A 72,089-nucleotide genomic window follows, 5' to 3' on the forward strand; every position below is an offset into this window, starting at 1 on the left:
AATGCAGTTCCCCAAACATGATTCTATCACTTTTTTTTTAGTTTACCATCATATTAAGTTCTCATTGATTGCTACAATTAACAGTAGAATAACATTACTGATTTGTGGGGTTTTTGTTTGGTTTTTTTCTGTTTCTTCCTCTTCCTCCATCTCTTTTTTTTTTTTTTTTTTTTTTTTTCCCCTTATTATTATGTTCTTTTTTTATTCTTCCTCAAAAAAGTCTGCAAACCAACATAAAGTTTTGGCATCTATCTTACTTTACACCACGGAGAAGATCTTATTCATGAAGAAAAATGTATTTTAGTCATAGTTTGCACACTGGGAAAAAAATAGCTCCTGAAAGATGGAGATACTGTGAATAGAAGTATCAGTTTCTTCACTGATGATCCTGACATCATCTTCAGCAATCATTTTGAAAACCAAGTAAAGGCTTACCTGAGCTTCTAAAGAACTCAGCATAGTGCTGAACAGAAGTAAAGAAAGCAAAACAAAACCAGGAAACCACAACCAAAACCCCACAACAAACCAAAATACCAACCACAAGGATAAAAACTCACAACGATCACCAAAAACCTCACAAACCAAGCCACTTTCTTAACTATTTATATGAAATTTTGTTGAATGAGGCCCTGACTAAAGGCTAACTAAGATGTCAGAGTTCGGTCTGATATGAAATCATGATTGCAGATAGCTGATGAAAAGATTAAAAAAAGTGTAAATGCAGTAAAAGATTTTTATCATTGGATAATTAGAAGAAATAATATTTAAGTAAGAACTCTGCAAGATTTGGCTCTGAACCCATTCATGTTCCAAATTCTTCTCAGTGTTTCAAAATCTATGCATGTCAGATTTGAAAGGAAGAGCACCAAAAAGAAGGAATTTTCTTAAAACGCAATGGAGATGGTAGCACCTGAGAACAAAAATAAAGTAGATGAAAGAATAAAAGTTACGTGTAGCAGATACTGAGCCTAAACAACATAGGAATGGGAGCTGCACCTTCTATACTCTATTACAATGTGTTAATTGGACTCCAAGCATTTGCCTGAAAACTCTGCTGGTCAACAAAATCAAAGTGAATGCTGAAGTAATTGCACTGTTCATGTAGCAGTGGAGACTGTAAGTAATTGACTTTGCTGGTGGCTATAAAATGCTACAGAACTTTTCTAATAGAATTTCACAACTGATAAAAATAATGGCAGGAGCTGAAGGTGACATTGTCAGCCATTGTCATTGTCTGTAGTAAGGAAAGAAATACTGCCACATACACTGACATTATTTGGTATTAGACGTTCTAGCTTCTAAATGTCATATTGTAAATGTCAATACATTTATAGATTGTAAAAAAATAAAATTTTAATACTATTTTAGCCATATACCTATCAGTGAACCTTAAAATAATGCCATTTTTTTATGAACACTTTTAATAGTATGCAAAAGTAATTATCTCTAGTCTCTCAGGCTCAGTATCCTTTAATAATGAACTGAGTCATTCTAGACATACCATATCCCAGTTTTCTAAGTGGCTATTTGCACACTGGAGGAGAGCATAGAGATCAGACACATGTGGACATATTCAAGTACTGCTATATTCTGTGACAAGTAATAGATTCGTACTGACTTTATCTATGAATTATTTGTGTTGCATATACCATTCTTGAAGCCAAATTTGACCAAACTATCCATTCAGGGTCCAGAGTAAAGAGTAATATTTAATAATGTTTTGGGGTGGAGTTTCATGTTACTGAACAAACAAGAGGTAAGTGACCACGTAACCCCGATTTCGCACCCAACTTTAACTTCAGTGTCAAAGCTTGTTAGGCTAAGACATTAGTGATGTAGTTTTCACCTAACTGTAAATATGTAAACTGACCCAGTGGTCTAGGTCAACTGTGGGCCATGTTATGCAGTAGGCAATTCAAACCATCCAGAACTGGCTGCCCAGAAGTGATTTCTGCTCATTTCATATATCTACCAATTTTAAACAACATCCAGATAATTAATTTGTACTAAGTATCTAAAGACTAAATATCTAGTCTTACAAAGCAAGAGAAGTGAAATCAAATCTCAGGTCAGAAAGACCATAAAAATTAATACTTGGTCTCTGAAAGATGAGAGTGACCTAGTCAAAACCTTTCATTGCACATTTAACAGTTTTTATGAGATGCTTGCAGAAGACAATGTCATGAGGGTTTCAGCATTCTATGAAACAGCAGCAGTAGCTGCAAGGTAACTGTCTTCAGAGACTAAAGAGAAAACAAGAGCCTTCCACTGAGATGCCTAGCTCATTGCTGCACATGCTATGTACCAGGATGCTTCTTGGATCATCTATATTTGAGGATCATTTTCAATCATTAGTTTCTCCTTTTATCATTTGCTGCAGATTTTCTGGTTAGCAAAACATTGTTTAAAACACATCATCCTGCTATTTTGTTTTTTTCATGACTGGTGTACAGCTGTGCTTAAACTTACAGGTCCTACGTATTGGTATTCAAAGCAATAGTTGAAACAGATAGCAAGGCAGAATTCAGATAGGCAGCCCAAACACAGCAGCATGTAAATGAAAAGCTAGCCTCAGTAGCAATTAGAGAAAAGAATGAATAGAAATTGCTTTTTAAAAAAGACAATGAGCCAATTGGCATTATTATCCCACTCTGTTAGTACAGAGCCAGGATTCAGGTTGTTTGGCAGTGAGCCATACGGGATGGCTTTAGTTCCTTTCTCTTTGTCTTTAGTCATAAGGCCCAATATAATAGCCTAACATGTTCTACTAGCATTCACAAAACAAATGTTTGTTCCAGCAGACTTACGCTCAGAATATTTTTAACAGTTTTGTAAGGTTCGGATCCCACAGCATCTCTGGGCACCTCTTTCAATATCTGACCACATTCTTGGTTAAAAAAGTAAATCCTTATATCTAGTTGCATTTCATGTGTTCTACCTTGTGTGTGTCACCTGCTGTCTTAACAGCGGTCACTGTCAAGACTGGCTCCATCTTCCCTACACCCTCTTCATAAGGCTAATTGTCAAGCCATAAAGCTGTGTAATTTCATTGCAGGCTTGTGGGCTCAGAACTGTGCAATCTGCAAATCATCCATTCTTTGAACCATCAAAAGAGTGAAACTCTCGAGTTCAATTAATACATAACATGTAATTGGTACTTCAAAATTTATTTCTCCTAAAAATAGGCTAATTTATACAAAAATAAATTAGTATCTGTAAAATAGGATATCAGCTTCAAATCAAAACGTGTAAACCTTATAATGGAAACATTTAATTTCTCTGCAGATATTTCATGTCATTATGTCATCTTTTTAATAACCTAAGTGAGGTATGAACTCAGTAGACCATAAGTTGTGTTAGTGACATATAGTTTGTAGATTTGGGTTACCGGGTCACAGCTCTTATTCTATTATCTCAATCCAGATTTTTTCTATAAATAGTCTAATTTGTCCCTATACTTTTGTTGATAATTCCTACTACTGTAGTAAAAATACTTTGAATATCCCTGTTCCTTTACAATAAAAGTGTAAGTCCTTTGCCCTCAGAATTTATCCTAGAACAGTCCTTCCTAATGCCATATGCATTTGACACTGAAAGGCATTCTTGCACCAAAGTAAATATTTCATGCTGAAATTAAGCATGCTGTCAACAATATTCTCTTTAACAGAAAGGATCATAATATCTTTAAGATATTTAAGATATTTACTATGTTTTCAAGTCAGCTGGGCAGCCAACCCCGCTTCGTAAGACAGTAACTGTAAGCAGCAATTACCATAGATAAATTAAATGGTAGTACACAACTTAAAAACCGGCATGATCCTTCTTTGCCTCTTGCTCCCCTTGCTCTGCAGATTTGTACTCACAACGGAAATCAATTCTTCTAAGACTATATAGTGGTTTTGTAAAACAAAACCATGCCAATTATTTATCCATCATAATTGAAGGCGCTAGAACCAAAGAAAACCTTTTGTAGATTCTTCTTATGGAATAGTAATTTACTTTCCTGAAGCCACTACAAAGACCTGAATTAATTACCACTGAGATGCACATTAGTAGATTAATATGAAATTTCATTCTGCTCCCCAAGTTAATTGACTTTCAAGCTAAGACTGACCTTATTTCAGTTTGCATCTTAGAAAATTATACATTGTTAAAATGCAAACCACTATTAGTCTATCTCCAACTGTTGTGCTATCCTAAACTGAATGATAGCAAAAGTTATGCTGAGCAAGATGTTTATTTTTCATAGTTTTGTTGCCTTTTTTTTTTTCTTCTAAATCCTTGTTAATTTATGAAATTTTGAAAACTTCTTTCTTCATCACTGTGAGGGTGCTGAAACACTGAAAGAAGTTGTCCAGAGAAGCTGTGGCTGCCCCATCCCTGGCAGTGTTCAAGGCCGGGTTGGACAGGGCTTTGAGCAACCTGGTCTAGTGGAAGGTGTCCCTGCCCATAGCAGGGGAGTAGAAACTATTTGATCTTTAAGGTCCCTTCTAACCCAAACCATTCTGAGTACTATTATTGAAATATACAGTTACTGATACAGTTTTATTAATGATAACTGCCCTATCATTGATCAGATTTTATTTAAATTACCCAAGTTTGTATCGCAGTACATGACGATGGTACAAATGACTATGTAATGAACCACAGTGAAGAAAGGGTAATTATTGTTATCCAAGATAATATTGCAGAGACACCAAAATGCACTGATTTACTTGATTATATGCCATTTACCGTTTCAAGCTCTAAGATACCAAGGAGAATAAAGGAAACACCAAATAGCAGGAATGGGTGAGGTTTTTTTGCCTAACTGCCACTGGACACAAGAATTGAAGTTGAAGGTGTTGCAGTGTAGATCTTAGCACTTTGCCCCGACATGACACCAACACCTACATCAGCATTATACACACAAACACTGGTCAGTCAGCTCAGCTTCAGTCTGATCTGACAGCTGACAGTAATGTACAACTGCCAAAAACCCCAAAACCAAGAAGCTACATCGTTACTCCTCTCTATAGCAGGATTTAAATCAGTGCAGTACAGGCAAAGTTCTGCACCTGTTGCATTAAACGCCACCATGCAGTGTCTGCCTGTTCTTTGAGTGCATCACAATGTGGGAGAGGCTCAGCTTGGAAAAGCCCTCATTTATTATACCAAGGCTTTCCTCATATGAGCTTCAGAAAAAAAACCCACGAAACAAAACAAACCAAATAAAACAACAAAACCCCTCAAACATATACATCATCTTTACTATATTTCTGACTGTGAAAGGACATTCCCTGCTATGCACTTTACCACTATTTTACTCACTATAGTTTTTAGCTTCCCAAACCAGAAGGTCAATCTTGCTTTCTCCAGGGAACTGTTCCAAAGCCTAATAAACTTCTCTGTCAAAGCTTTGTTTCCTTTTTTTTTTCCTCTCTCTCCCCTCCCCTGCTATAAAGCTTACATTTTAATTCTTCATTTTCCAGCCCATTACATCTCACAATGCCCCAAGTGTCACAATAAATAATCCTTTATTATCCTTGCCATTCTTTACGTTTATTTATTTATTTACTGGGAGGCTGCTGCCTCATCCTAGTGTCCACCACCCAGTCATCACTATTTTATGAACACTCCTCACCATTCAGCTTCCTGATGCTGCTTGGAAAATATGAGCACAGAAACATAACATCACCCGCTTTTAGACCTCAATTTGTTTTGCCATGCACAAAGGGAGGCCTTTTGGTTGGTTCCCCTCCACTGATATGTCACAGTTACGACAGAGCAGAACACACCTATGAAATGATGACTGTCAATGATTATCAATTTCTAGCTGTTAGACTTGTCATGAGTAAAGCAGAAGTACTCATGTGAGTTTTTGTATTCAGGTGTCTGTTCAGAAGCATCCATAATCCTTCATTATAGTTCACAATAGCCACCTTTTTCTCACTCAAGGCTCCTGAGCACAGTGCTCTCCCCCAGACCCAGAGCCTCCCCAACTCAACAGGAAGTATTGTCTCAGCAGTGCTCTCAGACATCCACTTAAAATGAAATAACAAAAGCCATTCACTTGAGATATACCCCTGTAGGCCCATATGCCCTTAGGGTTTCACTGTGCTCAGCCTGATCACTATTTTTTGTGATTAGATTACTTGGTATTACCCATTATGATATCATCAGAGCTTCTGTCTCTAAAATGGACCATAACTTAACAGATGTGCTTGTTCTGCTTCCTTATATTCTTTACAGTACTATACCACACAGTTTCTACGAAGCATGTGCTCCTCAATTCCCCCATTAAAGCAGCAATCTTAACAGAAATCCAAACACAACTTGATTTTAACATGTTTTCCCTACCTGTGACTGATGTTTCTCATCTTCCTTCATGTGCAATGCTTTTGAGCTACTCTTCCTAGGCAGGGGTGGTCACTGATGTCACTGCCCTCACTACTTTAGCTTCACAACTCTTCAGCCTGGGTTTTGCAGCACATTTTCAGGCCTACCCTGCAGGTGTGGGCAATAACTCATCCTCATACCCAGCTCAGGCTGGGTTAATTCCCTACCTTGGCTCCTCAGGTTCATGCTGAGATCTTGTCACCTCCAAAATCTTTCTTTCTTCAAGTAAGCATATGTGTATATTAACCACACCATTAGATGTACCAGGTGAAAGATTAAATGAGTTGCTCTTCAGCCTTAAATATTTAACTGAATTTTTTAATATTGCATTAGTTTACTATTTTTAAAATGACTGAGAGCACTCTTTCCTCACATAAACTCTCTTCCTGGAATATCCCAGATGTGGAAATTATTCTGAGTCTTTAGACTTCAGGAATACATAGAAATTTTGTGTATTGGTCTGTTAGATCTCTTCTAAAAGCAAACACAGGAAAGGTGTTCCAGGCTGCAACAGCCTGTCCGAGCCCAGACTCAGCCTTAAGCAAAACTCAAGTCAGAAATTAGGGATGTACTGCTAAAGATAGAAAGGGAGCATTCAGATGTTATAAACTACCTGCCCCTGGGAATTCAAATGAATTGAAAAATTTTAACAGTAATATCAATGATATATACTGCTATACAATCCAGGTTCCAGACAAAGCATCTTTGTAAAATGCAAAGGAGATATGCAGATATAGAGGTCTTTCATTCCCTCTCAAAAACCTGTAGCTAAAATCATTCCCCACTTATCAGGGTGGACCACCTGACCTTTCAAGACTTTTCTGGCCATGTTAGTGTGACTCTGTACTCTCCAGTCTGATTTCTGTCACAAAGCAACAACTCATTCAATCTCTATCATAAAAGACAAAGCTGTGCCATGAAGGACAGGCTTACTGCGAACCGTTGCCCCTATCTTCTCCCACACTGGATATTTTCTCCATCACTTATATATGATGGGAGGGCTCATATACTTTCACAATTCAATTCTGTATAGTAATGTTGTGTATCAGTACAAAAAATAACTTCTACCTCCCCTCCTTCTTTGGAGCATACACAAAACAGCTGTCTTTAAAATTCCTTGAAGTATTGTGTAATCTCAGCAATAGTAGGATGCAGTTGGGAGTTCAATGCATTACAAAGTCTAATAACAGTAACAACAACAGCAATAATAACAGTAAGGCAATGAAAGCTCAAGAATGCTGTGACTTTGAGCACACTGTAGAATTATTTTTGAAAGGCCTACTGCAACTCAAGGAAACCTCACCAGACTGCTACAGATTCAAATACATCTTAGGGGGCACATAACACAAGTTAGGGTCTTTTATTTCCAGAATATGGGCTTGAATCTGGCTTTTGTTAAATGCAATAAGGGTGCATTTAAGCTAAATCAGGATTTACACCTTTTCACACATCCAGGTGCAGTTCATCAGACTTTATACACACTTGCTATGATCTCACCTTAAAAGGAGTAAGCAGGTCAACTAAAAAGAAAGCCAGGGAGACTCTCCTTCAAGTGCTAGTGTTAACACTTGTAATACAACAAGACCCGGTGACTTGATATTTGATTGTTATGCAGCAAGTTATTTTTTGGTTTGTGCATAAGCCTCTTACATAGCAAGAAATTGCAAGAGGCACCACAAGAACATGTTGAGGCTAATTTAGGGCAAGCTGGGTGTCATGGTTTAAACCCAACCACATACCCTGGAAACCCTTCCCTGCCTCACAGGGTACGGTGAGCCATAGTTCATCCCTGTAGGAAGAATAAGTCTAGGTCAGTCTGGAGTAGGAGGAAGCACTCCAACATGAACGGGCTCATCTTTTCTCCCAGGTCCTGGGTCAGCTGGAATAGCTCACAGGGAAGCCAAAATAATTTGAAAGTCACTCTAGGTACATTTTGCATGTGACAGTATAAGAACAGATTGAACATGAAGCCAAAGGACTAATCTCTAAACTTTGACCAAAAATATCATATATGATGAATGACAAAAGTTGAGACCAAATCTGTTACTTACCTCAAATTTTTAAGCCCCTGAAATTAATACAATTTTAATGGCCTTCAGGAATCTCTGTCTGTAGTGAAGATTCACTACAGTGACATCTCGTAGGATAGATAGAAGCTGACAATTTAATAAATTAAGATGGGACCAGAATGAGTTGATATCTTAATCAGCTCTTCTTTCAGAAAAAAAAGGGACTGCACAATTTCTCAATTTCTTTACTTGTCCATTTTTTTCTCAACACTAGTTGATCAAACCTGGTGATAGAAATTACTCTTTGACCTTTCTGACAGCCTTTTCTGTTTACAGGGTTTTGTTTTTGCTATGGACCATGTTCCCAGGGAGATAAAAAAAGCACAGTGTTTCACAAAATTCTCTTCACAAAATTGTCACCAACTCCAATATATGAATATCATTCCCTTTAGTAAGCCTCTCCTCAAATAAATAGTCCTCAGCATGCCTGAAGCCTGTAACTACTGAGTTCTGCTATGGCAAGAGCTCTTAGCAGCAGCCGCTTCTCTAATTGCTTTCTACTCCACCAGCAACCAGCATGTCTGCTGCAGACTGTTGGGCGCAGAACAATGTACAGGCAGGAATTTAAAATGTTTCCCTGCAAATCATGCTCCATTGTAAGCTGGTTCTTGAATTCCTGACATTCTGTAATGGACTTCATAAAGCTTTGAGGATTTGGGAATGTATGTGCCAAGCTGGGAGTTAGTACAAAGCCTCGCTGGAAGGATAAATGATTCAGTTTAAAGAGGATCCTCAAGCACACATCAAATTTCAATAAATCTCTGACTATCTATTCTAAATTTTGTCTCCTAATGACACAGTGGAAAGATGATGTTTCTCCTACCAGATTCTCTCCGAAAAATGCTCAAATGATAAATTCATGGAATCTGATAAGCCATCGAAGAAGTTTTCTTGCTAGTATTTGAAATGGAGGGACAGAACATTTAGCTGTTTGTCTTTAGGTTATGATGTTGTTTGGATGTACAGCACCTTTTTCTGGTTTCAACTGCCATAGGAAATATTTCCATGACTTTCCTGTCACATGAAAACCCAAAACACTTGTTGGTAGGAATTATTCTTTTATAAGATGGGAAAGAGACTCCACTTTGTACACAACAGGCCAGTGTTCATAAATAGGCAGAGAAGTGGAGCTGCTAAGTGGTGGATCTAGGGTACAAGGCTATGTACTGCACCAAGTGCCTTTGCGTATTGACCAGCTCCCACAGTATGTTATTTAATATGCATTCAGTGTGCTGATCACTCCCACCAGTTGATGAATGATTTTTTTTTTTACACAAATACTTGTGCAACCACTTCAAACCAACAATTGTGAATTGAAAATAGTGACGTTTATTTCTTAGTATGAAGGAAGAGCCACCCAACAGAGACACATGCACCTGATGGAAGGTGACCTTGGGCAGCCATCTGATTTAATAAACAAATGACTGCAGGAAGATGTTACTATTTGCAGAAGGTAACAGCAAAAAAAAAAAAAAATCTGTCAATCTAAATCATGTGTCTCAGCCTGAAGAAACTACAAGCTGCTGTATTTTTCATGGCTATTGCTCCTAGGCAAGGATATAAAATGCAGTGAGTATATACACTTGGCTGGGAATCACAGGACTCCTGCAACAAGAAAACAAGGCTCTTGCCAACTTATTGCCCAGGGGTACCCCTGGCATGTGACAGAGCATCACCGGTGCAGGCAAATTTATATAGGGAACAAAATGCAAAAGCAAACTTTGTTTGCAGGTGCAGACTGCCAAACATAATATAACTTTGCAAGGTTAATCAATGCCTGATATTATAGAGTGATGAGATCTAATTTTTTTTCCTTTGGGGCTTCAGAGTTTAAAGGGTCTTACACAGAGCAGCACCTACTCGTGACATACAGTCTTTGAAAAGCTCTCATACAGCCCCATAGTATGCCAAGAGAAAACTGTAATTTGTATCCATGAGAAGGACACTATACTAGAGGTATTTTATTCATAAAAATATTTTTCTGCTTATAAGCAACTAGTATGTTTTCATTCTGTAACGTGTTGCTGGAAAAGATCAGTCTTAGTTAAGGGCTAATCTTTCGTGTAGCAAAAGGGAAAATACACCTACTTGCTGCTTCTTTGATAATCTCTTTTTTTTTTTTAATCTTACTGATTGCATGGGCATTTTTATTTTTAGATTGATACACAGAACAGATGAACTTATAATACTCTACCCCATGGACCCACTTCATCCCAGATTAGCTTTACTGCAGGAGGACTTTATAGCTATCTTAAGAAGTACAGGCAATTCCATGGTAACAGGAATCACTGGCAGAGGATAACTAGTGTTGATAGTCATCACTGCACACAGTGTTTTACTTCTGTTTCATCTAGAGTTTCATCTATCATCTTTTCAGACCCACTTTGTGAGGAAGTATAATTTTGTAATTTCTAGTTTTTAAGGGATTGTGAGATATTTCTTACCTCAGGAGTTGTACTAAGTAGTAGCTGCATTGAAAACAATCTCACTCAGATTAATGAAATGTTTACACGTAAAATTAGTATTCAGTAGAAAGAAGAGTAGCACAATCTGCTCTGCATGTTTTATGCCAAAAAATCTCATATGAACACTGAATTTATTATTTTCAGTTATAGCATGGTGTTTGAAATATTGACAGCTGAACTCCCACAGGGAATTCAGCCTTTCAGTTTTGTATACAATTTAGTAATAAAATTAACTTACATAGCACGTCATGTCCAAACAGTTTCTAACAAAATATCAGTATTACTAAGGTATTACTAAAGTATATTTTCTCATACCACACGAATCCCTCCTGTATGGACTACTTTCTTCTATTTTGTTCAGAGGTTAGACCTTGTACCTAGAAGAGCACATACATATCCACTAAAAAAATCACTTATTACAGAGGTAACAGTTATAAAACTCTGGGAGTAATTTTAATAATTTTCTTCACAGTATGTTGGTAAGAATTAATTCAGTTCAATTAAAATACAAAATTGAAATAGACAATAAAACATTGACAAGAAAAATATTAAAAATTATCCCCAGGTGCAGTTAGTTATACTTTCTATACAGAAAAAGCTGAATGAGGAATTGAGTGTCTAAAAATAGGTTTAATATTTTTTTTTATGGTATTGAATTATTGAGTTGTATTCTAGTAATGTAAGCTACATAATGGATACACTAGATTCAGCCCTAAAGGATTTATCAGAAGATCAGATAAATATAGTTAGATATGTGAGTAAAAATATAAAAATGTCATCAAGAGCTTTTAAAGAAAATCTTGGTTTTAAAACCAGATTAACAGGAGACAAACTGAAAGAAAGAGGTGGATATTGGTTGCTTAATTAGATAAAGCCAGCACCTTAATTTTAATGAACTTTCTGGAACTACAAGTAGCATTAAAGACCATAGCAATTTACATCAACAAGTACCTAATAGGTCTGTTAGATAATATTGCCTTTAGCCATAAAGCAGCTTCCATACGAGGTACTCTGCATTCCGTTTGTGTATAAACACACTCTGAACCTTTCTGGACAGTTTATTTTAAATACTTGAGCTTTGTTTTCAGAATCTACACACACTGCAGAAAGGGCTGGCAGATTTGTCAATGCTGATAAGCCTAATTGAGGACAGTTAGAGATTTGAACATGAATAATACAATACTACATTTAATGACCAGTTTGCAATTATCAGTGGATAGTTTCCATTATTTCTTGGCAAACTGAAATAAATCAAAGGCTTTCTGCTTATTAACAAGTTGTATACAAACTAAAGGTATAAGCTACTACGATACCTCATTGCGCAAAGGCTGAGCAATGAGATGAAAATGCATACCTTTGGGAATTTGTGGGCAATAAAAATGTATTTGAAAGCTATTAACATTTTTCAAGCAAGATCAGGAAAGATTTATGAGTTGGTGGATATATTGCAAAGGCACAACTTTCCTATTCTTCAGTTCTTTTTCAGCTGTAGAGAAAGAAAAATGAGTTTTCTTTGGGTTAAACTCAAGACAAAACAAACAGAAATCCTCAGTCTACTTCTGAACCTGCAAACATTTACTGCAAGCTTCCATAACTCATAATTTGGTTAAACATCTATAAGAATTTATATCACAGACAGTAATGTATTGCAGGGGATGACAATTACTTGACTCTTGCCAGTTCCTGGGAGCTGGAGAGAATATTTTGGGGGCAACATATGTTGTTCTGCATTTAGTGGTGGGCATTAGTTGTCTCACACCATCTTCTTTCACGCAAATACGGCAGGAAAAGTTTTGTTCCTGTCCTTTCCAATAAAAGGATAAGTAATACACTGATTTTTATTGCATCATTAGGTACACAAACTTCAATGAATATATGTAGATATAAGTTAGCCAGAAGTGATTAGCTTTGGAGAATAATATAAATCTTGAGTATCAGGAAAGCAACATGGTCCTGAACTGAAGGAACAGATCTATATATAGGATATAAATCTGCAAAAAACTTGTCATTGTGCTCACTGATAGTCAGGCATTGCTGTAGTTGTTCTCTCTATTTCTTACACTGGCATACCCGTATGGAAATTGTAGTGGCTCTAAAGAACATGCAGGTTTTGCAGATCTTTCAGCACATCGTTACCCTAGCAATGCCTTGGGAATTCCTCTCTATAGCTATTTTAATGGACAATGAAAAATAAGCAAAATAAAGTTTTTCCACTTCACTTAATTTTAGTGAATATATTCCGATGCCTATATAATTTACTAGACCTACCCATTCTAAGGACTTGTTTATCTCACAATTTCTACTGTCCTCTGTAACAAATACTGTTTACCCACCCTCAGTGGTTATTACTTATATTCTCATATATGGTCCAAACATTACCTTGCAGAGCTAGATATTCAGAGGCAGTCCAGGATTTAAATTTTACAAATAACATAACACTTTTAATTGTATATTCTTCTGAATATAGATCAAGCTGAATAATGAGATGTCATCTATTTCAGATTCAAATTACAATAACATTCTATAATCTAGCTCAGCAAACAAGCGTGATATAACAGAGAAAGTAATAACTAAGAGTGCTTTAATTAATGAATATACTATCAGAAATGAGGCTCCATGTTTGACAGCTGGATCACTGAATTTTTATTTTTACTTTTATTAATTGGGAAACCCTTACAATAACCTCTATTAATCAGTGCCTGAGCAGCTCACAGCACACAGCACTGTCCAGAGGACACGTACAAATGAGGACTTTGCACTGATTTAAAGCCATATATGTAAGCTGTCCAGTATTTGTTGAATTTTACAGAATTAAACCCATGCTTGAACATTTTCCATACACCACACAATGTGATTTTACAACATTTGATAACATATTTTTGTTACACATACTGTTGTTTTATCTTTCCATATAGCGCTATTAATAAAGGAAATTGTACTGAGAATAATTTGGATTACTTGGCAAATAGTCCACCATTTAAGTAGAGAAATATGTATAAATCTATTATCTCTCATACTGAATTTTCCAATTAAAAGTTCCATCACAGTTATTAGTTTTGATCAATTAGATTCAGACATACTGGGCCATGTTATTGTATTATTAATATAGATTCATTTCAGTTAAAGTATAATTTTACCGCTAGACAAATAGGCCTGCAAGTTTTCCTTTTTTAAAATTACACTGAACATGAAAACCTCAAAGAACACCAAAGCTGGTAACATTTGCACTTACATTTTGGTTATGCATGAGCCAAAGCCCAACAGCTGTTTCAAGAGGCATAAGAATATCAGAAAACATGCACACATATATTTAGCAATATATTTGCAAAATGAGATGCGTTCCCTCCAATCCAATACTCATTTTGCAGAAATGTGATCCACCTTTTCCATAACACAGTGGCTGGAATGAGAATCTCTGAGTTTGTATCCTTGACCGATTTTAATTGAAAGATGCTCAGAAGGGGCAACCTGCTGACACATACTTTAGCATCAGGGCTTTGTTTGGTCGCTGACAAGTAAAATCCCATCTGAAATGGTCAATAGCACTTTCCATCCAGGCATGTTAAACCACTTTATAAATTTTATGTATCAGCTAATTAGTTTGAATGTCTTCTGAGACTTGTAGGTATGATCTTCATTTATCTTTCAGGAAACTTAGGCAGAGAGGTAAAAGCCCTCTGGAGAGGTCCCAGCTTCACTTCATGGTTAGGAAAGAACTCAGATGTTTGACTCTCACTAAGGCCATATAACCACAAGACAAGGACCTATTCCTTACCACAGCCACACCAGTTGCCAATTTTATTTCTTCTTGGTTTGTTTTTTAATTTTTTTCTTCTTTAAAACACTGTATTATAGAGGCTTGAATATTGTCAAGAAGAAAGTTGACATTTAAGCACCCTTAAATATTTGACAAATCCACAAAACCAAAGAAATTTAGATTTAAGGCTGAAAATCCAGACTGACACTCCAACCTTACTGAAACTGCCACAAAACTACTTGCATTTGTGCATTAAAGTCAGATCTCTTACTTAACTAAATGCTGGGGTTTTTTTGTAGTTAAATTATAGTAACAAGTGTTCCAGTTTCACTAAACCCCACTACCTACAAGATTTGGATTAATAAAATGTAACCTAAATCCTTTCTGCTTGTGGTGTGTTCATTTGAAGATAAGTAGCAGGGTGAGTAGGCTAATAATGGATTGGAATCTCCTATGGATAGTTCAGCACATCTCTAATTTCATTGCAACTATTTTTCTAGTTAAATTTAGATGAAAGAGGAAGACATTATTTCTTGCTTGCTATTTTTTTTTCCTTTAAGGTATTATCAGAACTCTCATATAAAACTCACACATACAGACAAGTGAAAAGTGGCAGCCACAGTAGCATATTAATTTGTCATATTTCCAATTATTTTTACGGATTATAGTGTGAATGATGCTGACCCACAATAATTAAAGGCACAGTATTGTAAGAATTAACATAAAAGTGGTCCTCTAACTCGTCTTCCTGCAGACTGGGGACTAAAACACATATTTATTATTTGTTCAGTAAAACTTTAAGGATGTAATTTCGATAACTCAAGTCCTACATACATTGATCTTTATATGGAGAAAGCTCAACCCCAATGTTTTCTGGCAGTGGAAATAAAATCTGCTTTCTCATTCCAACATATTCATGCACAGCTAATCTTACAATAAAGCAAATACTGGAGTGAGCATAGAAGGGGATGCCCTACCCTTTCCCTTTTGATTATATCCAACAAAATGAACAGCATCTGGGAAATTAAACCCCCTACAATTGAACAGAAAGATTTGAGTACATCTGAAATGGAGAAGAGGCACATAAATGGTGGAAAATGCATTTCACACACTACACAGCTTTCTGGCTATAGCTTTATTGTTTTGAACCACATCTTTGATACAGGTCTTACCAGGGTTTTTAAATATTTATCACCTAGATTTTCCAGGGAAAAAAAAAATAGGGAAGAAGATTGACAATACAAATGAAAATATTGAAATAGTTCTTTTAAAGAATAATAAAAGCTTTACAATAAGCAGATGAAATAGAAAAGATGTTTTCTGTGGGTCTTAGTTTGTGTTTACAAAGCGTGAATTAGAAACGACTCCTGGTGAGGATTTGTTTATGTCAACATGGAACTTAATGAGAATTAACTCTTGCTTTATGTAATGCTGGAAACCAAATCCCCAGCTTGATTACAGGAGTGTCAACATTAACTCCACTGTGCTTGATGATCCTACTGTGGATTTCCATCCTGCTCTCATCTGTGTCCCACCAATGTAGAGCTGAGGTGGATCTAGCTATCAGTAAGCAATCTGCCTAAAATGAGAATAATATGACACAGTGGTCTGCACATAAGCATAAAGAACTCCTAGACTTGTAAGTTTGACTGTCATCAGCTGTTACTCATCAGTGCATTCCTCACTGATACTCATTTTAAAGTCTAGCACCTTTCTTTCTATGTTTGAGGCATTTGCCTTCAAAGTCTTTCTAACATTCAAGCTACAAAAGGCGTCTGCTGTCTTTGGCTCTGTTGACATTTACTTGCAGGAAATTGAGCTGAAGCAGCTGGTAATTTCTATAAGAGGTGTTGGCATTAATTTTCTTGCTGTTATGCCTTGTTGCTCTAGTAGATGTTTGTAGATGCCAACATTGCCTCTTTTTTCCCTCTTTTACTTACGTTTGACAGGTTACTTATTGTTTATTGACTGTGGGAAGTTTATTGCGTGATTTTGCCTCCTCAGCTTTGGTATTCAGCAAAAAGGCTTTATTTGTCTCATGTAAGGATGTTTGTCTGACACTAAGTAATTTTTTTTCTAGAAGTCAAACTTCCAAAGAAATTATTATAACCTTCATTACTTACCAGTTAGGAGAATCTGTACACTTTCATTTCCGACTATATGGAAAGAAGAAAATGTGATAATTTCCTGAGTGACAGAGAACTGTCTGAAAAAAATGTTCACTTCCCTTTTTGTCTCTTATTCTGCTACTATCAGATGGGGGAAAGTACTTATCTGTCATTAAAAAAATCTATACTGATGAGTGCTAGTATTAATAAGATATGTTTTAAAAATCTATTGCATATTTGAAAAACAATGCAATAAGTATATTATTACGAGTATTTTTTCTAAGTTTATAGTTCACCACCTGAATAATGAACAAAATTATAATTACTGGAGATTGTAAAAAGAAATTTTAATAACTATGTTAAGATCTGGCTAAAGGCTTGTGTCAATAATTGCTTTCACATAATAAGACTCTGTTGACATCTGTTGCGCTACTCATATAGACAGATATTAACACATAATTCCATTCAAATTTATAGGCCCTGAAGTAATTGCAGGCTAAACCCAGAATTGTCTGATTTCACCTTTGATAAACTTACTTTTTAGAAGATTAACCATGGCCTCTCTGAATAGGCATGATAGTATCATGTGGAAAAGTCAGGAAAGGCTTGATGTCTTCTTGACATCTTTTTTCTTAATGCTCCCACTTAACATTTTTTGATTCTTGCCAGCAAGTAGCACAGAATACATTACAGCGGAATCATCTACAGTGGGAAAAAGTTGTAAAAAGTCATTTAAACAAAAACACACCATCTTTTTCCAGTCAATAATATGAAGATTTTATATCCACAACCCTGATAACCTCAGTAGCTCAGTGACCATGCTGGTCTCAATCCTTCCTGTATAAAAGTCACACTTTATTCTGGAAATTATTCTTTTTGCCAAGCATACATTTGGTGTTTTGCTGCAAAAAGAAGCTCAAGCTTGGCCAAGGTCGTTCTTCACCTCAGTTTCAGAAGAGTGGAGTTTGCCCAGCTGTGGAAATGCCAAAGGAATTTACACAGAGATTGTAAGAGACAAGTAAAACTGGAATGTGATAATACCACCCCTTCCTTCATGATCTTAAAACTATGGCTGAGTGCATGTAGATAGGGAATACAGGCACTGCTTTTTGAAAAGAGCCAGCTTTAGTTTTAGTGTTTGCTGTTGGCAACAAAAAAAGCAGAAAGCAGATAACATTGGATCACCTGAAAACATACCTAGCTGCATGCTTTGAGCAGGTGATTGCATTTCCTTGCAATATGATAAAGCAAATCAATAAAGTGAATACAGAAAATATGAAACTGAAATCTATATTGTAGCACTCACAAGAGTGCAGAATCAACAGAATCTTGTTAAGAACCACCTTCCAGGTTGTGTCAACACACAGGCTGCATGGTTTTCTGGAAATAAGAGTACAAATAAAAAAACCAAACCAAACCAAAAACTCAATAAAAATGAGAATTCCCTTTCCAAGACCAAATCATGTTACTTGTGTGCTACACTTTGAGAAACAGAAAAAATCAGAACAGTAGTTTGCTCTTGGCTCTATAGTGGTTTTCAAAAAGCATTGAAAAAAGTTATTCAGTTGCAGATGACGTAGATGTGAATAAAGATTTCTCTTTTGCCTTCATGAACTAATTAAGTGTTGTGGTTTTTTTTTCAATCAATCATCCTATCCTATCTAAGCCACAAGGAGGCAAGCACCCCTGTGACAGCAGGGTCACTGCAGTCAACATCCTCCACTTTCTCAGTTACAGTTCTGCCCAAAGAGATGGTGCAGTGACACAACACACTCTCCCATTGACTGCTTGTATACAAGCTCCCCACACTAATTTGGCTGCCTGCTAACTTTCCAGGTGCGTATCTTGAAATACAGCTGCAGTGTGCTTCTCTACTGGGAATATACTACTTGGTTTGCTCTGAAGAGACAGGCTTTGCAGGTAACTCCATGCATGCGGCTTTCCTTTGTACTCAGTTTTCACAATCATTCTTGACTATCGAAGATTTCTGTCATCCTCTGGCATTAATCTTCAAAATTTATTTCAGAACCTCAGAAGCTTTGTTTGGCTGAGTGCAGATGGGAAATGAATAGCTGAAATCCTTTGTGACTGTCATATAGTTTTCCTATTTCCTTTTAATATCCATCAAACTTGTAGTTTTATGTAACCAGTTTTAAATGTGTCATAAGAGAGTTTAGCTACAGGCGGTGTTTTCACGATGGGCTTTGTGGGTTGCTTTTTGTGTGTGCGTGTGTATGTGTGTGTTTTCTTTTCTGAGGTGATAAAAATGGAATTAGTAGGTATTAGCAACTAAATTAGTTAGTAGGCACTAATAACAAAAGGACTTCTTCAGGCTCACTGAAGCAGATACTATTCTAGTTACAGGTAAAATATTTTGTCAGTAAATTGTTTATTTGCATTGCATTTTAGGTATTATTTCTTATGGAGTTAATTCTTCTTAACCACAGTCCAGTGAACATTAGAGTCTATCAGACTCTGGCTTAGACTATTGCTTTTGGAGAAGAAACCCTTGCCATTGTTTCATCTACTCTCAGAGAATGTGTCTATGTTGCTAGAACAGCTTCTAATTCAACCTCAAGAAAGCATAATTTCAAATGTCTCTAGAGAAAATGGAGTTACAGAACATGAACTGTGGAAAAGTATATGTGCAGGCTTCTCATGTGTGCATAATTAGTGCTCTACTGAATTTCTTACAAATTATGAAAAAACATATCTATCACAATACACTGTAGTTATTTCTAACATAGGAATATAAACTGTTTTCCCCAATAGCTGTATTTCTATCTCAACTAGTTCAAATGTTCTCACCAGATAAAGTGGTGTTCAAAAAGTCCCTACTTAGAGTGCAAAAATGCACAGAATCCTCAAATTTAAGGTTGTAGATAATTAACTACTTTGGCTAAAACATTTTTATCTTCAAGTCTCCTGTAGAACGTAACATTAATGAAAATGAGACCACCTTAAAATCAAATGAAATCTAGGACAACTGTAAACTGGGAATGACAGGTTCAGATTTTTCCTTCAAGATTTTAAGCATCTCTACTAATAGCTAAAATATTTCTGAAATGGTCTGACCTTTAAATTCTATTTGGAAAAAGGCTTATTTTCTTTCAGGAAACTGCCTCTGCTGAATCATTACTAAGCTTCCAGACAACTTTCAGTACAAATAAACTGTTGTTATAACTATTTCTAAGATAATTTTATAAGTGGACTACAAGAGAAATTAGCACCAATACCTAAAAACGATCGCAAAAATATACAGAAAATCTCTTGCAATAAATGCCATATAATACAAATATACTTTGTTTGACACAGACCTTCAGATTTGTATGCTTTCTGTTATGGAAATTAAAAAAACCTCAATGGGAAGGTCTTGTGCAGTCCAAGCCCTATGTAATTGAGTTATGAACCCCAGAGAGATTATTATTGATTTATTTTTTTCCTTGGCTATCCGCATTTCAGCTGTGGTAGTCACTGTAATATTTGTCCAAGCTAGATAAGAATGATGATTAAAACAGACAGAATGTTCATCAGTGTTTAACATCCATATATTTCTCATAAAATCAACTAAACTTAAATGTCAGATTTTAATGCACGTGTTCTTTTTAGTACAGTATCTTTGATTTGACCTAATAAAATTATATGGCAAATCAATGAATTAGCATGATAGCAAATTAACATATTTATTGTCATTACTACATTAACATCGAAAACACAGAATCATAGAATAGTTAGGGTTGGAAAGGACCTCAAGATCATCTAGTTCCAACCCCCCTGCCATGGGCAGGGACACCTCACACTAAACCATCCCACACAAGGCTTCATCCAACCTGGCCTTGAACACTGCCAGGGATGGAGCACTCACAACCTCCCTGGGCAACCCATTCCAGTGCCTCACCACCCTAACAGGAAAGAATTTCCTCCTTATATCCAATTTAAACTTCTCCTGTTTAAGTTTTAACCCATTACCCTTTGTCCTGTCACTACAGTCCCTGACGAAGAGTCCATCCCCAGCATCCCTATAGGCCCCCTTCAGATACTGGAAGGCTGCTATGAGGTCTCCACGCAGCCTTCTCTTCTCCAGGCTGAACAGCCCCAACTTCCTCAGCCTGTCTTCATACAGGAGGTGCTCCAGTCCCCTGATCATCCTCATGACCCTCCTCTGGACTTGTTCCAACAGTTCCATGTCCTTTTTATGTTGAGGACACCAGAACTGCACACAATGCTCCAGGTGAGATCTCACAAGAGCAGAATAGAGGGGCAGGATCACCTCCTTCGACCTATGTAGGAAACATATGTAGGAAACATATGTAGGAAACATGTTCGACAAACATGTAGGAATGAAAACTGGAACTGCCTTCAGAATTGTTATTTTATAACTGTGATATTTCAGTTAACTGTGAAATAATCAGCCTAGTGTCGTAGTTTAAACCAATCCACACAGGTTGTCCACTCACCCCCCCGACCCTCCCCACTCCCGGAGGGATGGGGAGGAAAATCAGGAGAATGTAACTCCCATGGGTTGAGATAAGAACAGCCCAGTAACTAAGGTATAACACAAATCACTACTGCTACCACCAATGATAATATTGATAAGAGAAAATAACAAGAGAATACGATACCACCGCCGAACGAGTTCGACCCCCCCCCGAAGAGTGAGAGCCTGCCCCTTCCGGGTAACTTCCAGTTCCCCCTCCGGGCATGACGTGCTATGGTATGGAATACCTCTTTGGCTAGTTTGGGTCAGGTGTCCTGTCTCTGCTTCCTCCCGGCCTCCGTCGTCCCCAGCAGAGCATGAGACTCACAGAGTCCTTGGCCAGAATAAACATTACTTAGCAACAATTAAAAACAATCGGTATTATCAGCTCTCTGCCCAGGCTGGAAGTCAAAACACAGAGCTTGCACCAGTTACTAAGAAGGAGCAAAACGGCTCCTGGTAAACCCAGGACACCTAGAAATTCTCTATGCAAAATACAATGTTATTTCACTTGACTCTGGACAAGTTTTGGAGTTTAATTATGCTATTTTTCATTTTTTTCTTTGAACTCTACAGTCTGGAGCATTGCACTTAGTTGAAATAGAAAACCTCAGTTACCGGGTTATGGTCTGAAACACTCCTAAGGGTGATCACTTGAACCCAAAAGACAACTGGAGCAATACCTGAATTAAAGAAAGACATAAAAAGTTTGCCTCTACAAAAGCAAAGATAACTTAAATAGAATTCTGAATACACAGAATCAAAGGTTAGGGTTAGAAAGGACCTTAAGATTATCTAGTTCCAACCGCCATGCTGTGGACGGAGACGCCTCACACTAGACCGTGTTGCCCAAGGCTCTGTCCAACCTGGCCTTGAACACTGCCAGGGATGAAGCATTTACCACTTCTTTGAGCAACCTGTTCCAATGCCTCACATGAATAAACAGAAGCATTAGGAAGCAAAGCACTTTGCCAGAAAGTTTACTGGGCCAAATCATGGGTATCCTATTCACCTAAAAAGGCTGCTCTGATCTTAGGCAGTGGATCAACACTGAAAGTTTAACCCTATATTTTGTTAAATTGTTCACATGTATAGGACTACTGGAACTTGCCTGAATATATAATTGCAGTATTTTAATAACTATATCAGATTCTATTATGTAAAATGATACATAACCACACTTTAACAGAGCTAAATGTCAATTTGTTTTAGTTCAGTTTTGAATATTCACAGGCTCACAGAATGCTTAGGACTAGAAGAAATCTTGAAGACTACCTAGTCTAACCCACTGCCATGGGCAGGGACAGCTTCCACTAGACCAGGTTGCTCAAAGCCACATACAACCTGGGCTTGAACACTGCCAGGGATGGAGGCACCAAAGCTTCTCTGAGAAACTTGTTTCAGTGCCTCAGCACCCTCACAGCAAAGAGTTTCTTCCTGTTGTCCAATCTAATCTTTCCTAATGTCTAATCTAAATCTACCCTCTTTCAGTTTAAAGCCATTACCCCTTGTCCTATCCCCAGATGCCCTTGTAAGAAAAGTCCCTCTCCAGATTTCCTGTCAGCCCCTTTAGGCACCGGAAGCTGCTCTAAGGTCTCCCTGGAGCCTTCTGTTCCACAGGCTGAACAAGCCCAGCTCTCTCAGCCTGTATTCACAGGAGAGGTGGTTCAGCCCTCTGAGCATCTTTGTGGCCTTCACCTGGACTCAGAGCAACAGGTCTTCACCCTTCTTATATTGGGGGACCTAGAGCAGAATGCAGTACTCCAGGTGGGACTCTCACAAGAGCAGAGTGGAAGAATCCCCCCCCTCAACCTCATGTTTCTTGTGATGCAGCCCAGGATATGACTGGCTTCCTGGGCTGTAAGCGGACAGAGGTCATGTTGAGTTATTCGTCAACCAGCACCCTCAAGTCCTCCTCAGGGCTGCTCTTAATTAATTTTCTGTCAAGCTGTAGTTTTGCCTGGGGTTGCCCAGACTTAGGTTGTACTTGACCTTGTTGAACTTGAGGTTCCCATGAGATCACTCATATTTATCTATTATTATAAATTCAGTTTGATTCTGCTCTTGCTTTCATAGGTGAAATTATGACTAAATTATTAAAAATATGATCAGAAACTCTGTCTTCATCACGCAGTTTTTCAGTACAGACTCTTAATTGTGGCAATTTCCAGTCTCTACATACTTTTTTTTTTTAAGGTATTTTGTTCCAAGTGTGTATCTACTGATTTTTAATAAATATAATAATATATAGTATATAGTATATAATATAATACATATATTTTATATAATAATATAATAAATATAGAGTCTATAATATAACAAATATAATATTTGTTTAAGAAAGCAAAAAATTAAGCAAAGCAATATCCAGTGACGGCTTTGGCTAATCTAAAAGACAGACCTCCTAAATCCTTGTTAGCTTCTCTCTCAGGAAATCTAGGAGTTGGCACCTGCTGCAGTAGCAGCTGTTCTCACATGTCTTACAGATGGCTGTGGAAAAGGAAATCAAATCCCCACTGAATGCAGACCTTTAATGAAAACTGTATAAAATCCTGAACCAGCTGACATCATCTCCAGACTTGCATTTTGCATGGACACAAAGACTCAAATCTGTCTGGATCCTGCATTTGCCAGGTGAGTGTGTCACCAGATGCGCCTGATCGCGGGTCACAGGTGGCATTCAAGGCTCCTGGCTGGGAGCCGAGAGTATCCTTCAAGAGAGCTATAGCATTGATCTCACCATCCTACTTCATTTAAAAACATCTATATAAATGTTATGTATTTCTACACTGATATATAAACATGTAAGTGTAACACTTATTAAAATAGTTTACAGAGAGAATATCTGTATAAACATATATAAGACTATAAGAATACACGGTGAATGAACTATATATAGTTTCTACAGAGGGAACTGTTCTGACTACTGAATGTGTACTGAACTTAAACATCTAAAGAAATAGGAGACCTAACTAGGAATGCTGGCTTATAGAAAGAATTCAACAGTAAAATGTTTTGGCAACATAGCAGCAGGACAGGTAGAGAGGTACAAGTCTGAAAGACTGCTGAAAGTTAAATACTGTTAAAGGCAGAGCAGCAGGTTGAAGTTTCAGAGTGTGGTTTTCAGCTGTAGGATGCAAGACATGATTTAAAAATATCAGCAAGGTCAGAAAGTGTTTTATGTGCACTATAACTTCAAATAAAGCTTTTGGTTTATAGGGTCTCTGTGTTCATGTTTATATATCTATTCTTTTCCAGATTATATATACTAAAAAGACTATATTCCATGTAATTCTGTTCAATTTCTAGCAGATTACTCATATGAAAAAAGCTGAGAAAATAAGTGGTTTCTAGTCAGTTTGCACACAGAACAGATATCTACAATGTGCTTCTGCACATCCTAACATGAAAACTTGGGTTTGTCATCAATGATTGATCATTTCAGTATGGCTCTCCAAATACGCCTTTGTTACACTTCTATTGTTGTCATAGTGGCCTCAAAACTTTTAAACCTGTAACAGGTGAGATAATTCACTTTGCGATGAAGTGACTTTCCTTTCCAACCAGGTGAAGGAATAGGAGCCACTCTTCCTTGCTCCTGCCAGCTATCCCTGCAAGAGGGATATACCTGTCTTCAAGAGTGCAGAACCTGGTACCATTGCATAAAGACCAATTCCTCTTGCAAAAGTTCAGATGCAACAGGGACAGCTAAGCCTCATACATTTTACACCCCTTGTCTCTCATACTTTTAAATCCTGAAAAAAAAAAAAGTCTACAGCACAAAGTTCAGTAGATAAGAAGGGTTGAAACATAAATAAAATATGAATGTAAAATAGATGCAGTTATTATACCACAATATAACAATAGTACATAGGAAACAGTTCATTTTCATATCAAGATCAATATTAATATAAATTAATTTGAAAAGAAATACAGGTCATCCGTCTGTAATGCTCTAGACTTTGGTGCTGAAGCAAATTTGTGTTGTGTCTATTCTGATGATGAAGGAAGGAATCTTGCTGCCCTGTTGCAGAGGGCAACCTACACCCATATTGCACTTTTTTCTTGCTAGAAAGACTGTGCTGTATTTTTATTATAGACTGTTTATGATAGCTAATGAAAAAAGTCTGTTTTGATAATTTTCATCCATCTTACACAGCCTTTCAAAGTTTCTTACTGCCTTGTCCAAATTCTTCTTGCATCTTCATTATGTTCCTATTGGGAAAGTGCATATTCAAGTAGTAATAGATTTTTTAAAAATAATTTGGGTGATTTTGGTGCTGAACATATGCAAGAGAAGACCCTATAATTTTAGAAGTATCTAACTGAACTAGCACAGTATACAGGTTTTTTTTGTTTGTTTGTTTTTGGTTTTGGTTTTTTTTTTAATGAGCTTTAGCAGATTTATGGTTACTTAATGGTTATGGCTTACCCCATTTGTGGTTACCTAAAATGACCATTGTAAATCACAATCCCTAGCAGGAAACAACAATAATTTCTTTATGCTCTGAAAATGTATTAAAATACACAAACACTGCTCAGTTTTAAAACATGATATTGGGCTTAAAGCCAAAATGGCTCCCAAAGCAGACAACTCAGTATCTTTTTATCTTCAGAGAATTTATATGCACATAATACTAATAGTTGATCCTATAGCCAAAACCTATCCCCCTAGAAATGGTTTTGTAAACCAAACAACCCGTTACTTAGTTTCCTATTATAGTGAAGCCAGCGGCGAGGAATTTTCCTATAGTTTGAGCAGGAATGGTGTATTCGTCCAGTGCAAATCCAGATACATCTGTATGTGTGCAGGACCAACCCTCCACATGCTCTCAGGTTTTTTGCAGACTGGACACAAGATCTTGGTGCAGCTGAAAGATAAGTCATTGCCTGTGGTCAAGGGAAGGTTACAGCCATCTCACTGCTACTACTCAGTACACAAATATGGGCAAGAGATGAAATACAGTCTCTTTTTTTGTGTCATCACCAGATCACTCTATTTTTTAATTACGTCTGCACAGTTTTCTCCTTGGTATTAACTTGCAAAGTTAATATATAGAACTTTAGATTTCCTTCAGAGGCTGTTTAAACACTTCCCAAATGCCAGGATCCTGCTGATCTGACCAGTATTTAGCTGATACTCAGCACCTTTAAAGCTCAAAAATATCCTTGCCCTTGCTTGGCAACTACATCGCCCATTAAAATCCAGGTCTTTGTTACTAAATGGACATGAGATAAGTATGTTTATGAGATAAATTACTTGAGATAAAATAAGGAATCTCCTGAAAAGCAGACAATTGAACCTAAGTCCCACAAGGATATCTTATAACCCTTAGCATTACTTCTTCTTCCGAAAAAAAAAAAAAAACCAAAACAAAGAACCCCACAAAACCTTACAAAACTAATCTGCTTCTGTATAGATTTTTGTGGTACGAAAACGTACAGCTGTATTTAACCAAGCCTTTACAAGATCATTAAGCTGCCTTGCAATTATTAGTTTCTGCGTTGTGTTTAGTTTTTTAAACGATTTTCATAATTACAATAAACATACATGGGAACGTTGAACCTACCAGGCAAGGCACTGTCCTCTATCACAAAGAGCATATTACTGCCATCTGGGTGCAGGAGATATACTGCAAGGCGCACCAGTACATTTTCATAGAAAACCTAGTTTTCTGTGAAACGGTGGACTTTCTATTTCTGTTTTACCATATTTCAGACATTTCATCCAGCTGTTCTTTATAAAGTTAAATCAGGGCCATTCCAAACTAAGCAATAAATAGGGCATCTCTAATTTTCAGGAAGCTCTAATTTTCAAGAGCTAGATTAAGCAATGTAGAGTATTTGTATCAAATATCACATAGTTCCATCAATCTGGCAATTGGAGAAGTGCACAGTAGGGTTTAGCTCTAATGAGGCTGAGCAGAAGAGGAAAACAATCTCATTACTGGTCCCATAATATTTTGCCCTCTTACCTTATTATTCATTTGGAAAAGAGAGGAGAATTTATAAAATTTTGCCAAACGCTCTTCCCAGTCATGTCTCTATAATGCAACTTTATATTTCACTTATTTTACCGTATTTATTTTCATACATATAGATGTGTTAAAAATTATTTATAATCAATGCCTGCACATTAAGAAAAACATACTATAAAAGGGATACTATTGCAAGAAAAATAATGCATCAGCTCAGATTTATAGAGACATCTAGCCATGTGGCTAATAGGAGATGCCAATGAAAAAATGTAAAGAATAGCCTTATCATTAAACTTGCATAGAATAAACTTCCAACCTCCAGCAATATTTGGGTCAGAGAATTCCTGAATAAAAAGCTGTAACTAATATTGACAGCAGGTGATATCAATTATAAGACAAAAAACGTCTTTTGATTTTTGTTCATGAAGTTTTTAATCCATAGGGGTTATTTAACTCTAGTCAAAAGGCATTCTTTTTAAATGTGTGCACTGACTGCCCTTTTACTACAGTGATTAGTAATTCTATTCCCATGGAATTTAAAAACACTAAGATACAGCATTAAGCTTTTGAAATTTCTCCACAATTATAGATATGAGCTACTGTCAATGCCCAGAAATGTTGAGATCCTGTTATAATTTTTGTATTGTCATAGTTACTGTGCAACTATTTTTTGTTTCAAACGTCATTTACTTGCAAGAAGAAAATCCTCTAAATGTAGTACAACCTAGACAGTATAAACCTACCTAGTTTTTAAGTTATTGGAATACCTAAAATAACCTGTGTCAAATACAAAATGGAATGCATTTTTCATATCCTAAAAGATGAAAAAAAAAAGATGAACCAAATTTGTAGACCTTTCCCAAAAGTTCAAATCTGTACATTAAGTATGAGATGCTACACGATACAAGGATTTTTGTTTCTTCTTAAAGTTACCTAGAGGTGCGAAAGGATATGTAGAACATCACGACATCTGCCGACCTTAAAAAAAGGTATAATGATATTTCCTGTGACAGAAAAGATGACAAGTTTCTGATTTTGACAATTTAGGGCCTCTTCTGTATCCCAAATTGTTCTGAAGTATAACAGTAATTTTATTTGTAAATATAATACAATATATACAATATAGTTCCCCTTCTCACCCCATTTTATTTGTGATACTTAAACATTTCTGTGTGAGCAGAACCTTTGCAGTTCATTTTTAATAATGAATGCATTGCACTTGAGGGCAAAATGTTTTTCACACAAATTTGGAAACTATGAATTGTCTCCGCTGTTTCCCCAGGAAACCACTCTGAGCCTAATCTCTCTGGGCAACTGTAGTAGAGGAGCATGTGGTGCCAATGCTTTATTACTGGCATGGATAAAGAACTTTTCACATAAATTATAATTTAAAAAAGATTACCATAAAATCAAATCTGGAGACTTGTGAAGACCTCCCGCATCTCTGATAACATCCATAATAATAGCAGAAATACAAAAATAGCTTATTTCATCTTCTGCATTTCACAGATCTCGACATACACCAGTTAAATATGAGCAGAAGGAGCTAGCCAAGAGGGCTTGGGCTGCTGGGCTCATTGGGGCTGTGAGCTGGCAGCCTGCAGAATAGCATAGATGAGAAACCTGCCAAGGAAATTGACACTGATATGAATACGAACATTTTATGCAGATCAAGGGATAATGAACACCATGAGGCAATCTTTGCTCTTCCAAAAACCTCCCTTAGATCATTAAAACCCATAAAGAGAAGAATAGCTTCATCTGACCTCATAAAAGCTAAGTCTTTTCTTTCAAGGTTGTCAGCATATTCCCATCCTGCTGGTTATGCCTGCTGGGGCATAGCTACGAATTTATCTTCACTGTTAAATATTTTGGGAGGCAGCATCTCATCTGTCTTTGAGAGAGATTCATTTCAGAATGGCATTGTGGCATGGGAGATTCACGGGAAGAGATTTCCACATGACATCTTCCCCAAATGCCCAAACCCTGATTTGTGTTAGAATACAGAATTTCAATAAAACCTGTAAAATTCCTTTGATGTTCTGATCAGCATTAGAGTGACAAAGAAGATACACTTTGCATCTGGACATGAATGCTACATCTCAGCCTTACAGTAACAGAAAACACAAAATCATAGAATAGTTAGGGTTGGAAAGGACCTCAAGATCACCTAGTTCCAGCCCCCCTGCCATGGGCAGGGAAACCTCACACTAAACCATGTCACCCAAGGCTCTGTCCAAACTGGCCTTGAATACTGCCAGGGATGGAGCATTCACAGCTTCCCTGGGCAACGCATTCCAGTGCCTCACCATACTCACAGTAAAGAATTTCTTCCTTATATCCAATCTAAACTTCACTTGTTTATGTTTGAAGCTATTACCCCATGTCCTGTCACTACAGTCCCTAATGAAGAGTCCATCCCCAGCATCCTTGTAGACCCCCTTCAGATACTGGAAGGCAGCTATGAGGTCTCCATGCAGCCTTCTCTTCTCCAGGCTGAACAGCCCCAACTTTCTCAGCCTATCTTCATATAGGAAGTACTCCAGTCCCCTGATCATCCTCGTGGCCCTCCTCTGGACTTGTTCCAATGGTTCCATGTCCTTTTTATGTTGAGGATACCAGAACTGCACACAATACTCCAAGTGAGGTCTCACGAGAGCAGAGTAGAGGGGCAGGATCACCTCCTTCGACCTGCTGGTCATGCTCCTCTTGATGTAGCCCAGGATACAGTTGGCTTTCTGGGCTGCGAGTGCACACTGAAGCTGGCTCACGTTTATTTTCTCATCAACCAACACCCCCAAGTCCTTCTCCACAGGGCTGCTCTGAATCTCTTCTCTGCCCAACCTGTAGCTGTGCCTGGGATTGCTCCGACCCAGCTGTAGGACTTTGCACTTGGCATGGTTAAATTTCGTAAGGCTGGCATCAGCCTACCTCACAAGCGTGTCGAGGTCCCTCTGGATGGCATTCCTTTCCTCCAGTATATCAACCGAACCACACAGCTTGGTGTCATTGGCAAACTTTCTGAGGGCACACTGAATCCCACTGTCCATGATACTAACAAAGATGTTGAACAAGACCGGTCACAGCACCCATCCCTGAGGGACACCACTCGTTACTGGTCTCCAGCTGAACATGGAGCCATTGACTACAGCTCTTTGCATGCGGCCAGCCAGCCAGTTTTTTATCAACTGAGTGGCTCACCTATCAGACTGATGTCTCTCCAATTTAGAGACAAGGATGTTGTGTGGGACAGTGTTGAACGCTTTGCCAGGTAGATGACATCAACTGCTCTATCCCTGTCCATCAGTTCTGTAGCCCCATCATAGAAGGCCACCAAATTGGTCAGGCAGGATTTCCCCTTAGTGAAGCCATGCTGGCTGTCACCAAGCACCTCGTTGTTTTTCATGTGCCTTAGCATGCCTTCCAGGAGAATGTGCTCCAAGATTTTGCCAGGCACAGAGGTGAGACTGACTGATCTGTAATTCCCCGGGTCTTCCATTTTCCCCTTCTTGAAAATGGGGGTTATATTTCCCTTTTTCCAGTCATTGGGAACTTCACTTGACTGCCATGATTTTTCAAATATGATGGACAGTGGCTTAGCAACTTCATTACCAGCTCCTTCAGGACCCGCGGATGGATTTCATCAGGTCCCATGGACTTGTACACGTTCAGGTTCTTAAGATGGTCTCAGACCAGATCCTCTCTTACAGTGGGTTCAAGGTCTTCATTCTCACAGTCCCTGCGTCTGCCCTTCAAGACTTGGGTGGTGTGGTCAGAGCATTTGTCAGTGAAGACTGAGGCAAAGAAGTCATTAAGTACCTCAGCCTTCTCCAAATCCAGGGTAGCCAGTTCTCCTGATAGCTTCCGGAGGGGGTCTATGTTGTCCCTAGTCTGTCTTTCATTCACTATGTACCTCTAGAATCCCTTTCTGTTATCTTTAACATCCCTAGCCAAGTTTAATTCTAACTGGACCTTAGCTTTCCTAACCTGGTCCCTAGCTTCCTGGACAACAGCCCTATATTCTTCCCAGGCCACCTGTCCTTGCTTCCACCTTTTATAAGCCTCTTTTTTCCTTTGATTTTTTCTCAGCAGCTACTTATCTATCCAAGGAGGTCTCCTGGCCCTTCTGCCACACTTCTTTCTAGTTGGGATGCAACACTCTTGAGCTTATAGCAGGTGATCCTTGAATCTCAACCAACAGTCTTGTGCCCCTCTGCCCTCTAGGGCTCTATCCCATGGAACTTTACTAAGCAGGCTCCTGAAGAGGCCAAAGTCTGCTCTCTTGAAGTCCAGGGCAGTGAGCTTGCTGCACAGTCTTCTCTTTGTCCTGAGGATCTCAAATTCAACCATCTCATGATTGCTGCAACCAAAGCTGCCCTGAAGCATCACATTTCCAACAAGCCCCTCCCTGTTGGTGAGGTCAAACATAGCACCTCTCCTTGTCGGCTCCTCTATTACTTGTGGAAGGAAGTTGTCTTCTACACAATCAAGGAACCTCCTGGATTTCTTGTGCCAGGCCGTACCATCCCTCCAACGGATATCAGGGTGGTTGAAGTCCCCCATGAGAACAAGGGTCTGTGAGCGTGAGGCTGTTCCTATCTGTCTATAGAGTGCTTCATCCACAGGTTCTCCTTGACCAGGTGGTCTGTGACAGATCCCCACAGTAATGTCTCCCATGGCTGTTTTCCCTTTAACCCTGATCCACAGACTCTCTGGGGACAGGTGAGCAGTCAGAGTTCCATACTCTCCAGCCCATCCCTAACATAAATAGCAACTCCCCTTCCCCGTCTGCAGGGCGTGTCTTTTCTAAAGAGCCTGTAACCTTCCATTCCAACACTCCTCGTAGGAGCCATCCCACCTTGTTTCTGTGATGCCTATTATATCATACCCCCATAAACATGCACACATCTCTAATTCCTCTTGTTTGCTCCCCATGCTACAGGCTTTTGTATATAGGCATCTGAGCCAAGCTCCAAATGAAGCTGGCTCATTGGCTGGAGCGGCTGGAATATCTCTACATTGCTCGGAGCATTTATTATAGGTGCTGGCAACTGACTGTGTGTGTTGGGATGGAATGATGCCCCCTCCCTCAACACATCTAGTTTAAAACATGTTTTCCTGATTATTATAATTTTTCCTAGCATTATAGATACACACATTTAGAATTTATAAAGTTTTCCAGGGTTTTAAATAAAAAAAACCAAACAAACAACAACCTGCTTACAGAAATCCTTCTTTCCTTTTGATGTGTCATGCAGATATTGAACATAGAAATAAATGAATCTGCTGGCATGTTTCTTCACCTGTTGGCAAGGTCTCTCTCTGTTCCCCACTCAGAAAATGGCTTAGACCTGGAGCATTGCCTTAGGCACTGTATTTGCTCTCATTGCAGGGGCGGCTGGGTACAGGGCTATTCATCACATAAAACCTCAGTTTTTGTTCTTTGCTTGCTTCTGCTTATCCAGCACACCATCCAGGTGTGCCTGCCCAGAAGTCATTCCTCCTCCATTTCTCCAACCTCTTCCTCCTCTGCAGTATTGACCATACTACAGACTTTTTAGGTGACTTCAGCCTACAACCTGCAAGCCCTGTTTTACCCTGACCTCCCTTCTAGCCATGTGCATTAAGTTGTAATGGGAATCTATAACATGACTTGTCTAGATACAGCTCATAATGAAGAATTCATATATAAACTTTTTTCAGAGGACGTATTTTGTCTCGTACTCTGGTTAATTGCTCCTCGAAACTATGGCAAAGGCCATACTTGGTTATTGCTGCTGGTGTGAGAGAGACCATTCACTTTCATATCCCATATCATGTCACACAAAATTTATCAGAATTTATCTTACAAGCACTTCTTTCTTGCAGATATCACATTTCCAGCATTAGAATTACTGTCAGATTGCTAGCAACACAGACAAGGAATCAGTGAAACTGAGAAAGTGTTTTGCACTATTCCCACTCTGTCAGTCAGCACTTTGTAAAGCCCTGACAGAATGATAGAATGGTTAGTGTTGGAAGAGACCTTACAGATCATCTAGTTCCAGCCCCTGTGCCACGGGCAGAGGAGCCTTCCAGTAGACCAGCTTGCACCATACAACCTGCCTTTGAACATTCCCAGGGATGGGCAGCCACAACTCTCAGCAATCTGTCCCAGTGTCTCACCACCCTCATAGTGATTTTTTTCCCAATGTCTAGTCTAAATCTCCCCTTTCAGTTCAAGCCATTACCTCTTGTCCTATTCCTACATGCCCTTGAAAAAGGTCCTTTCCAGATTTCTTACAGGTCCCTTTTAGGTACTGGAAGCTGGTCTAAGGTCTCCCCAAAACCTTTATTTCCCCAGGCTGAACAAGCCCAGCTGTCTCAGCCTGTCTTTGTAGGAGAGGTACTCTAGCCTTCTGATCACCTTTGTGGCCCTCCTCTGGACTCTCTCCAAGAGGTCCACATTCCTCTTGTGTTGAGGGCTCCAGAGCTGAACGTAGTACTCTGGGAGAAGGGAATCTTACAAGAGCAGAGTAGAGGGGAAGAATCATCTTTGTTGACCTGCTGGCCATGCTTCTTGTGATACAGCCCAGCATACAGTTGGCATTCTACGCTACAAATACACACTGATGGCTCATGTTGAGCTTCTCATCAACCAACACCCCCAAGTCCTTCTACTCAGGAATGCTCTCAATCTATTCTCTACCAAGTCTGTAGTTGTGCCTGGGATTGCCCAGCCTCCAGTGGAGGACCTTGAACTTGGCCTTGTTGAACTTCAGGAAATTTGTGGAGATCCACCTCTCTAACCTATCAAGGTCTCTCTATATGGCATCCCTTCCCTGCAGCATGTTGATTGCACCATACAGCTTGGTATCATTGGCAAACTTGCTGAGGGCTCACTAAATCCCACTGTCCATGTGGCCAACAAAGATGTTAAACTGCACCAGTCCCAACACTGACCCCTAAGGAACACCACTTATCAATGATCTGTACTTGGACATTGAGCTGTTGACAACAACTCTTTGAGTGCAGCCATCCAGCCAATTCCTTATCCACGTAGATACTCTATATGCACTACATGGCTATGTTAACAAAATAATTTTGTTCTGAATCAAATATTACTTGATCACATGACTTTTATGTTGACAATTCTGCAATTCATATGACAAGTTTACAATAATTTCCAGCCACTGGCCAACAGCCATTTTTCCTGCCTTACACTTTGCAGTTTCAACCTGTGTTTCATCAACTGTCCTATATATGTGTGCAGATGTGCATACATTAACATGTAGAGTAGAATAACAGAACCATATTTTAGAAAAACTAATCAGAGAGTTATACAATGGAAATATCTTCATCAACTACTGTCTCTAAATCAGATTCTACATATTGCTCTGAGTGAGAACCTGTCTATGGCATTAGAAAGGTGAAAATAACATTTTTGGTAGATTCCTGCCTTACTTGATAGTGCAAAATATTACATGGCACTCAGTTCCTTTAGATAGTTTTATAATGTGTGACGGAATATTTTGACAATGTTAAACGGAATTTCAGGAGTTTGCAAAAGGGTCTTTATTCCTTGCATCTATTCACAGTTTTTTTCTCCTCACAATGCAATGCCCTTCTATGCAACAGCTCCTGCCTGGAGTTATTTTAAGGGTAACTGTGTTATAGATTTTTATCTTTCTTACTCTTGCATACAGATCTTGTATCTAACAAATACAAAAGCTGTCTTGGAAACAGTACCTGGAGTATATAGGTAATGAATTTGTATTAATATTTACTTTCATATGTAACAATCTTAGTTACTTAAAATATTTTCCTCGTGAGGCAGTTGTGACAAGCAAATCTCATACCATTCAATTTCAATTAACGGTAAGACAGAATTTGCTTTTCTTTATTATTCAACTAGTTGAACAGCCAGTCCAATACTGCCAAAACCTATCTGCTAAATAAATTATCCACTTAAAAGTTTACTAGTTTGTAATCAATTTATAGATCTCTGTTGAAAAAATAATGTGCTTACTTATGAGGACAAAAAAAAAAATGTGGATTACAGGGAGCTTGAAAATAAGATTTCATTGCACATTTTGTGGCAAATTTGCCAACAGTTAAATATCACCTGTAATTTACAGTAGCTCATAGCTGTCCCAAGATAATGCCAGTATAAATTTAGAAAGATACCCAGCTGAACCATGACTAAGAGGAACAGAGAAAGTCTGTGCCACTTACGCTTTTATCTTGTTCTCTTATTCTTCTGACAGCCAAAACAGCTCCCTTTTACTGATAAAGTTGCTGTTTTGCTCAACACTGTTTTCTCTAGTTCTCTCTCACCTAGCCCAGTTCTCCTATCTAAAGGAGCAGCTTTCCATCACTTTTCTCATCATGCACATATATATTTTTTATTTTCTGATTCCTTAGTAACACAAATTATCTTTTCTGTTGAATTCAATACTTGAGCAGGACTTGAATACTTCACTGACATCCACCAGCTACATTTAAACACATACGCATGGCAAAGATTCATTAAAAGTAGGGAAACTAAGCCAGCTCTTCATCTTGACATATCATACCCATCCTGTTTCCAAAAGCAAACAATTCATATTTCAAGACTTCAGCTGTTATCCTTACCTGAGGGTAAAGGATCTAATTTATTCCTTTGTCTATCAATCATAATCTTCACAGGCACACTTGGACCTTGCAATTTGTGTTCTCTGGTGTCAAGGGCTCATAGTAATCACTGAACTGAAACCTTCCTTAAAAACCTCTATGTCTGTAGAACACAAGAAAGTTGGACCAAAGGTATCTTGAAAACACATATACATACCTAGAAGATATTTATTCATGGAAACAACCTAAATTACATTTCCTTTTGACTTTTCATGTAACATCTCCTAAATGTGGTTTATTGTTGGATTTGCAGCCCTAACTTGGACTGTAATGTAATTTAGTTACTTTACTTTATATAAAATAAGGGCATTTATTTTAACCTCCTGGCCTTGCATCTCCCTGGTCTGGTCAAACAGTATCAGAAGTAAGACACAAAAGTCTTTGATGTTGTCAGATGCCAAAATGATTTGCCATAATGTACAGCACTTTTGAGAGTCACCATTTCTTATCAGTGTTCTTACTTCAGATCCATGACTTTAATTACATCATTAATTACAACAGAAATATAGTAAACCATAGCAATATCATCCTAAAGAAATCCTTCAAGCTAGGCTTAAAATAAATTTCTTTTTTTTTTTTTGATTATCATGGAATTTATCAGGAGTTCAGAAAGCCTTTACCTATTTTATTTTAAATCTGATTGGAATAAGACTAAATCCTTCAAAACTTATGCCAGAAGCATATGTCTGTTATGGTTTCATATATGTTTTAGAAAGGCAAAAGATCAGAACTGTAATGACATTTCAAGTGTAACAACTATGGAAATATTTCTAATACTTCATGGTACTTACTAAGCTTAAGCAAAGGAAAATGTACGCATCTCCACAAATGGAATTTCCTGCCTTAGCATCAACAGCCTTAAAATAAGCATTCTGTATCATTTCCTGTGCATATTAATGATTTCTATAAAATTTCTTTCCTTCATTATACACGTTCATTTTTTGCTGTGTTAGAGACACTTCAAGAGCTGTGGGGAGAAGAAAAGTGCTTGTCCCTTTCATTAGCAGTCTACGTTAAACTTAATTCCCCTGACTCATCTACTTACTTCTCTTTTAGGCAATCAGTCCTTTGCTGTCAAAGCCAACACACTGCTGGTCAATGGCAAATACTCCAAGGGTCATTAGAGGGATCCAGCTGATTAACTTGGGAGACTTTGCAAGGAAGAAAAATGGCCTTTTTCCCTTTCAAGATTGATCACCTTTAACAGAAATACTGTATTTCAGAATCTGAAATCTGCATTTATACAAAATTCAGAGTTTTAGGCTTTCTATATGATTTCCTAAAAGCATAAGAATACACAAGTATTTTGCTGTCCATAGCATTGTAATCATTTGAATCCTATCTCTTCCATCACAGTATGAAAAGTCTTCAGAAATGAATGACGAGCAGATGGCATATCATTTTCTCAACTGAAGACTCTTCAATTTGCCACTCATGAAATGCTGGCAGAAAAGCACTTTTGTACCCCAGTGAATAGTCTGCAGAGTTTTTATATTCTCTTACAATATTTGTTTAACAGCTACTGGTAAACATAATAAAGGCTTATATCAAGCTTTTTTTTTTTTTGTTAATTGTTGTTGTTGTTATAAATATCACTGCAGTCGTCAATGTCATCACTTCTTTTATTTTGCTCTCCGAAATGTATTTTGATGCATAGCTCCAGTCTACCTGCAGTATCACTGTTGGCTCCTTCCAGGTATTCCCCTCTCCTGGCTGTCCTTATCCTCACAGCCTGTGGTTAATGTCCATTGAGTCCAACACTTTTTTTCACCATTCAGCAGAAGTTTGGCTTACCAATTATTCTATTTCCATGATAGCTGGTGTACTCATGACATCCATGTGTAATGCAGAGTGGACATTAGTGGGGTGTTTTGGAGGCAAACCAGTGGTCCACAGAGATGACGCTCTAACATATGGTGCCTCCTCTGAGTCAGTTCTCAACTACTACCTAAAGCAAGCGGTACAGATATCTCCAATTTGACACCCCTGTCTTTATTTCAAACACCTTTCTTAACTCTATTTTCCCTTTCATTATGCTTTTATGCACAACCTGTTGCAACATTATCAACCGACTTTTGTTTGACAATCACGTTTTCCTGAGTTACGCAAGTAACTACCAGAGATGCTATCATGATCCAGTGTGACATATGGGCCAGTGCCTTCCATTCATAATGGAGAGCTACCTATCTTATCAGCAGATGAAATGATCTGTTAGTAAAATAGCTAACGTACAGTGAGATTTATCAGAAGCTTTTTTTCATATCCTAAGAAATCTAGAAACCACTGCTCCTACTTGAGGTACCAGAAACACTAACTCATAGCCTGTGCACGGTGGATCTATTGTCCATCAATATCATATACTTTATGTCATTCCAAGCCTCCTAGGATGTAAAAAATTAACAAGCTTTTGTAAGTAACTTCTCAAATAACTGCTTTTTGGGTTTGGAGGTTGGCATCATGAGAATTATCTTTTTTCCAGGTTGTTCTACTCTTTCCAACTTAGCAAACAGATTAGTAGGTTCATTGTTGCAAGTGCTCTACTCTCAGCAAAAACTTTCTAAATCCTTGAAAAAGTATTAATCACTTATCCAGGCTTTTCTGCTATTGGAGCAGATGTCTAAAACATGAAATTCATGTAGGGAGCCCTTAGAAGTTTTGTATTGTTTCTACCGCCTAAGGGGTAGATATTAAAATTTTTTTAATATTGAGCCAACTCAGTTCTTATCACAGTTACACAAAACCACTGCATAAATCAATAGACAAATTGTCTGAATCTAATCCCATAAAAAGAGAAATTATGACATGTTTTAAAAATCTAGACTTAATAGATAGCAAAATGGCTACAAACAACATCAGGCTGAATGAATCAGATACCATCTGTGATAAAAGGCATGTTGAATAATACAGTCTAGATGCAAAGCATATTGAACAGAACAAAACATACCATACAACAGATTTATAGTCTATAATCCACACAGAAATTCTGCTAAAATAGATCAGCTCTGTCACGTAACACTGCTTTCATCTACTGTCCAGGAGCACTGCACCAATTTGACTCATTTAGCAGATCAGCTACATGCTATTCCTGATTTCATGCAGTGATGATTAAGGATGAAAAATATCACAGACAGTTGGCAACTGCAGTAAATAAAAAAGCTTTGCTCAATTTAGTCTTACGTATTTGCACCACAATTTAAAAAAAAAAAAAAAAAAAGAAAGAAAAAGATTGAATTCATCCCGTACAGTAATCTGCTATGATAAGTTTGGATCTTCAGGTTTTGTAAGTGTTCTAAAACAGGACAGTAAATTAAGCTTTAACAGACTGTTATGAACCCACTAACAGGGGATACTGCATACGCACCAAGATTAGTTTCTATTGAGAAAAATATTTTTAGTCAAAAATTGTCCAAAGCTGTAAGCAAAGTAATAGTGAGATGAACTGCATTAATCAAACAAGACCTGGCACAATTGCCTAACATGCTTAAGGTACTTTTATATATGCTGTTCCAGCCTGTGCACCAGAGACTCATCAAACATAGTAAACATCTGCTGGTTTAAGGATTATGGACTCTATTTTCTAAATTTATAGTGCTTGGATACCAATTTTAGTCACCAAGACCTGACTTGAAACTTAAATCAAAGCTTCAACTGCCCCCAAAAATGAATACATAAAGCCGCCCTAATGAATTCTACCAGTACTATTGTATGCCCGATCATGACAAATAGCTCATGGTATACCATGTAACATCAAGATCTTGAACAATGAAGCAATATTAGCCACAGTTTCATATTTTCACAGAATCATAGAATGGTTTGTGCTGGATGGGACCTTAAAGTTCACCTAGTTCCAACCCCCCTGCCATGGGCAGGGACACCTTCCATTAGACCAGGTTGCTTGAAGTCCAGCCTGGCCTTGAACATTTCCATGGGTGGGGCAGCTACAACTTCTCTCAGCAATCTGTTCCAGTGCCTCAACAGCCTCATAGTGAGGAATTCTTTTATTTGCCCACCATGTGGGCATGCCACCAAGGCAGCAGAAAAATAAAGGCTGTTCTGAAGATTTGGAGCTGAATCTGTTGATTAGCTGTCCTCTTACACCAGCAGAAGAGCTGAGTTGTACGTATATAGGATACAGGCTATATAGTCACTATATATGAATGTCAATGTCATTATAGTACCTTGAATTCACACTGCTGCACACACTTGAAAGATCCTTCCTGGTTCAATTATCTTGTATCATACCTGTCCCAATAATAGCATGGAACAAAATACACATCACAGCATTTGTCCATTTTATCAGAAGTTTCTAGCAGAAAACAAACTGCAATATTTACAATACTTTTCAAACGTGGAACTTCGGAAACCTTTTTGCTGTTTAATCTGGACATTTCAGAGAGTATGAAATCAAAAGGCCTCTAAGGTCTCATGCCTGTGCAGTTTCATTTATTTAAAAATTAATCATAGATTGAAGGAAAAAGCAGTAGTCCATTCCCACAAGAACTGACTTAAATTCTGCTGCCTTAAATTCATTTTGTTGCTGCCTTTCCTTTTAATAAAATACAGTGATTTAAGTGTGACTGATGGTAGTGAGAATTATTATTATTATGTTATCAAATTAAAGGACATTTGGGGAAAAAAAGCTTTTTTTTTGGTATAGCTGTCATACTACAGTTTTCATTTCTATGTGTATTTGGAAAACACACCAAAGAAAACATAAAAGTGTAAACTCTGTAACTAAAGAGTTTTAATTTATTTAATACATATTTTCCCAAAACCATTAATTACAGATCCTGTAAACAATAAGTGCTAGTGTAACATGAAATTTGCTTGCTTGCATGCTTTCTTCTTGTCCCACCTCTGGGCTCTTTTTCAGCTGGTGAATTCACTGAATAAAAAAGTATCTTTCAGCTTCTTTTGTGCATGGAGACCCAGTTCTGCCAGACACCTTTCAGAGGTCTCTTCTGTTAAAATGGAAAGCATGCTATGTATTCCTGTGTTTGAGCTAAATCTACATAATGTATTCACCTCATTCTCACTCAGAAGAGAATCAACATGTAAACCTTCTTCCTAAACACGCACTATGAAAATTGTGTTGCGCAAAAATATTTAGCCACATCTCTTATGTTTCAAAGGGTATACTTTTTTAATTTTTTTTTTTTTTTAACCTAGAGGATTTGAGCAGCAAACAATCCTGAAATTATATGAGCCTCACCAAGGAGAAATAAACCATAAGGATTTCAAATGGATGTGTCCTCTCCCAGTTCCTGAAGTTACAGAAACTTCTTGAAATCTTTGCTTCTTTAAAACAAGAACCTTTTCTTTTTCATGACTGCAAGGAAAAGCTAGGAACTATGTACCAAGCTGCAAAGACATCTTCTTGATCCTTAAAAAACATGAAAGGTCTCAGAGTAACAGAAACATCAATCGAGATAGTGCAGCTGACCTACCCCTAAGTTTCAGCTTGGAAAATATCAGTGTACAAGTGTAAGCAAAATTAAGGCTTCTTTCAGGAAACCACAGATGAACCACACTGTTATCCTGAGGAAGAATATGAAAGAAGATTGTGACAAACCCTGGGTCTTGATGCAGCTACAGAAGTAATTCAATCAGTTCCAGGCAGCAAGGAATCTGCCTCAAAACTGGAAAATACTTGTGTTGCTCACAAGAAACATTTTGTTTCATAATGCCATATATTGTTTAAAATACAAAATAGCTTTCTGGTTTTCAAAGGAACACATTAAAATATTAATGTGTTTAAAATATGCATAGGTGAAATGCTTGGAAAACAGAAAATGCTCATTTTCACACCCTTGAATGTTGGCATGCTGAGGTGATTATTTTGCACTGCTGTCACTCATTGTCGAGCAGTCATTATTACTTCACATGTAACCCCCAAAGCCAGCCTTTTTTTGCTATACCAGATCAAAAAAATCTCTGAATACAACCTGGCAATACTTTCAAAGCACTTTCTTATGTTCCAATTCTTATGTTAACTTCCAGTATATTTTAATATATAAATTAAGAAAGCAAACAATGCATGCTCGCTGCAAGAAAATGTAACTCAGTAACTTGAGGGAAGTTCCTACCTGGAACTTCAATGCTGGAATCAATGCTGGCTTTATGCCTGGAGACCATGGGTGACTTTGGGGCTGGTAAGAGGTGCTCACTGCCAGTCTCTCACTTGGTTATCACCAACGGCACATATCAATAAGAATACACTTCCACTAGCTTCTTCTGTATTTTCCTAGGTATACATGTAGGCACAGATGATAGGGTAGACTTCCCCCAGTCTCTTCAGATGGACATGTAGAAATACACAAACCAGGAGATCAATTATATATTATTTAGATTATATCAACTGTGTAATTAATTATTAGAATTAATAGATCCAGCTTAACTGCACTTAAAATCAGAACAGCTGCATAATGAAAGAATTCTATAAACTATTTCTTTTAAAGGTGCCTAGTATGTAACATTTCATGGGCTTATCATTCCGTATCAAGTCAAAACGTTGGATCAGGAGTAGTAACTAATGATGTTTTCCATATAACCTCAAATAAAAATTTTATATTTTAGGCATGGATATGCAGTCAATGTAGATAATAATAATAAAAAAAATAAACTGATGGAGACTAAATGCATGATATACTGCATAAAGCTCAGTAACCCAGTGCTCATTACTGTATTAATATTTAATATTCCTCACTTTATTCCCCAGCTTCTCCTTGATTTCTCTATTCTGCCTAAAGTCAGGAATCTTTGCAATGACTACTGATGGGTTTGAATAATAGGTGAATGAAAAGGCATAATTATTTCCTCCTCTTAAACCACATAGGTTTTTCTCATTATATGATGAGGCAGTGTGATTTACTATCCCTCCATCTTCATCAATTACTGCACATTGAAGTACTTAAAGTTCCTCTAATTGTTTACCACAAATACACACAACCCTTACCCTAAAAGGAAGGTCTATTAATGTGAACTCCATCAGCCCTGCTTGTTCAGTACTTGGGTAATAATACTGTCATTCAAAGAAGAAATGTGAGGTGACAGTTGCACTTTCCCATCCTTTTACATCTATATATTGCTGAACCAGGGCACCGAAAAGAAACAGAGCCCTATTATGTTATTTTGTGTGTGCAGTCCATAGGAGAAGATGCAATACAAAACCATTATATTGAAAAAAATTATATACTTAAAATTAACATAGACTGTGCCCAACTGATATAAAAAATGGAGCATCTTCAGCTACAGTAAGAATGCTTGTGGAGACCTTCCCTTGGGAAACAGTCTAAGCAATGTGTTCTCTTCCACTTCCGGTCATCTTCAAGAAGGTTTGCCTGATATTTAACTTAAATGCCTTTTTTCTCATTTCATCTTATTATTCGTAGGTATGTTCTATTTCATTATGCTAAATATTTTTTTCTTTCTTAAATATTTGCAGTAAGGAGATTTCTTTTCCCTTGCTTCCCAGTTCTGGTCTCATCTAAATCTGGCCCTGCATACATGAAACCACCTACCCTCTAATAGTTCTATTCCCTTTTGGTACCCTTTCCAGCAACACTTCTACCATGCTAAAACCAAGCTGGATTAGACTATTTAGTGGTATGATATCAAAGTACTTAAAATCTTATGCCAGGTGAAATAGGCTGAAAGGTCCTCTTTGAAGAGGGGACAGTAAAGTCAGAAAAACAGAAGAACATCCAGAAAGCATTGCTAGATGCAATAGTATTTGTTAAGTCTCTTCCTCTTAATTTTATTATTCTGATAGGGCTTATTGTTAAGCCTGGAGTACAGTGCTCCACCTGCAGCCAAGCCGAAAGGAGGCCCGTCATGTTGTAACAGTAGACACCTGTATGTAGAATATACTGGAAATTTTTAAAGGCCTAAAGATTAATTTCTACATGTACCTTTTGAAAGCATCCCAGTAGATGCAAAACTAGCATTGTGGCACCACAATATGCATATGCATTTCTAAGAAAAGAATTTAAGTATAAACAAAGTGAGTCAAACAGAGCAGTAATCTACACCAGCACAAAGAAGAACACATTGCTTCATTGCTTCCTATAGCAGATAGTCTCATTTTGACCAATCTCAGCTAATGAAAGGATGAATTTGTGGGACCTGGAAAGAAACAGTTTTCCGTTCCAGCAATATTTTTCAGATATACCATGTACAGATGAGCCAAAGGTGACTTGTAGTTTGGCATGCAGAAGCAGACATCAATAGTCCTGAAACAGGCACTCGTAAGGAGCCTGTTTTCAAACAAGTGATTTCATACCTAACAGATAATTTAAACGTATAAGATATATATCATGAGCTTTAAATCTGGAGCGATATTAATTTCTAGACATGAAAAGAACAAAGAAAAATATTGGCTAATTATACTATATCTATCCTGCATTCCTGGGGGAAAATTCTATATGATTTTTATATAAAATTACCAAAAGAACAATATGAAGAAAATTTTTAATGTTTGAGCAACATGCTGTTTGAAGAAATTATTTATACAAGCCAGGATGTAAGAATGACATACTATTATTCAGCAAAAAGTTACCTTCAAAACACACAAATTCTCTTGAAGTGCAAGAGCAGTATGTACATATCAGATGTTACTATGCACCCATTTGTAAGTCAGAAACAAAGAATGAATGAAGAATTACATCATGTTCTAACAAATTGTGATCAATTCCTGAATGCGCAAACATAACGCATTTCAAGTCAGAAAACTGGAATGAATCAAGGTAGTTGTAACCTTGGAATAGACTGCTGCTCTTTATTTCTTCACATTGTGAAGAAATTAAGAAGACCAGTTCTGGGAACTGAATAAATTCATGTTGCTTTTGCTTCAATAGTAAAATGAATACTGCTACTTTTTTAAACGACACTTTTTTTAAAAAATATTCAATTATACACATGAAAGAATTTAAGATGTAGCTTAAGATGACCTTAACCTTCCTGATGTACTGAACTGGATAAGAATGCAGCAAAAAAAAAAAAATAAAAAAATCTAAGTAATGCACAGTTATATTAAATGAAGGTGTGAATAACTAAAAACCACAAGAGATAAGTGGCACCCTATAGACCACTGCAAAATATTCCTAAATAAACACTTCAATGCCTGTAATAAGTAGTAATCCACAGCTCTTGCTGATGTATACATTTCCATGCTACCACTTACCACGATCGACGAGTGACTTTTGGATTGGGTTATTTGTAGCTGTTGAATCCATTGCACAATTAGCTTACACAGGACTTAAAGTGATTCACTGTTTTAAGTTCAGTTCACTTCCTCAAAAAGAATAGAATGTAATTTTAAGCAGCATTACTTATTCTCCTGTATGAAATGTCTTCCAGTTGTCTTGACTTTCCTTTTCTTTCTTGCTAACACACCAAAGATCATTTGATTTGAGCGTTATTATGGACTTTGGGTATATGCTAGATCCAATGAGCTCCGAATCCTAATTCAGTACTGCACTTCTAAGTTAAAGTATTATTTTATATAGCAAAATGCAAAAACTACAGATATTGACTAGGTATATTAAGGTGATTATAAATCAAACTCATGTCCGAAACAAGGAAAATGCTACCTGGACTATAATCTTTTTAGGGAGAAGTAACTAGGAAATGCATCAAAATATAATCCAAACTTAAACAAATAAAGATTTAACCAGAACCATAATTAAAATAACAGAGTCTTTCAATATTTCCATCTTTAGAGAAAAATACTAAGGGAGAAGGAAGAAATTCTACTGGAATTTTGAATTTCAGTCATATCTACAATACTCTCTTTTATTTGCTTGTTGAGCAAGATCATAATTATCTTCTACTGGTCAGAACCCTGACCAGAAGGATTCCCCATCCATGATTAATTTTTCTAGGCAGTGATACAACAGAAGCAAACACATTAGACTAAAGATTTCATCTCTGCAGCAACAGAGGAAAGAGAAGTGTGCCTGCATTTATTTTCTTTTCCTCATCCAATCATCTTTTTATTCTATACTTGTCAAGACATCTTGTCACTTCATTCTTTTCAGTTTCATGGGACAAAACAGCTGACACATTATGGAAAACCTACATGCAAATATTGATTTATATCTGCAAAGGATTAAAATTTCTTGAGCTCTTAGCACTTTATTTTTTTTTTTTTGAGAAAAAGGATCATTCTGAACTTGAAAATAAATCCAATTTCTAGAGATATGGTTTTCTAGAATAAATCCCACCATTTAATGTGTATGAAGCTATATTCAAGAATGTCTAAACTTGCTCAATGTTAGTATGATCTTGTTTATAAAATGACACCTTCATTTGAATCTCTGCAACATGTACGTAAAAACATTATCATAAAATCTCCTTGGTAACAAATTACTAAAAAAGGTGATAATTACTTCTGATGATGTGATTGTTAACTATAGGGTTTTATAGATCACATATGTGTTCTGTGAATGGTCTAAGGAATAAGCAAGGCTGTACTCACTGTGGTCATAGAAGGAGAGACAAGTAACATGGAAAAGCCCTTGCCCTTTGGTTACTCCAGGAAATCTACTTTCCAGTTACATGTCCCCAGAACATCAATACATGCCAAAACGTCATAGTCATTACACTATTCTTATTCTGCATCTGTAAAGTCAGTGTATTTAATTAAAAATATTTACACTAACAGATTCTCACTCACTTAAATATTTGACAAAATTTAAACAGCCATTTAAACATTCAGTTAAACCTGATCCTGTTGCCTTGGCCCCTTTAAGGCTTGTGTCACCCACTGTATGATAGTTACAGACTGATGGACACTACAACGATAATTTTCCTGTGCTTTCCCACAGCTAAGGACACCATTTTGAATTTATCCATGGGTATCACAAAAGGATTATTTTATCAGAAAAAAATATCAAGCTCCATCAGACCTTCTCAAAGAAAAAAAGGGATTCTTCAGAGGAGTGGCAGGAAGAAAACAAATAAATACTTTTTAAAGGCTGCTTCTTACTTCCCCCACTTCCCCCCCCCCCTTTTTTTTTAAGTTATACAAATTCCAGACCTTTTTTTTAAAAAAAAATCTTTAAACTCCATGGTAAGCCTGTGCTCAAAGGACAAAGCAAATGGCACAGCACAACCATGTTCATCTTACTGAAGTGTCTGTTTTTTTGTGCTCTGGGCACAGATTTATCCTTTTCATACATCATTCACTACTATCCAGATTGATTTCACCATGTCAATTCAAAAAAAACCCAAACAGCCTTAGCAAGAAGAAAAGAAAAAAGAAAGGGCAGGGGGGCAGGGGGAGGAAGTCTATCTTTTGTTGTTTTGAATATTAGCCACACTGGGTTCTGGTTTTCATTTTCTCCTTCCTACTTCAGAGGCTCCATTGATAGCAAAGGTCATAAGAACAGGACAGAAAAATAAATAACATTTTCTGCTGTTTTCTTGGTTTTGAAAGTTCTTTTATTGTCTATGAACACAAAGAACATATCATCTCTCTGATGCATCAAGAAAGGCCCTGATTATAATGTTTCATTGCCTGAATTTCTGTTTCAATTAAGATGCTGCTTGGGTGATACTTTCAAAGGCACAGAAGCAGTTAAGTCATCCAAGTCTTACTGAAAATTAATGGGAAGAGGCAGCTTCATATTCATTTGTAGCTATGTTACAGCTTTCCCCATCTGACTTCTTTTCTGTAGCAAAGCAAGAAAAATAAGCCAGATCATAATGGCTGGATAACAACTTACTTACTGAGAGGCCCAAGCATCTTTCACATAAAAAGGATTGTTCACCATCTTTCTCATGACTTTGGACTGTGTTGAAGGGAAAACAAATTTTGCTACTTCATTTACTAACCAGATTAGGCTTAAATAAACATATAATTGGAGGTAAACCTAACTTCATTAATTAACAGGAATGAAAATGTGCATGCAAATCACAACTGAGACTCAATGAATTAAGAGAAGAGCGACTATGATTGTGTTGACCACCCGTGTATAATTATGTAAATGGAGCACATAATTAACTCATGAAGTTGAACAAGAACTGGCTATAAACAGTCCCACATTAGATAACAGGAGAAACAGCTATGTTGTTTTAATCTTAAGCATCCAAAATAAGAGATCACTTGAGAGTGGTTTTTTTAAACACTCTACTTAAAAGATCTTGGTTTTTGGCTAGAGTGAAGAAGGCTTGTTTTAGAATAATACAGAGATTAGCTAAATTTCTACAACTTTAATGATTAGATAATTAACAACACTTTTAATTCTGCCATGGGATCATTAAAATTCATTTAAATTAGGTGAGCACTGCTTAAAGTCTACAATAGGCGTCCTAATTGTAAACAATACTCAATTTAATGAAGGTTTAATCTTCCATTTAAAAAAAGCATCAATGATACTTTTCCTCAAAATAATAAAAAGGCACAAATGCCTCCATCTCAATAAGTATAAAAGAGGAAGAAAAGTGAAAATTACTCACATACCTGCTTATAATTTTTGCCACATTCATCTGAAGTCACTCCAATAGGGTGGCATAGTCTTCCAGGCAGAATGCTTCATTCTATGAAGAGTATTGCAGATAAAAGCAGCTCAAACAGTGTAACTACGAATTTAACTACTTGCTCCTGTGGATATTGTGCTGAAGGGAACTGTCACAGGTGTTTTGCATAGATACTGTTGGTAAACCAACATAGGAAAGAGGTCATGTCTCTTCTACCCTTATCTGACCACTTTTTTAGCAAGTGACTTTCACCAGTTCAGCCACAAACACTTATGTTTGTAATTTCAGGTCTGCTTGGGTGGTCTTCACATGCTAAAGGCAGGTTGATGTCTTTCAATTTTGCTGCAGCAGGCTAATGTCAAGCTTCAGGTCACCACTCATCCTGCTCAAGATGATGGGCATCTGGAGAAGTCTGCTGATGGATACATCAGTTCTCTAATCAGTTCTCTCCTGACATCTGTTCTCTAGCAGATACAGAAATAGGATTTGTGTGGGCCTTCTGTGCAGGAGTTGCTATCAGCCTTCAACCTGGGGTAACAGCTCTGGGGCCACCTTCATGAGCAACGTTTGGTAGAGGACTATGTCCTTTCTTAAAAAAAAAAAAAAAAGCTCCCAACTTAGTCAGCAACATATATTCACTCCTACAGATTTGCAACAGCCATGAAATAAGAATACACAGATCAGGAGAGTTGATGTTCTTACTCTGAGCAAAATTAAAAAAACAAAACCAAACCCAAGCACATAATCTTAGGGCCTTAATTTAATAAAATACTCTGTTGCTTTTGCCCTAGAAAGAAAGATGTTTTCATTTCAGATTGGTTCAGCCTCCATCTAATGTCAGATGGTTCCTACTTATGTAGGTCAGAAGTCCCCTCTGGGTAGCTGCAAATGCATTGCTGAGAAACTCACAGGCCCCAGGTCAGAGAAGCTGAAGAGGAGTCTCAGGGTTTTGTGATGTTTGGTGTTTTCCTATGCTATAGTTTAAGGTGCTAAGCAAGCCTAAAAACCAAAAGCAAGATGATTTTGCACATCTAATTTTTTTGCATCAAGTTTCAACATAAGTTTCAAAATGCTATGGTTCTGGTGCATTACCCATGGTATGCAGTATTGTAGCTATTATATATTCCTATTATCAGGAAACACTGGCCAGCAGTGTCATGAGTCTCCAAGAGGGAAAAACTTGGAAGGAGGACAATGAGCTAGAAGAGTTGTTAGCTTAGTTCCCAATTAACTGATCTTTTGGAAGAAAAATAAATCTCAGTGAGGGGCAACATTTTACACGAGGAGAACATAGGAAAGAGAACTGCAGATACTGAGATTGTTTTCTTTTTCATATTGAAGAAGTGCTTAAAAATGAACTCGTTAGAGGCTTCTGCATTGTGCATAAACTGATCAAAGTTCTCTCATATATTGAGCTAATCTGTGAAGCAAAGGTCCAGAGTTAATCTGTCTTGCAATGACTAGATTTCCAATGCGCTAAGACATCCATTACAGGGTAAAGCTCTGCAGAGACATCAAATTTCAAATCCCCTTGAAAACAGTTAAAAGCAAAGTCTCTTTACCTTGCTGAGTGCTATGCATGAGCTTTGCTAATCCCTCACAAAAGTTAAATCTTTAGAAGCCAAATTATAAATTAGTATAACACAATAATTTATTGTCTTATTATCAAAAACTAAGAGCAGAAAAAACCAATTTCAACAGGGAATTTTTCTGTGTCAAATTCTCCAGTTTTGCAAAACTATAATTTCCCTTGTGAGAAATTCATTATATTGTGAAAATACTCCTGTACGCATTGGCTGCTTTTCCACGAATTATATCCAGACTTTTACATAACATACTGTCATTTTGCAGAAGCAACTGTTTCTAGTAGTGGATCAAATCTATGATACAACCTCTTCCTTTCCAGTCCTTTAACACTGCTCATCTCAGAGCATTGCTAAGGGAACTGAAGGTTGATCATTTTAGAGAATGGATGTATTACAATACAGTTACTCCTGCAGATAGCATAATTTTGTCTCAAACCAAGGATTTTAAAAATTCTAAATACGTTAATGAACAATCTGGACTGACATACCAAAATAACTGCATTGTCCATATATATTATGGATATAAACTAAGGCCACTCTAGTTTCCTTGCTACACATTTCCCTTTATTTCAGATTTGATTTCCTCTGCAAGAGAGGAATGTGAAGCTCACTTGGAGAAAATATATGTCCTGAGGACATTCCATAATGAATGACTTGGCTTTCTCTCTGGAAGTGTTTGTACTATTTTGAGAAATGGATATATAGTGGGGTGGTTACCAGCAGTACCTTTTGTCGTAATACCTGAAATGGAGCTTCTCATGTTTCAGAGAATAATTGATTTTTTTAAATAGCTTTCCTGTAGCTATACAACTCATTTTATTCCATTTTATTCTGTTTCTTTTTCTTTTCTGCTCCCTTTTTTTCTCTTCTCGGTTGCTTAATTATCTTTTGCAATAACATACACAACCAAATTGCACAGCTGCTAGATAGGTAGCTTCCTGGTATCCATTAGCATTCACAAAAGAAAAGAATGCTTTTGAAATTTTGTCATAGACACGCCAGTTATAATTTTTTCCCCTCCATTATCATATTATTAAAATTGTACTTTCAATAAGGGTGCTAAAACAATGTGAAATCTTACTTTTATAATAACAGCAAAAAATTAGGCTCAGGATTTGTGTGTTTTAACAACCCTATGTGATTAGGTACTTCATATGGCTCAGTGCTATAATGTATAAAATACTCCTCTGAAGCTCCCTAAAGCACAGTAGGCTTCAGAGTGACTAGATTTAACCTCCAGAGATCAAAACCATGATTTTAAGTCTTTACTTCAAATCTTCAAATCAATGTTGATATATGCTGCCATAGACACTTGTGCAATGGGCTACATCCTTCAGCTTTTAGATCTCAAACATATGTACATATATATATATGTACATACAAATAAATGAAAATAATGTATTCACAGCCTATAGCATCTCCCAAACTTCTCTTTAAGTAAGCAGATGCAAAATGGAAAACAACTTTAAACAAATGCAGTCCCTGTTTTTTTCATATACTTTGAGAAGGATACAGAAGCGGTTATATAGACATGCCCATCTCTAACTCACCTCTGCTGATTCTTCCCTCTCCCCATCAGGCCCTTCATCAAGGGTTTTTACCAGCATCTGCTGCTGGGAAACTACCATTTACTTTAGTAAAAGAAAACAGCTGCAACCTTAAAATGGAGAGTCTACATATGGCTGCTGCCTGATCTTCCTCTGTTTCAGCTTGCTGGGCATTTTAGTTTCAAAACAGAGAAATTAGGATACAGAGACCATTTGAGACTTATTAAAAATCTGCCTTGCACTTGCTTGACTCTTTGCCAGGAGAAGTGCTGAAGAAGGAGAACGGAGGAGATGAGTTTGGTTTGGAAACTGTCTATGGGCAATGTAGGCAGTAGGTGAACCGGAGTAGCACGTAAAAAAATATGGTTTAGCTACCGATTCTAAATTTTGGGGAAAGAAGACTAACCTTGAAAAACTCATTTACTCTGACTTTGTACAAGGGAAAACAATTTGCCAACCTAGACAGCAAAAATATTAAAAACAATGTAAGGTTTGATGTATTACTTATTTGTCATATATTGTGTTAGTTCTCTCCACCCATCTCATTCATCATCTGCTGGTCAAAAATTAAGGAGAAAACTTTTGTGAGTTCACAAGAAGTCAGTGTTGTGTAGACATCAGGTTTATCAAGAAGCAATGCATCATTCAAAAGGAAATGTTTAATAGTGGACTACACTACAGGACTAGACACTACCTTCTAATAAAGCAATTAGTTTTCACAAAATAGTTTTGAAGGTGGGCCTGTTTGTATGTTTTAAAATTTTATACCTTCTTAGATATATTATTCAGAAGAACAGTAACATGTCACAAACGTTTAAGGATTTTTGTGCTTTAATTCTGCAACCAGAAACAAAACTGTTATTTTATATCTTGTTACCAGGAAACCTTAGCAGCTATATAGCAAACAGCCACAGAATATCAGCCCTACACTCAAAAGTTTAAGCTGTGCTCAGCTCACTCAAAAGTTAAAGAATAAAAATGCATCAAAACAGTATAGATTTCAGGAGCCTGAAAGAATTGAGTTATAAGACATGCAGAGAAAGGGTTTATAAAACTAAAAATTCATTTGGGAAGGTGTCATAAAGACAATCAAAAGGATGGAACAACTTCTTCATCAAGAACATCAAGGTAAATTGGTATTCTTTAGCATCAGATGACCAGATCTATGAAATCATATATGGAGAATATGAATAGAGTTGTTCACCATTTCCTTAAAGAAACAAACTAAGAACATCAAATGAAGTGAGGCTGAAAAAAACCCACACCCAAATGTAAAAGGAGATGGGTCTACACACCAAACATAGTTAAGCTGTGAAAGTCTTTGTCACCAAATGCTGTACATCTTGTAAGTTTAAAAGGGTTCAGTAGACAACTTGGAAAGTTCAAAGAAAACATATGTGAGGGATGATTATATTCCAAAATAAAAGAATCCACTTTTGTTCATGGATGTGCCTTGGCTACAAATCTTTAGAGACTTGAAGAACAGTGTGGAACAGCAACCCCATGTTCTTGTACTCTTCCCTACACAGCTCCTTCCAGGTGGACATGGCAACAGGGTTCTGGACTGGATGCTTGGCTTTGCAGTATAGCAATTCTCATGGTCTAAACGTTAAATAACAATATTGATGACAGGTATTTTATTAAGGTCAATGAAATCTTCTAAGTGATAATCACTTTTACAGGCACTGACTCCTCAAACAGCTCCTGATTTGATTGATCCACTCAGACATTATCAAATGCGGAAAAATCACAGACATTAGGAAACACATTAAGTAGGATGGCTGTTTAAAAGTATCATACAGCACGCTGCCTAAGTATGTCACTGGAGTCATGATGTCACTACACAAACACAGTAACATAAAACCAAAAAGAACCGTTCTAAAGTAAACTAAGAACTTAAGTAATGTGCATATACAGATATTTATTCTCAGTAGTCTACACACATTAATGTGCATACATAAAAATCCCTCCAGTGCCTTTAAAACAAAACACCAAAGAAGAACTATCCTTTGTGAGCCAAATCTCAAACATGAGGAAACAGATTTAAATAGTCATGCCACAAACCCTTCAAATGAAAACAAAGTTGACTTAAATCTCCCCTCACTACTAGAGACAGATTTTTGGTAATATTTCTGACATCAGTTATATTGTTTCTTCCTACAATGCACTGACCTAGATGTGTTGGTGTAATTTTTCAGCTTATAATACTGATAATATTGCTTTTAGACAGTGGTTTCAGGGCCCTTTTGAGATGAGTTCTTCAAAGCTGTAGCTTAATCCATTCTTTATTAGCTTCTGTAAAGTGATTACTTCTTCAGGGCTGGATGGAAATACTTAAAGAAAATGAGCATTCTGTTACCAAACATCACTGATCTACTTCCAAAGCATTTTCTGGAATTTTAATGCTTTAGGGTTGACTGATAGGGATATAAAACAAGAGAAGACACTAACGGAAAAGTTTCATATGGTAAATGTGTTGACATTATGACATTTTTTTAACAAAATCCCAAAATGTGACAGGTGCTCAGGGACTGATGGTCTGTGACGGGCAATCTTGAGGTCACTGGAGCTGATACTGCTGTTGAAATGTCATTTTATTTTTTAGTTCAAAATGAAAAATTGCTCTCTGCATGTAGCTTATTAAAATCCTGTTAGAACTAGGGGCTAGGGGAAAGTCACATCACAATTGCAGGTTACCTTTGCAATGCTCCTTTCACAGTGCACAGAAAAAAACCAAACCAAACCAAAAAACCAGATCTACTGCATTTGTCCGATTGTAATTGGATGGGGACTTTTTCTTCTGCTCATGTGAACTTATTCTGCTAATTCCATGAAAGCTGTGTTGATTAGAACTAGGCTAAGAGGGTTTCAAAGAATATTTGACAAATAGCTACAGAATTTAGGAATCACCTGTTATCACAGCGAAGTACCTGCCCCATAGGCAAAGCAGGTCTGCCAACGTGACCACAGCTCTAAAATTTCAGATAGCAAATCCAAAATTATGAAGGAAATTAAAAAAAAAAAAAAAAAAAGAAAAAAAAAAAGAAACTAATTGATTTCAGCACTGTTGAAAGACAGAAATGATGAAAACCCAAGCCAACTCCTGGAAGTTATTTTTATAAGTGTCTGCATATCAGTGCAGCCAATGGCTGTTACATGTATTCCGCAATAAATAAATTTTTTGAAAGACCTTATAGCAGCCTTCCAGTATCTGAAGGGGGCCTACAGGGATGCTAAAGAGGGACTTTTCATCAAGGACTGAAGCAATAGGACACAGGGTAATGGGTTCAAACTAAAACGGGGGAAGTTCAGATTAGATATAGGGAAGAAGTTCTTTCCTGTGAGGGTGCTGAAGAGCTGGAACAGGTTGCCCAAAGAAGTGATGAATGCTTCATCCTTGGCAGTGTTCAAGGCCAGGCTGGATGGAGTCCTGGGAGACATGGCTTAGTGTAAGGTGTCCCTGCCCAAGGAAGGGGGTTTGTACCTAGATGATCTTAAGGTCCTTTCCAACCCTAACTATTCTATGATTCTATGATTGTGAAGTTTCTTCAGGAATAGAAGTAATTCCCCCAAAACAATATGCAAAGGAAAATAAAATACAGAGTACATGATACCACTGGTAAGAGGGTTGAGATGTGATATATCACAGCATGGAAACGACTTTGTTCCAAAATTGAGAGTGTAGAAAACCGGTCCACTTTAATGTGCTGTTCATATAAGAAACACTGGGGAATGGCCTGACTCAGAGAAGTGCAGCTTGTGGTGAGTTCCCAAACAAAACATCAACAATACAGAAATTTACAAAAGTCAGGCAGGGGAAGTGGAGCTAGATGATCTTTCAGGTCCCTTCCAACACAAACCATTCTATAATTCTACACGAGGAGTTTTGAAGCTTGATAAACTTTTGAACATATTTATCAAAGTATTTGTGGTTCCCATCTCAAGGTGAAGCAATAATAAATAGATAAAAAGTTGATTGGGTTCACAAGCTTTTTAAAAAAAAAAAATTATAAAAAAAGATAATTGTAGTGTATTTTTTAAAGAAAAGTTGGCATAAGGCAATCACTCTTGGTAAACATTAATAATGAATCATTCCATTCCAGCCTGCCACCCTTTATGTGCTTAAGGAGTAACCAAGCACACATCAAAGACATTCATTTTAATAAAAGAAAATACAACATTCAGAGATCTGCAAATATCTGGGTAAATATATTTTAGAATAAAAACTAGAGACTTACCTGCTTCTCAGGAGCTGACAAGCTCTTCAGTACCAGTGTCACAGGAAAGACAGGGATGTGGGCAAGATCAATGCAGCTTACCTTATCTGGAGGCTAGAGCTCATTTAGGGATCAAATGTCTACAGGTCCCTTCATGCAGCCACTGCCTCAGTGCCTCCAAAGCGCTGGCTGTCATGAATGAACCAGCAGTACCTCTAGGAGGGGAAATGCTCCATCTGTTTTAAATTTTGGGGGGTTTATGTGTGTTTAAGTTTTTCTTGTTTTTTGTTTTTGTTTTTAAATCCTAGGGGGAATTTGTAGAGTTTAGTAAATTATCCACGGTAACCGTCTCTGGATAACTTCAAACCCACCATGGAAATACTGTCTAATATGACAATTATAAAAGGGCAGCATAACCCAAACATGTTCCATTGTTCTATTTCCAGTTTGCCCAGAAATAACTTGAATTTCTGTGAGCAATTAATTTCACTCCAACATGACTCAGCTGATCTACTTCGGGCAGCATCACACATCTCTAAAATGTCATAGTCCTTCTGGGTGCTTTCTGGTGAGTATAACATAAAAATAAGTCTCTAATGGCTACACCAACATTTTCTTGTCATGCAGTTACAGCTACTGTGCGTACCATGACACTGTCCCCAACTGTAGGACACAACAAGAGCTGCTGCAGGCAGGAGTCAGCAGGTTCTTTTTTAGGGCAGCTGCTCAGCCTTTATGTTCCTCTCCTTTTGGGCAAATGTGTCAACGAGCAGAAAGACAAGGAAAGCATCTCCTGCTCTCTCCCATCTGAATGCTCAGCAGGGGACCATACCGATCTGCAGATTTTGCTTTTGGTCCTCTAATGAAAAGCTGGACAAATACAATACAGCAGTATTATTGCTGACTTAATTATAAACCAAATCAAAATATTGTGGATTTTTTCTTCCTTTTTTTTTTTTTTCCCCTAATAAAAAAGTGAGAAGAACATTAACAAGAAGAAAGATAAGAAAGATAAGAAAGATGATAAGATAAGAAAGATAAGAAAGACGATAAGATAAGAAAGATAAGAAAGATAAGCAGTGCACAGCAGTATTGGAAATCAGATGTAAGAACTAGAAGTTAAGCACAGACATTGCAAGAGCCATCATCTGGTTCCTCTACATTAGCTTCCATAAAGGAAGAGACAAAAGCAGCCCAGACTATTTTGACAATTACAGTAGTTCCCTGATAAAGTAAGTCAGTTGGATTTCAGAGCATACTGCTCCTACCACATACTTCAGAGTTTGCCTGCAGATTGAAATGTCTTTCTAATGAAAATAAATTCAGTCTGTGAGACTGTCAATGTACCTCAAGACATTTCAGGAATTTTTATTTTAACAAAGCCTGTGAAAAGCATGTTTTGTGAAGAAAATACCCTACACAAAGAAGGGATAAATAGAAGTATTGAATGTGAAAGTGTGACAGCTCATTCAACCTTGATTTACAATCTAATAAAAAGAACAATAACACATTCCACAGGAACTGCTGTCACCTGCAGGAGGATTTTTTCTTTGTTCCCCACTGCATTTGTCCTGCAAAAGTAAATTCATTTTCATCTGATCTTGACCAGAACTATTGTCTTCTGTTCAGTTCTCTACATCATATTGTGAACATCCTTTTTGCCTCATCTTGTAGCCCCTACTTAGAGGGAACATGAACTGCTCTTCAGAAAGAAGCACAAACATGAAGCTTTCCTTAGAAACCTTAAAAAGCTTTTCTTTGGTTCAAGAAGCACCAACACTGTTGAATACCTACACAAAAGCTGATGGCCAAGTTGTGTAACTTAGCCAGGGTACTTATTTAACTATTCACCTACCTATCTCAAAACCCCATATCTAAGAGCAAACTTTCTATGTTTTAGCAAGTCCACCCAAAACATTATTTTGAGTTGTCATTTGATTTTCTAAATGCAAACAAAATTTATTATATATTTTTATTTACAGTATCCTTTGCTCTTTGTATTTAATATAGGCATTATCAGAAATTATCTATTAACCATGTCTCAATTTTGAGCCTTATAGTTAAAGAACAATTATACGCAACAGTAGAAGAAAGCAACTCATGTTAGGGAAACCATGCAATCATTTTAAGCATTCACTCAGTTAAGCAGTACAACTCTGTTGAGAAACTGTGTCTTTTTCTGGAGATTTTCTACATATTTTCCCAGCTAAGGACAAAGGGGAATGACTTTAAACTGAAAGAGGGAAGATTTAGGTTAGATATCAGAAAAGTCCTTCACTATGAGGATATAGAACAGGTTTCCCAGAGAAGTGGTGGATGTCCCATCCCTGAATGTGTTCAAGGCCTGGTTGGACAAGCCATTGGTCTAGTGTGAGGTGTCCCTGTGTATGGCAGGGGGGTCAGAAATAGACAAGCTTTAAGGTCCTTTCCAACCCAAACCATTCTACAACTCTGTGTCATAAGTAGGTTGTCATGAGTAGGTTTTCATGTATTTCTGCAATTTCATATCTTGGCAGCAAAGCCAAATAAAGCATCTTAAATTTTTAAATAATGTAACTTGTTTCCCTAAGTATTTGACACTATTAGCAGCAATGAAAACAACATGGTCTATAGGACACAGCTTGAACCCTTGAGTTCTTTACTGTGCTCTGTCAAACACCTGGAGTTTGTCAAAACATTTCACTTCTCTCTCCCTTCTCTTTCTTGTTAGTTATTTGCTCTATTTTGGCTATGATCTCTTCAGAGCAGGAGCTAATCCTCATTTTGTGTTTGCATGATGCCAGCCACAACAGCAGCTTAATGTTGGTTTGGACCCTGCTATGGATGTCTTACTGATCACCTCTGGGGACACTGGGAAGGATCTTTTCCCCCTCATGCTACACTGGGCTGCGCCAGGTGTTGTGTCTGTTGGCTTGCACACTCATTGGGCTTTGCTGCTTCTCAGCAGTCCAGGGATGCTGAAGCCACATGAAGTCTATAAAATAATCTTCACCTAAGAAGATACCCATTGCAACTACCAATTTAGTAGTGGTTTGGTTCATGGATAAGCCAGAAGTGAATTAAGAGAAGGAAAGGGAGTGCACATTGCATGCCCAGTGGTGGCATAAGGGGCAGCCAGGCACCCAACAATGCAGGCAGGTGTGGGGTGGACGGACATCCTCTCCTACCCTGAATGACAACATGAAGGAGGAAAAGAACACTGTTCCCACAAAAGCTCTCAGAAACAATAGTGAAGCTCCGTCTCAATTAAATTGCATCCCCGTCTACTTTTGTCTTACCATGGAGCTTCATAATGTAAAGGCCTGAAGTGGAAGCACAAGATACTGTCAGGGCAGCAGTGATAAAAGAGCTGGATGAGAGCAGGATTTATTTTCTTTCAGAAGGAAGAAGCCCTTGTCACTGCTCCAGCTTTCTCTCATTCCAAAATATTTTGCTCCTCACCAAAGCCCTTGGGGTACTGGAGTCAGTATAAATCAAATGCAGGCAATCTGACAATATTGGATTTAAATGTGCTCTTACTAGTACCTCCGCCACTGAGAAATGTTACGGCAAAAACAGTCTTCAAAGGCAGCTGTAAAAAGTTACTCTAGCTGGCCTTGCTTTGCACAGCTTAGCACTCCTCAATATTTCCCAGGGGAATGGCTTTAAGACACCCATCTTTGTTATTTTCCTTTTGAAATTGTCTTTAAAGGAATGCTGTCCAAGGACAGGGTGTACTTTATAACTTTCAGCATCTATACAGGAAAGATTAAGAACACTATGTCCCAATACTACAAACATTTACATATGTTATACTACTGCTGCAAGTGGTACTCATAATTATGACTAAAGTATAAATAGTTAAGGGCTACAATATTTGTCACGTTTATGTAATAAATGTGTATTTATGCATCACTTTCCTCAGGAGAAATCCTCAGGTAAGATATACATTTCCTTTATTCTGCTCCCTAGACATAAACCAGTTATAAATTTATTCTTATATTCTCCGAGAGCTACTGTCATTCCTCCAGCACTGTCATAGAATCATCACAGAATGGCTGGGGTTGGAAGGGACCTTAAAGATCACCTAGTTCCAACCCAACCTGCCATGGGCAGGGGAACCACACGCTAAGCTATGCCACCCAAGACTCCATCCAACCTGGCCTTGAACACTGCCAGGGATGGAACATTTACCACTTCTTTGGACAACCTGTTCTAGTGCCTCAGCACCCTTACAGGAAAGAAATTCTTCCTACTATCTGATCTAAATCTACCCTCTGTCAGTTTAAAGCAATTCCCCCTTGTTGTATCCCTGCACCTCCTCGTAAAAAGTCCCTTTCCAGATATCTTGCAGGCCATTTTTTGGTACTGGAAGTCTGCTCTAAAGTCTCTCTGGAGCCTTCTCTTCTCCAACCTGAACAACTCCTGCTCTCTCAGCCTGCCTCTGTAGGAGAGGTGCTCCAGCCTCTGATCATCTTCATAGCTCTCCTCTGGACTCACTCTAAATGGTCTGGTTAAATTCGTTGTAGTACTCAGTATTTATTATTCAATAACGTTTAATAATTAGGTCCATAGCACCCATTTAATTGTTCACCAAGGCCAAACTATTTGTTATAAAAATTATACATGGAAAAAGGACAGAATTCAGTAAATATAATTTAAAACAAAGTTAAGTAAGACCATTGTTCCAACATCCCGTACCCGTAACTGAAGCTTTTACCCGTAGCTAAAAATAGCTACCACCATTAAGTGTAACGAATGGGATCATATGCACCCTTCAAACTGCTGTTCAAGTTGCCATTCTCATTGGCGCCAAGTGCGTGATCTCTTCTTGGTTAATGGAAGTCCCATTCATATTTGCTTTCAGAACCACTACTTACTCAAGTATTTAATGAATCAAGACCTGTACCTATGCTTTTCCAGAGACTCGCTGTATTGTGTTTACAGTAATTGATCTGCTTTCTGCTTTCACCAAACTGTTATTCAAGTAGCTCAGCACCTTCAGTTTGCAGGTACCTCACTGACACACTTAGTTTTAGATCCTATTCAACGGTTCTGTCTGTTCAGTGTCAACAATATGAAATGAATTCTGCTGGGCTAAGCTGTCCCAGAGCTGTGAGCACAGGAATGTAAGCTGCTTTACAGGAGCTGTTTTAAAGGTACAGCTGGTTTACAGAGACACTAACACTTTAAACCTGACCCGTCTTTTGGGCCAACTGAGAATATTGTTTTACTAATCTGCTTGACTTCCATGACACACAAAATAATGGGAAGTGTTGTGAAGTGCAAAAGCTGTTGTGAAATGAAAAGCAATAAAATAATTTGAGATCACTGAAATAAAAGAAGGAATATAAATAACTAATCATCTTGAGATATTTAGGAGGTTACAGTTAAGAGTGATAATGGAAGTTCATGTGATACAATTTGTGGGAATTGTCACAAAGCCATTAATAACATTTCACATGGCATGAGCCAGCTCACCTTGATAATAAATCTCAGCGACTCCGGGCATTTCACAGGCATGGATAAAGACCCACTACTGAAAAACACAGAAGATGGGTCAGTGCTTGTACAGGAATGCACAAAGCAGAGTTTTTGTTTTCATTTATTAGCTCATTTTCATTCAAGGGTGGCTGCATCACTGGCAAAACAGATTTATAAGCATTCTTTTTTCCTCTGCTGACAAAATAAACCCTAAGATCTTCAATAATTATTAATAATGTAATGGCAAGAATAACAACTCTTTTTCTTTAATAGATTTTGGTGTACATACCACACTTTAACTCTTTTCTCTGAAGTAAACTCCTCCTGCGTTTAAGAGCCTTTTAAAACCATAAACTGCACCCTATCAAATTTGTCAAAACACCAAAGATGCCTTTTAATGATACTACTAGGGCAGATTCTTTTACCTAGTTTTATGTGTGCCTGCACAATAAATGGGAGGGGAAAAGTGTTTATTTCCCTGTTTGGCGTTAAATAAGATGAGCTAACAGTGTAGAGGCAGCAGATAATTCTCCCTTGATGCAAAAGAGAGGCCCAAACCCTAAAATCTGTCATTATTTCTAGCAGCCAGAAGGAGAACACTTGAAACAAAACCCCTGTTAGATATGGTCTGTGGTGAAAGGAATTGTACTTGTGTGTGAATTAAGGATGCTCAGAGCATGTGTGCTGCTTTGGTTCTCTTACTGTCGTATCCTATGGAAGCAAACACACATTGGGAATATTCGCAGATGCATAACAAATCACATATTTTGAAAAATAATTATAAAAATCACCAAATAAATGTACTGTAATGGATCTCCATCTGCGATGGAGAAACCCATTTTTTCTCTTTGCTAATGTGACAAATACTGCAGTGCTTTAGTCTAAAGCCATTCATCCCCAGGGAGCCATGTCACGCCTTGACCACTCCGACTCACTGGTATTTGGTTACTTGACAACTTGTTAGCTTATTTGGCTACTTGTTTTGATTTGAAATCTGAATATTTCCATATTTCTGCCAGAAAAACAAAGATGCATCAGGCTCCAGAGCAACTACACTGTAAGCAAAACTGGTGGAAATAAAACAGTCCCTAAGCAGATGCAAGTGTGTGCCAACAGCAGTAACAAATTAAAAATAAATAAATTTCATTGGTATTTACCTGCTACTTGCTAAAACATGCATTCTGGCAGCTACCCTGTCCCTGCACACTCCTTTCCACCTCTGCTGGTTGGATATAACTTTCCCCACAGCGCTACACATTACCTCAATTGTAACCATGCTCTCACAAAACACAAGAAGCTCCCTCACTTGCAGTACAATTTTCTCTGCAATAACAGAAACAACATCAGTCAAAGGTCTGCAGCTCCTGTACGGCTGATGTTTGCTCTCAGATCAATTTTCCAGTCTGTTCTCAAGGAAGGATTAATGTGTAGGATGATCTGCAGAGCACAGGTTATTATTAAACAATTCACAGATGTGCTGTTTAATACACGTACAACCAATTTCAACCATCCCTCTCCTACCTAATCTTTGTGTCATACCTATAAGCAGTTTATTTAGCATTTTTAGAGCACCCCAGAAGCAGGGACAGGTGACTGCAGTGCTTGCACGTGAAAGCCTTGTGAGATCCTGACAACTTTGCTCTCACAGACCCATGTCCTCCCAAACCCCTGGAGTGCACTAGGAGAAAACTCTTTCTGGAGGAGCACATGGGCACAGCCTGCCAAAACACTGTAGGTGATAGAAGAGAGGAGTTTTAAGTTATTTAGCTTGAGAGGCTTCAAGCTGAATAAAGCCCTGAGCAAACTGCTCTGGCCCCCTGAAGTTACACATATGCATGTACTATCACACAATATCTTCTGCCTTCAACAAAGACTCCTGCATTTTTTTAATGTGTTTGTATTTCTATGCATTCTCCAGCAGTAAGAAAGTAAATGGTATACAACAACATATTTCACACTGAATCCACTTCAGAAGTTTGACAGCAGCGCTAGAATAAATTTCAATGCAGACTACACTGATCATACCCACTGCTGAGTAACCAGCACTTCTGAATTCCAACTTGTGGCTTTATACCCTTTCAGATGGCAGCAGCTTAGACAAGAAACAAACATCTCACAAAGGATCCTCAAGCTTCATTACAGAATTGGCCACTTAACTGAGCTCCATCACAAATTCTATGCAACCAAAGAAAAGCAAAGCACTCGAACACTAGGTAACACATCTAAAACACTGTTCTTATTTTCTTATTTTAGGATAACTCTATTTACAAAAATTGGGTGTTTATAAAACAACCGAGGATATATTAATAGCAGGCAAAGCTTTAGATGGAATAGCCTCTGTTGCATTGCAGGGCTCACAAAGCATGCTAGGTTTGCCCCGATCTTCCTACCTACTATGGCATTTTAATGTTGTGTTTTGAGATTTCTAGAGCTGGCTTAGGCCAATAAACTTGACAGGCTGTGTTCAGAGTGGATAAATCACTCACAGGAATTGGCCTCTCAGTGTGCGCATGAAGCTGGATCCCAGGGCAACCCCTGCCTGGCAATGAGGTCTCTTACTCAGCAGGAGAGCAGGAAATGGAGTCAGCAGGGAGGGTGAAGCCCTTTCTGTGCCACCTAGTAAACCCCAACCTGCAGTTTTTATTTAATATATCAACCTCTGTGTTGTAACAAAACCTCAAACACATTGCCAGCAAATATATGTGCACAGCAAATGCAAAACCCATGTCTGGCAACAGGCTCAGGCAGAAATGTGGGGCTTTTATAGGATCAATGATTGTGTTTTTTAAAAAAAAAACACACTTAAAAAAAAGATGGCATTATCACTGAAGTATTCAATTTAAAATGGATTAGAGAGCACTCTGAATGTAAGTGCTGCACTTTAAGTAGCAATGATATTTCAACTATGTATACAGCGTATTATATTTCATCTCTTTGTACTTCTTATGAAGGCTTCAGTGCAGCTTCTGGTATCTACACTGTTATTAAAGCTTCTCGTTGTAATACATTAAAGAGCATAAATGCTCTTTTACATTAATCTTTCACATGCTGGCTCTGTCTTTGTTACTTCAGCTGCCTTCAAGAGCACAGAAACACAAGAGCGCTCTAGCAAAGAAACCAAGAAGGATGTGGCTAGATTGCGTGTCTACAAAAAAGTAACAAACCAAGTTATTTGGCAACTCAGAGGAGCAAAACATCCTCTAGATCTTTTTGCTAGAGGACAAAGGCTGAAAGCAGTACCAACTACTGATGACATGGTGCTCGCATTGTCCATTCCGTACAATGTGCATGGAAATGCTTGCAAGTATTTCAGTTTTAGTGCTCAACCATTACAAAGAAATCTTTGTGCATAGTAAATCCAGCAAATGGCTTTGCTCAAATCACAGAACAGACACTCCAGTCACCAGTGTCCAGACTGTACTTATCTCTCTATACCAATTGTACCAGAATTTCCATAAAACCTGCATATTGCATATTGATTTTCCTATTAATATTTTATTACAGCAAGTTCTTTCTGAAGCCATGCCACAGCTATTTGCTCCTTATATTGTAATAGCTTGTTAAGCTGTAAGCTGCAATTAAAATTTCCTTCACATAATCATGTGTATATACACAGACAAATTTCTGTAAAAATGTCACTGATTCAAAATGGAGGAACTGGACATCCAAATTTTCACAGTTCACAGATGACAATATAACAGGCTTTTTCACAGAGCAAATCTCATTAACACTCTCAAGGGCAGTGATAGTGGCTTCCCTATCTAATGCAGGTGGTTCTTTAATTCATCATCTCCGTCGTATTTACGTTCACATTTATCAAAGATCATGTGAGTACCCTCAGCTAAGGAGATCGTGTAAGATCTGGAACTGAAAGCTACCATAAGGCTGGCCTGTGTTATTTTACTGCTATTTTGTTGCCACTGGGACAATGAACTTGCCTTTATTTTTACTATATGGTCATACCAATGTCACCAGTAGTATCTCACAAACCACCCTGTTTCACTGTATGAGAGTATACCATGCAGCCCTGATCTGAACTGAACCATATCCATCTTACCCAGAGATGCTGAAAACTGAAGTTTCATTAATTATCCAGATTATTATGCTATGCCTTATAACAAATGTGTAAAATCAGAACAAACCAAGCTTTTGTCCGTTACCCATGATTTTTGCTTTATGTTTACTAAATATTATAAAGGATGATTTCTTCAGTAGGTCTCTATCTAATAAAAGCAAATTAGTAATTGATACTTCATCGTAGCCTAAATATCTAAAGAAAAAAAAACATTAAAGTTTAAAAATATTGGTGAAGAAAATAAATGGAAAACTAATTTATTTGCTGAAAATAGAATTGTGAGATTTAGTTTTATTTTAAATAATCAAACTGGGATTGATTACATAATACTCAAACACTTTGAGAGTAATTCAATGATTCAATTGAATGACTTCTCCAGCCAAGACATCCCTTTACAGAGAAAAATGGTAAAGTTGAATTCTAATTAAAAAAACCCAACATACAGCAAAAAGAGAAGTATCACTCTGATAACAGATCTGTTTCAGATATCCTTAGTCTTTTCTGCAAACTCACTTTTCTCTTTAGATGTTACAGTAATCAAGTCTAAAGAATGGTATCTTCCCAGGAATCCTCAAGTATTTGAAATTATTATGGTTTTGTTTGAAAAGGTAAAATGGTAACTGGTCTCCTATCCCGCCCCCGCCTCCCCCCGCCTTTTGTTTTTAATAAAAAAAAAAAATCAGAAGTCAAAAGTGGGGTTTTTTGTTGCTTTCCCCACTACCTCCAATTTTTATAACTGGAATCAAGAATACTTTTACTTCCCATATTAAACTAAGATGATTATTCATCCATTTCTCAGTTGTGTTTTGTAAAAGGTTTCATTGTATTTAGACAATTTATATTCTATTTGGACTGAAACCTTCTTTTTTTTTTTTTTAAGAAAAGAGTATTTTCTGCTTTTCTATGCTATAACAACAAATACCTTATTAAACAGCGAAAAATGCCGTAAACGTCATTACAATTGACTCCAGGTAAGGGGAGTTCATGCCACAAGGTTCTGCAGATAAAGCTGGCTTGAAAGAGAAGAATATCATAAGGAAATGGAAGACATTTCACTGAACACAGCTGCCATGGCTTTGACTGCTCATTTTAGTTCCTCACACCCTGTTTGTGGCCAGAGTGGTGAAATAATCTGCTCTGAAGAGCATCTGGCAGTGTATGATAAAGGTGCATTTGGGGCGATCATGTATGCTAAAATGTATGTAAGAACTGTTTTTATCTTGCTAAGCAGATTTGTTGAGAAAATAATTTACTCACTATGAGTACTACAAATATTAGCATGTAAATCACAACCACCAGCACTGGCAATAATATCCTTACATCAATCAAATTGTATTTATGTTTTTTAAACATACCCCTGTCTCTTCCACACAACAATACTGGCAGCTCCAATTTTTTATTTAATTTGTTCCAGATAATGCTGCCTGTTATCTGCATTTGTTCCTTAAATATAATAGCAATATTGTCCTGAAAAATTGCATGTGACCCTCTTAGAGGTGTGAATACTGAATTCACACAAAACTGCTTAAAAATATTTTCCTAGAAATGATTAGGCCACATACACATAGTTACATATTTCTTCTGCATTAAAATTCAGAACACGATTTTCATTAAAACAAAAAAAAAAGTAAAAAAAACCCCAAAAAACCCAGAGTATTTTTTTCTTAAAAGAAAATAAATAATTTCCAGACAGCAGGAAAGTATTAATTTTTCTAGGAAATACTTCCCAAGAATTCTCTTTTTAGTTTCATTCCATAATTCCTGTTAACATGCTTTGGTTAACATGTCTACACTAACTCAGTCTGTAATATGCAGAAAGATATGAACTGCAATTATTTCCATCTCCAAGTCTTTGTGTCTATACCAGCAAATCTGCCATCAACTTGAAGGTGACTAAAAAAATTAGTATAATTTTTGTCTTTATATTATTATTATTCCTACACACAAATACAACTGTTTAAGGTTTTAAAATATTTTTAAAATTACGCTTAAAAATTTGAAAGGTCATTAATTTAGTACGTGCAGAGGGTGTGGAAAGGATATTTTAACATGATCAGAGGAGACAAAGGAAGGCAAAATGCAAAAAAACAAAAAGAAGGCATTGTTCCCACAGCATATTCAAATCACCAGTTTTTAATTGGCTGCTCTTGTGAGATTTCTGCCATTTTTCTCTTCAACTTTTATTAAGATCACATCTAAAGAACAGCATCTAAATAAAGTCTTATATGCAGAATAGAGATGAAGAAGAAAAAAACATTTCAAGTATGTACTTAAGAAAACAACTAATTTCATCCCTAACTGGAGTGAACCAGAACAATTTCAAAATGTTCAAAACTTCTTTCAAATTCTGTTTTGACAGAATAGTTTGCCCATTTAGAAGCCCAGCATAACCTTTAAAACCCACCTAAGAAAAAAAAAGAAAAATAATTGCAGTATTTTTTCTATGAAAGGTCATTACAGGTCATGAACCTCTGAATCTAGTCGACAACAGATGTGGAACTTACTGTGCTCTTACACCTACTCGTAAATACATTGGTTCATCTTAAAAAAAAAAAAAAAAAAAAATATCCCTCACCAGAACAAAAAGCATAAGTTCTTCAGATTTACTGATTTGTTTATTTATTTATAGCAGGACTGGGAAATATCTGCCATTTCAGGAAATATATATAGGATAGTAAACTAATGATTTCATAATGGTCTCCAAAAACTATAGATACTAAGAAGAAAAAATATCTCAACTACTTAATAGTTCTATAGGTTTCATAGTTATTTTTACTGATACAACAAATATTTTGCAACTTGCCCAGTGCACCAGGATATTTACAGTTATTTCCTTGCAATTATTTCCTTGCATTTTGTACATATTTAGATGTCACATAAATGTTTATATTCTCCAAAATGCAGTAAAAAAATTCCAAAGCAAGAGAACTGACACAAAATGTTTGATGCAGTTAATGAGCTTTCATGATGAAGGACCTGGCTTAGAATAGTGTACTTAATAAAATTTCAAGAACAGAAAAAAAAAAAAATCAATCTCTATATTTTACGGGTGTATGATCTCTAATTTCTTCTTTCACTGTCAAGTCCTGTTACATTAACACAGAATTTAAATTTGAAACAACTGATGAAACAGTAGTTAATAACTTGCACCAGATTCTTCAATAGCAGAGATTTCTCCCAATTCTATACTAGTTATGCAACAAATGATTTAAATGGAAGAAGGCTAAATTGAAAAAATGTCCTACTTAAATATGCTTGTATTAAGTATGGTAATAATATACTCTATATTCACAAAAAGGCAGGAGAAAGAACTCTGGTAGCACTAGGAATGTACATGATATCCTTTCATAAGCATTGTATTTAGGCTCTCTTGTTAGAAATAATTTTTCTTACAGTGTAATGAACACACAAGTTTAAAACTTCTGAAAGAAATTTTACCAGTATTAAAATAGATTAGTTTCAAGTTTGAGGGTTTTGACTAAAACCAGCTTGTGGTAAGGCATATATGTGATTTTCATACCATTTAATTTCAGAAAGGGGATGAATAGTGACCTCTGCGGAACACCACTTGTCACTGATCTCCACTTGGACATTGAGCCGCTGACCACAACTCTTTGAGTGTAATCATTCAGCCAATTCCTTATCCACACAGGCGTCCACTCATCAAGTTCATGCCCCTCCATCTTAGAGACAAAGATGGTGTGCAGTACAGTGTCAAACACCTTGCACAAGTCCAGGTAGACGACATCAGTCACTCTTCCTTATTAACCAGAATCGTAGCCCCATTGTAGAAGACCATCAAAGTTGTCAGGCATGGTTTACCCTTTATTCCCATCAGCTGTGCAATTTGGTCAGATCAGATCTCTTGATTCAAAGCTAGACTGATTCTGTATCATATCTAATAAAACATAGTAAAAATATTGTCAAAATTACCTGTATCCTAAGGTATTAATATTGGATTAGATAGATCCCAAGTCTATTTTACAAATGAACCAAATGAACTAATTTATTCCCCAAATGTATGTTTTTAACTTCTGATGACAATCTAATGAGCTCCCAGAACAACAGCTCAAACAGGAATTCTCTCTAAAACATGGAATTCCCCAAAACTCCTTTGTAATATCCCCATCTAAGTGTTCAGCAGGACCGCATGTCATAGTATGGTGGTACTATATTGCAGATATCGGTCCACACGTTCGAACAGTGATGTAAACCACATTTTAATAGAATTTAATAATTATCATTCCAAAGGAAAGAAAATTAGTGAAGACTAGTATTGAGAATGGAGAGGATATATTCAAACAAAAAATTATTTCTATTAATTAAAAGTAAATAGATTATATTTTCCAGACCATTCATAACAGTAACTTTGTCTTTTTATATGTCATTCATAGTTCAGAGCATAATTCTGAAGCTGTGTTCCCTTGGCTGTACTTCATAGGCCAACACCCTGCACCATACACATGAAACAAGGAGAATGTTACTTCACTCATTAACCATCATTAGGACATAAGACCCTTCTGGATTGACTAAAAGAAACACTTTAAATTTTGATCTCTAGAGAATCATTGTATTGTTGCTCTGCAACTCTGATTTATTGATGTTTGCTTTGCATACTGCAAAGGGCTGCTTACTCTCACCAGTCATTATTGCTTTCATTTACAGTATTTAGCTGGAAGTAAATAAGCAAGGTAGACAGGGGTTTAGGGAAATGTAAAACTCAAATCGTTGTATTAACAACTGCACATTTATAATATCTTTCATTAGCTTGTGCAGAGTGGGTAAAAATGACACCTCATATTTTACTGCAGATTGCACTCAGGAGTGGAATGACATAGAAAACTTTGGAACCCCACGTACTGTATCTGCCAGACTTCATCCTTGATTACATTTGGTCTACATTATTTTCATAGTCTTAGGCTTGGCTGAAGTTTTAGTCCATCTGCATGGTTTGGTTACAAGAACTGGAAAGGAGAAAACCTGTTCCCAGCTGGAGGCATTGAACTATTTGTGTACAAGCATATGGGGAAACTATTTACCAATTATGGATTGCAAATCCAATTAATTCACGAGTATTGTATTTGCATAGGCGATTGACAAAACCAGACACAGTTTCTATCTAATATTATTGTAGCAAAAGCTACACATATTATTTTGTAAGTCATAATGGCAGAATTTAGTACAAAGCTGAGCTGTCAAGACTAGAATTGCACATACATTTCTCAGCAAGCAATTAAAAATTTGCTGCTTAATAAACCCAGAATTGCAGCCATATTGTCTGAAGCTGGATACCTGGAAGTCCCAAAGTCTTGGCTTCAAATGAGGCTTTCAGAGTCTGGGGGAGAAAACCTTCAGGAGAAACCCTGACTCTCACACAAAGGGACTTGATTAACCCACTTGCATGGTCACATCAGTGTGTGCAATTCTAACACTGCTAATCGCTTTTGAGCTGTCACAGCCAGTATTTATTGCAGGTTTCCTTCTTCTTGTTCAGCATTTCTTACCGCTTATGTAGGACTCCTTGCATTCTTAGACTGTGAAACAGAGAAGAAAATCACAGTCCCACAGAGTGGCACTAACACTTTGCTTCAGCTGTTCTTATTGAGAAGTCAGCAGCACAAGCCCCGAACAGTATGTTCACCCAAAATTATATAAAACACCAACTTAAAAAAGCTGACTCCTCTCTCTGGCTTCTGCCATTGGAAGAAAACATTTCCCCACACAGCAAGTTAAAGGAACACTTAAGAAGAGTAGAAAGATAACAACTATATTTTGACCCCTCTAATAGCTGTTCAAATGTCCAAGATGAGTATTACTATTGGGGAAAAACAAAGCAAAACAAAACTAAAACAACCAACCCAAAACAATAAGAAAAAGAAAAAAAAAAAACCCACAACTGAAACCAACCAAAAAAAAAAAAAACCACCCCACCAAATAAAACACAACAACAACAACACAAAAACCACAAAATGACCAATCCAAACACCCCACAAGAAACTCCAACCCAAAATCTCTCTTATTACATCTATTCTGGTCCCTGTGTTAATTGTTATGTATATCTTAAGAGCAGAGCTTCCTGCCTGTTCTTGCCTTTATAATTAGTGCTGAAGAGTCAAGATGCTGTGCATCAGTTCTGGCAGCAGACACAGATGACCTTGGCACTTTTTCGGTTTGAGCTCATTCTCACTGGTGTCGATGTAAAGCTAGCGGGTAGCGGTTGCCCTACCAATGCCTGCAGAGATTTACATGACTATGATAAATGATGGCTAGATGAAATGCTTGTTCAATTAAATGATGTCCAAAAGGACTAACTCCTGCTTTTCCAGCAGAAAGTGAGGTGCACTACATGCTGGCAGAGGCTGAAGCCTTCCTACCAAGGACTTGAGACTTTGTGAGAGTTGTCTTGGGTTTAGTTGCTATGACCTACCTACAGTACTTTTTGCACTGCTACCTCTGTACAGATCAAAGGATATACTGACTGCAGGGCAACTCCTGTACCCCCTTTCACAGTACTCCATAAAAAAAAAATAGTTTGTTCTTTGACGCTTGTCCTAGGGCACACTATCTGGAGAACTCGATGCATCTGAAACCAGAACTGAACGATTTTCATCATTACACCTCTTCTGTATTGAAAAGCTAATTTAGCACTTCCTTGAAAATTACTGACTCCCTCTACAACTCTTAACTCCCCACAAAACACCGAAGATACCGTAGTTCAGTGTCTGAAAGCACTAATCTTATATTTCATCCAATGTTTGCTAAGAATGGATTGAAAACATATGTGTCAGCTAATTCAGTATCTACAAATTAAAGTAAGAATATCTTTAAGATAACTGC

The 72,089-nt window shown here is 37.3% G+C and overlaps 1 long non-coding RNA gene across 3 annotated transcripts; it reads right to left on the bottom strand.

Annotated features, from left to right (window-relative positions):
• Positions 1–40,682: 40,682 nt before the first annotated feature.
• LOC136010930 (uncharacterized) lies at positions 40,683–51,604 on the bottom strand. 3 transcript variants are annotated; one of them, XR_010611078.1, is made up of 4 exons: positions 51,501–51,604; positions 48,348–48,424; positions 41,971–42,176; positions 40,683–40,845 (listed from the first exon to the last, which is right to left on the bottom strand). It is a non-coding gene; the product is annotated as an uncharacterized LOC136010930 (long non-coding RNA). The 3 variants fall into 3 exon arrangements; XR_010611077.1 differs by lacking the exon at positions 51,501–51,604 and having other exon boundaries at positions 48,348–48,456; XR_010611079.1 differs by lacking the exons at positions 40,683–40,845; positions 51,501–51,604 and adding an exon at positions 41,344–41,422 and having other exon boundaries at positions 48,348–48,456.
• Between the last annotated feature and the right edge of the window lie 20,485 nt (positions 51,605–72,089).

The sequence above is a fragment of the Lathamus discolor genome, chromosome 3 (genome assembly GCF_037157495.1).
Source record: "Lathamus discolor isolate bLatDis1 chromosome 3, bLatDis1.hap1, whole genome shotgun sequence".
Lineage (NCBI taxonomy): Eukaryota > Metazoa > Chordata > Aves > Psittaciformes > Psittacidae > Lathamus > Lathamus discolor.